This window comes from Vitis riparia, chromosome 10 (genome assembly GCF_004353265.1).
Source record: "Vitis riparia cultivar Riparia Gloire de Montpellier isolate 1030 chromosome 10, EGFV_Vit.rip_1.0, whole genome shotgun sequence".
In the NCBI taxonomy this organism is placed as follows: Eukaryota; Viridiplantae; Streptophyta; class Magnoliopsida; order Vitales; family Vitaceae; genus Vitis; species Vitis riparia.
Window position 1 is genome coordinate 10,242,324 of NC_048440.1, and position 72,089 is coordinate 10,314,412.

Sequence of the window (72,089 nt, forward strand, 5' to 3'; positions counted from 1 at the left end):
AGAGGCGAATGTAATAATTCAAATACAATAAATAAAAAGTGATGAAATTAATTTTTATTTTCATTCTGCAATACAACATTTCATGCATAGTCTAAATATTTGTTTGGCAAATTAATCAATTTAAGAACTTAAAGTGACTTAAAAACTTAATTTAAATTATTAAATAAATTAAGTATATTTTGGTAAAATAACTTAATAGTATGAATTAAAGTTAAACAAAATTTAAGTAATAAGTAAATACAATTAATTTATTCTTAAATCCATATTTTTATTTTATCTTTTTATTCATATTTGTCATAATTATCTTTAAGATCCCTTTTGCTACTTTACAACCTCTATTGTTACTTGACCTCCTTTACCCTAATTATAATTTATGAGGATAATATATCAATTTGATGATTTAGAACAAATTTTAAATTAATTTTATCAAACAACTTTAATACTTAAAGTAATAATTAATTAGTAAATTTGAAATCAATAATTTAAGTATAATTTAATTTAAATTCAACTTAAGTTATTAAGTAATGAGTATTAAGTAATAATTAATTTAATGCTTTGACAGGTTACAGTTGCTTCAACTGGAATCTTTCTAGGTGATTCTAGAGGAACTCGAGTCACAAATTATGATGAAGCTATAATTGACGTTGATACTTATTTATGGCAAAGGCACCTAAAAAGACAAAATCTATAGAGGCCTACAAGAAAAAGAGAAGAGTAGATGGAAAGGTTAAGGCATATAAGGTTAAAGATTGTAGTTAAAAACCTAGTTTCAACTCTGAGGAAATCTTTTTGCTGATATAAGGTACAAAAGCCCAAAGCTCTACTAAATTCCCTAAGAGCTAACTAGTCCTAGAGATTAATCATAATGAAATAGAACTCCTAAATATCATGTTCTTCTTATCAAGGGCTTGAATATTGGTCTTTAACTAATACTATTTTTCAAAATTAAACTATTTATATAATATTTCCATATATTCCAAAATATTCTTAGTAGTTTTATACTTGACCAATTGGGTACTTATTGAATTTTTAGTCGAGTTGTTGATCTAAGTGATAATCTTAGAATTGTTTGCTTCCCAAATATCCAACTATTCTACACATTTCTCATCCTTTCATTCCTTTATTTGCTTAGAGAGCCAATAATATAACTGCACGTCTTTTTGCCTTTCAAAATTTTTTTCATCAAATAATTCTTACACGAATAATTCTTTCCATCCAATTTTTCATCAATTGTACACCAAATAACCACCTAAGAAGAAAATTGATATGAACCAAACTAGGAATGATAGAAAACAAATACATGGATCAGATAGAAAAAACTTATGTGATCATCCATGAGAAATTCTATGGTAAGACACGACAAAAACTTGCTTCAATGAGATAAAACTTTCTTCAATGAGATAATAAATGAAAGAGATTAAACTTTATTCAAAGAGAATAAATCAAAAGTTCCATTGAAATCAATCTTACTTTAATACCATGTGAGATTCAAAATAATCATAAAGAGAGAGAAAAAAATCTAGGGCTTTTTATTATGACCACTTGAAAAATGCGTGGAACACAAATAAAGTTTAAATAAGTTTATAATGAACGGAAATAAAAGGAAAAAAAACGACTAATTTACCTTACTCCTAAAAAGAAAAATAATAATTTTAATATAGTAAATAAATAACTCTAATAATTTACTAATTTGAGTTCTTCCTTGCACACGAGTTATTCTCCTTCACTCTTACAAAAACATGAAAAAAAAATAATAATAATAACTGAAAAAAAAAAATACTTCTATTTTCACTTCTACTTAAACTTGTATATAAACATTCAATTATTTATTGAGGAGCTAGTTTCAACATTGAGGAAATCATACCTTATCATTCTCCTTCCATCCAAAGAGTTATATTTTAGTACACTCTTCTTGAGAAGGACTTTATTTATGCTAAAAGAGGATATAGAACTTCTTTGATCGCTCAGTTCTGAGGGGGGGCACACGGCGAGAGCTCTTTAAAGGCCATGAGCTTGATATTATGGTTGGGATAATATAAAGGAACGCTATCCTCCCAGATAACCGCTTCATATTTGACCAAGACGTTGTCTTTAAGAGCTTTAAGATGGACTCGGTACATGTGACTTGAGTCCGAGGCACAGAACCTTTTCCACGCTTTACAGCCTTCCTTGAATGATAGATTCCAACCAGGGTGCAGCGTGTTTTGCTTCTTCACAGCATAATCTCCCCACGATTGCGCGACTTCTAAATCCATCTCCTCCCACTGGGCGTCGTCCGGTTGACCATTAATTCCAGCCATCGTTCTTTCCAGTTCTATTCTTGCCACCGTCCGACTTATACACGGGATTTGTCAAAGTTAATGTTTTTGGATGAATTTTTGTGGAGGTGGTGGATTGAATTTATGGCCCGCTGAAGGTTGGTGAGAACGTCGTTCCCAAGATTGTCGGTTCCGGACAGGGACACCTCTGAAAATTGACGTTGATATTATCATTTTATATCTTAATAGGCATTGGAGACAATCGGTGGCCAAAATCACAAAAAAAATGAAAAAAAAAATTAATATTTGAGAATCAAATATGTTTTAGATTTTAGAAAACAAGATTAAAACTATTTAATATATATTTCCTATTTAAAAAAATAGAAAACATAAAAAGTATTTTTGAATGTCATCTTGACTTCTTATGGGATGGTGGGGCAGCTTCAAAATAACTCTGGGGGTTGGATGTGGACAATACCTTAAATGATAATAAAGTAGCTCATCTACCACATATTCAGTAAATGTAGGGTAACTAATTATTGCACCAGCATTGCTTTATATACAGCAGTCATTTTTAGGAGATAATACCCTGAACATGACAGTTGTCCTTTGATAATACGTATGTTCGTTATCTACAATAAATTGTTGATTGGTTACCAAAACATTCAAGACCATTTAACTAACTTTATTATCATTTAAAAAATCTTTGAGATTCCAACTACTAGAATTATGGAGTTAATAACATTTTTAAGAAGAATAGTGGATTTGTTTTTAATATGGATGTTTAAAATATAAATTTATTACTTAAAATTAGAGGGTGAATATTAGTTAATTAAAATTGGTGCGAAGAAAACTGTTAATTTAACAATTTTAAAAATATTTTAAATTAATTCTATCAAATAACTTTAACACTTGAGTTTATGTTTGACTCCATGAATATACATAGTAAAGAATACAAATGTTAAGAAAATTAATTTTATGATCATGTTTTGTTTTACTACGAAAATTAGAAAAAAGAAACATAATTTAAATAAATAAAAAACATGTATATTTTAAAATTATTTAGTCTTTATATAGAAGATGATAAGTAAATAAAATTTATTTGGAGACACATATAAAATAATTTTTTTTTTATTGGTTTTCTCTTCTTTTTTTTTTTCTTTTTTTTTTTTTAATTTTTACTTTTTAACTCTATTTTCTTTTGCCCATTTTTTCCATTAATTTTTTTGGGAACCAAATGAAACCTTAAAATAAAAAATTAAGTACTAAATTTTAAGTTAACAATTTAAGAGTGATTTAACTTAAAGTCAATTGTTAGTTAGAATTAAGTTACCAACTGTCCTATTAATTTAATAAGTGGAACCACAATGCAACATGGAAAGCCATGTGATTGCAAATGGAAAGTGGGTTTGAATTCATAGGTTTTGATATGATATTAAGTTTCATGCATAAAAATTTAGGTTGTTAGATAATGATGAACAGATTATACATGTGAAATTAATTATGATTAAAGTTTTTAACTCTTTCATCTTCTGGTCCCCAATTACATGTTTCATCACCACTCACCACTCACCACTGAATGGAAAATTGTTATCTATGAATATGGAGATATGTGGCTGTCAAGAACATCATGTTTGTCATGGTACTAGATCATGTAGGGACCATGTGAAATAAATTGTTTATTAGGTGCATATTCACATTTTCTAAATAGGACAAAACTAACTGTTGAAATGATGGGTTTGGTTGGGATTGGGTGAGAAATGGGGTATTTTGGGGAAATTGGAACTCCAAGCAATAAGACAAAAGATGGTTACGTAGTTAAACATACTCGTATTTTTTATCTTTTTAAGATTCCCCTGTTGGATAATGATGGACCATCATTCTCCTTGTATTTTGGCAACTTTACTTGATTAGATTTGTGGCCACATGATGAAAATAAGAAGCTACTTATCATAAAAGATTAGAAGGTTGTTGGTCAATAATTAAGTGAATCCATCCAAAACCCAGTGGGTGTCTTGAAACAAATATCAAACTTGATCTCAGTTATGTAACTGTAGCTTAATATTTTAATTTTTTTTGAACTTATTTAATAGTTAAACTTTAATATCATTAACGTTAAATATATTTTTGGGGTCTTTGATTTCTTTGCCTTGATAAAAACCTTGATAGAAGTTAATGATTATTTTTACATGTTTACAATAATGAAACAAAATACTTAAAGATTACTTTTTATTTGACATAAAAAAATTCTTAAAAGTTCATTAGCTTTAGTTAGGGCATTAGGTTGCTTATTTTAAGTTAACAAGTTTGTTTCATTCATCCTGGCTTAGGACTTTTCTAATGTATTGTGTACTACTCTCCATTGAATATTCGAGTTTGATGAATGATAAATCGAGATGACACAAGCAAATATAAATAGGTCTGATAAAGGCTAATTTGGATACATTAAAGCATAAAGTAGACTTTAGGTTTTTAATTGAGCTAATATGCTTTTAATTAATTAACTTCAAAGCTAGATGAGTGCTCAAGCACTAGAAGCACTCAAGTACTGCTTGAGAGCATGAATACCAACTTCAATTTTTTTCCAGCACTTTCTAATTAGGAGAATTCTAGATTTCATCCACTAAGGAACTTTTCCTATAAATACCATGCTATCAAGGTTTTTTAGCTAGATCCAAATTTTGAAAACACCAACTATTAGCCTTCCTACATCTTAAAACTCTTAATTCGTTCAAACATGATTCTCATTCTTGGGTTCATAAGAGAGATTTAGAGTTTCTCAGGTGTTGAGATAGTCTATTGGGCACACGTGTGGTGTTGTATCGTGGACTTGAAGACTAGTATATGTACTAGGGAGTAAGATTTAGGGATAACATCCACTAAGTATATTTGTGTGCTTATTTTTCAATAGTGGATTTATATTTTGTGGTCCGTGACCCATCTACTCAGATTTTAGGGGACTTTGTCGGTAGTTTTCAATGTAAAAATCATTGTGTCTTGTGCAATTGATTTCTTTTCTTCATAATTTAAAAAAAAAATTAAAATTTAGGAGTTGAAAAGGGATAAATGCCTATTCTCCCACCTCTAGGTATTTCATAATCAAGATCTACAAATTTTTAGTGTTTCCATGTAGTTATCAAATATATCATTTAAATTTTCAAACAAGTTTGTTTACCTCTTACCTCAAATAAAATTGCATAGGCTTTAATAGTTGCCCCTCTCTTCATGGTCTAAAAGATAAAAATGGTTCGAGAAGTCAAACATCATTCTATCTCCCCCAATATTTTGGATAAGTTTATGTTTGTATGAACAAGGGATGAGAAAATTGATGAAAATTAGCTCTTCTATAGTAAGAGGGAACTAACTCTAGTTAATATTTTTTCTATAAAAATATAATTAAATAAATAAACTATACTACACGAGAATTGAATCATAATTGGTTGGTCAATACACATCTAATTGAGCTTATTCTTCTGCAAATAGCTAGGCTCTCTAATTCTAATTAAACTTATATTTATAACAATCAAAGTAGAACAAAAGCAAGTATTGGTTTTCTTTCTTTAGTCATTTCTTCCTTGGTCTCATATAAATTAACTTGAAAATTATATTCTTTGCGGACAATTGTTAGGATAAAGCCCTTAGAAGCATAACATGATGTAACAAAATAAAGTTTCCTTAATAAATTTATTTGTTATGATTTGTGTTCTTTTTTTCTATCCTTACATTAATTATTATCTGAGCATTCACACCCTATCAATTACACTGTATGTGACTTGGATGCATTAGGAGTTGCATAGAAGATCCAAGTCATGGGCTCCTTGCAAGATGATAAGTACTTCATAGTTGGTTCATGAAATTAGGTAATCAATTAGAGACTATAATGTACCACCTCTTAATTGGAGGGATGACCTATCTTTGTCATTGGGATGGTTTTCCCATGATGAGTGCACTAGTGTATATGTTTACATATTGGACAAAACTTATGGTGAATCATGACATTGCTTATCAGGTAGTCATGATTCACCAACCTACTATGCTACACGGATTCTCAAACTTGAGAGAATATTGAGTTAGTTTTAAGGTCTTAAACTGACTTTAACATATGGGTGAGACATTGAGGTGGTTATATATTCTCGATGAACTAGGTCCCTCTTGATAAAGGCAAGTGACAATATTTATTCTTGATATGAGCACCATGATATCTCATGGGTTTGAGACAATGTGTCCTCTAAAGTAATCCTAAGGATATGTAACCAAAAAACCTATGATCGTAGTAATTCCTTTATTATAATTTAAAATATACTCTTGGAAAGCTAGATTATGTTAATTGATTACATAATAGGAGGATCTAATACTCAAAAATTAGAGAGGTAATATTAAGGGGTTGATAACATATACATCGTTAAATTATAGATACCGATTCATAAGGAATCTACATGCGATACATGATAGGTCATAGACTCGAGTTTATCTCTCGTTTTAATATCATAGGATACTAGAGTGTAGTTGACTCTTTGTGGTGGAATGTTGAGTCAAATTTAGAATTAGATTTTAAGGGAGTCAATATTTTCTTCTAAGTCCCAATTGTCCTTACTCAAGCTCATATTCCTTTGTGGCACTTGTATTGAGGCTTATTTGGGTTTCTTATTCATATGAGTGCCTAAGGTCATTTTAGTAAAAATGTAAGGTTGCACTAGATCTTATGAATGGTCTTTCTAGATTTAGCTAATTAATTAATAAGGACCCAAGGTGGCCAAGTTAAGTAACCCAAGCCCAAAATAGGCTCAAGTCACTTAAGCCGACAAGGAAGGCTATGTAAACTCTCATAAGAGTTTGAGCTTCATACTAGCCTTTGTCATTCAATCTCCATAAGAAAATCCTAGCCTCTACTTCTCCAAAGAGGATTCCACCTTCTCTCATGTCAGGATTCAGGAAAGATAGACATTACCCAGAAGACCCTCAGTTTTCGAAATCTACAACACTTATGATGTTTCTTTTTCATATTAGATTTAATATAGGAACATCTAAATCTTAGGTATTGTCATCTCATCTCTAGATCTAAAAATTTTATATGTTATTGCTTTTGTTTCGCATAGATCTAAAGCACCTTAAGAAATATTTGCATACATCTTAATAGGATAGGGATAATAATGAAGATATTTAGGTATTACCAACAAGTAGTATATGAGTCCTATGCTAGGATTCAGCATGCTAGAACCTTTCTAGGATGTGCTCACTTTGTTTTTTAGGGTTTTTCTTTTCATCCCGTGGCCCTAGGGAATGAATATTTGAGTTTATTTTCAATATGGCGAGTGAGGTTATGATTAGATTTTTATTTTTCCTATTCTTTAGATTGGGGTGTAAATTTCATAAGAAGTATAGGTTTTTCTTTTTGAATGTAAAAATCTAATTTTTGTTCATAGATAGGTTGTAAACCTCATATTGGAGGAGCATTGTTTTTTTTCCATTATGTTAAAAAATATTATTTTGATCCATCTTTGTAACCTAATAGAAGGAAGGTTGCATCACTCACATCCATGGTAGAGAAACTAGTTTGCAAAGGTGTGTTTTTTTAGTGGAAAAACAACCAAAATCTATAGACAAAGCAGATTCATCCTGGAGTTGCCTCCAGAAGCACTCAATTGTTGCAGACAACTAAGTAGTAGTAGTTTTGGGATTTGTAATAGTTTAAGGTTTTTTAGTTTTTATTTAACCCTATTTTCTTGTTGCAAGGATATTTTGATAATTTTGGTATGTTTGGAATTTTTTAATACCAAAATTTGTGACAAGATCCCTAAAGGCTATAAGGAATATTTTTATTTAAATATTAATTTTTTTCATGCTATTTAATATATTTGCCTTTATCTTTTATATATTTGGCATAAAAACAATTTTTTGGTAAATCTTAATTAGAACTATTTTTTCATGTTTTTTTCCAAAATAAAGTACCTATCTAAATTGGAAGGTGCAATGGCCAAGGAATTATTATTATTATTTTTAAGAAAGGTTTTATGAAAAATATTAAGTGCTAATCTTTCACTTTTCAAAAATAATTCTTAAATATTTTAAAAATAAAATCTTCCAAATTATTGAGATCTTAAAGAACAAATATTTTCCTTTTGGAAAGAAACTCTTATTTTCTTATCTTTGTAAACATAAACTTTTTCCTCATTTTCAGAAGATTATAATTTAAGAGAATAAGTATAATTTTAGAATATTCGTGATAGCTAATTTTATTATTAAGAAAGTTACCAAAATGGTTTTGGAAATATAGTAATTTAATGGAAATAAAATATTTTAAAAATAGGTTCCAAAATAGAATGTTTATTAAATTGAAAATAATGTGAGAAAAAGGAGTTTTTATTTGAAAATATTTTTGAACATTTTGAGAGCTTAATTCTTATAAAATGCTTATTTTAAATTTTTCAAAAAGGATTCTTTTCCTCTTTTGCATTAAAGTTACAGTTTAGGAAATAAATAGTTTTGACATATTTTCATAGAAAATTTTCATCCATTAAGGAATTACTAAAAATAAACCTCTTAATTTTATTTAAAAAATTAAGCGGGAAAGGGTCAAAGCAAAGCCCATGACCTCCATTATTAAGCCCATCTTGATTTTGAACTATCACCTATCCAACGGTAGGTTGGGCCCATGGAATCAAGGGATATGGACTTTCCATATAGACAAAACGATGCATGCTTTAAGTAAGAGTAATTACCCCAATAATGGGGCTTTTCACTTGGTAACATTGATGTTAAGGATAATATGGTTACACACTTAACTTGAATATAAAGTAGTTGAATCACCCATTGTGGTCCCACCTGCATAGTCTAAAGACTAAACTTCAAAGGTGTATTGATCTTGCCTTGAGGTTAAATAAGGTAGGAAGATCAATTTGAGAAGGTCTCTACCTAGTTATAAGATCATGATCTTCAAACATAGACTTAATTCTTATGATACTTGCATACCTAGCAAAAGCATATGTAGTCCTAAGAGCTCTACAATTTTTCTAAATTGATTTATACTTGCTTATGGTGAATGCATAGTTTAGTTTTTGTTAAAACAACCATGTCGTACGATTTTATTAATCTCATTCTCACAAGCAATAAATTAATTGGACCTTTCTACTATGTGGATTAGAAACGAATTCTAAACATAGTTCTCATATCAGAGAAGCTAAAATGAGTAACTTAGGAATTTACTTGAAATATCTCTAGTGAACAATCCACACAAGAAGAGATTTAGAGACACACCATGGTTGACATAAGGTAGATCAAAAGGCCAAGTGTATTACACTTGGATCTTAGGATAATGTGCTGCAATAGCAACATATGTCTCATGTCATAACTTATGATATTTTCTCTAATCTACAAGAGATGTTTGGTGACAAAGGTAGGTTAGCTAGATAGGTTGCCCTAAAGACTATTATAAATACCAAGATGTCAAAAGGAACTCTAGTTAGAGATAATATAATGCATATGACCAAACTCTTTAACGAGATGGAGATCATTGGAGTTAAGATCAATAGGGAAATCAAGGTCACTATATACGGTCTTAGAGACCTTGTTTCTTCAAGCAATTCAAGCTAAATTATTCTATGAATAAGTTGTTAATGAACTTGCTAGAGCTTATGAGGGAACTCTAAATAGCCAAGGGGATTCTTAAATACCAAAAGGGTGTTCATATGGTAGTCAAGGGTTCTTCAAGCAAAAAAGAAGAACACCAAACAAAATAGAAAGTTCAAGAGGTAGTAAGACGAGCAAGGGGAAGGGTAAGCACTTCCCTTGCAGAAAAAAAGGCCATTGGAAAAAAGAGCACCATGAAATTTGAAGAAAAAACAAAGTATGCATCATTCACCAGAAAAACAAGTGCTTGGAGCTCCTAAATTCCACTAATTCTTTGTGGATAGATTCTAGGGCCACTAACCACATATGTAATTCCTTAGGGGTTTTAGCTAAGGAGAAGGCTAAATGATGAGCACATGTATATAATTCTAGCTTCTGAGGTGAACATAGTTCTGCGGGCAATGGAAGACCTTACTCTTATAGTAAAGAATAAAAGTATTATAGAACTCAAAGATTATCTTTTATATTCCTATGTTTAGAAAGAATTTAATTTTAGTTTTTAGTTTATGTAAGTTAAATTATTCATAGTTTTTCAATGAAAAAGTTACTAATAAAAAGAACAATTCATTTATATGTTTAGGATCATTAACTGACAACCTTTATCGTGTGACTTCATTATCAGTATTACTGTGGACCCGCATTTTTCATGTGTGTCCCCACTCGTTGATGAGACTCACTTTTATTAGTGAAAAACTGTATTTTTATTAAAAATCAAAGTCACCACTTATTTAATTTTATTTTAAAAGGGAAAATAAAACAAGAAATAAAACCCTTAAAAAGTGACTCCAAAGTTTTGGAAAAGCATGTCTTCGAAAAGCTTGAGTCTAGATTTAGGGATCAAGTTACCTATTGGAAAGGTATTTAAAAAGGTAGCAACCTCTAAGCCCTAAGAAGGTCTCTACTAGTTAGGTTAAGGGAAATATGACAATTAACTGATTGACTTAAGGTACTAAGAAGGACTAAAGTGATTTTAAAATTCTACTAACACTAGAATTCCAAACAAGAATTCAAATCGCAATCATAAAGAAAAGTTAGGGTATATGCTTGAACTGCTTCTTAAGCGCTATCATAAGGCATCAAAGTTAGTTCAAAGATATGACACACAATATGCATTCTATCAAAGATAATCAATCAATCAAACAAATATCAAGACAAACAAGTACTATCAAACATAGGCATAGTTCACAACGGAAAGTATATTCACGAAATTTGGAGAGTGGGTGATAAAGAGTGTACCTGGATAGCAAGCTAAGCGCTTCAATGGGAAACATGGTTAGCTCAATAATAAGTGTGAAACAAACTCATACATATTAATGCCAATTAGGTATCAAATTAACAAATGCATCTCTAGAATCAATTTCAAAACAGATGTCATGGATGTTGGGCCCCCCACCAAGGCCGAGTTACTTTTGCATGAATTGGTTCAGTGAGTTCCATTATTTGGAACCATGAAGTTTGTTCTTGCTCATTGAAAAATCAAGAACATTATTAAACAAATTGAGAAAGGTGCTTGCCCAAGGAATATGGCAGCACGTGTTATTAAAAACTGAATTTTATTTTCTAAAATCTCTTAAGGATGAAATTTGAAGAAAACTGAAAAAAGATTTTGAAATCCAAATTTAAAATGTATGAGATCACAAAAAGGAGAAAAAGAAACATTAGGAGGAGGAGGATGTGCACTAAGGTGGCCAAGTTAGAGTGAGACCCGGGAGTGTGATTGGGATTGCATTGCTGGTGGTTGCATGAGGAATCTTCTATGGATTACTGGTAGGTCTGGTTTCTCATAACCATAACTCAAAATCATCAACAGAAGCTTGCGGTGATGCAGCAAAATCCAGTTTGAGATCAAATTTCCTGTATTGTTGCTCACTCTTTGAATTTCTCTTTTACATTTGTTGTTTCTGATGGTGGATCATCGAACATAGAAATTGCTTCTCTAGTTCCTGGTACGGGACTCTGCATAATTTGGAGCAACGCTTCTAGGCCCAGTTGAAAGAACCTGCACTCCTTTTCATAGGATCCAAGGCGTGCTTTGATTTGAAGCTCATTTTGCCTTGAGGGATCACTAGTTTTCCCACGTCAGGACTCTTGCAGCCCCAAGAAACCTTGCTGGAAAAAGTGATGCCAAACGACTCGGTGACGTCTTTTTCTAGCCAATGAAACATTTCCCAAAAGCTGTAACCACATACAGATGATCCCATAATCTGAAGCAGAATTGAGCTCTACAAAGCCCGAAATAGTTGAAACCACTTTGACTATACTTTGGAACCAAAGTCCAAGCGATCACCAGGGGTTTCTTGAAGCCTCTACAAGTAGTTCTAGAGTCTCATCTAGAATCAAGGTGGTCGTGCATGGCAATGCAAACATGGGGTCTGGGACTGAACTCACTTGATGAAACTTGCTCCTCAACTGTCTTCCTCTAGCACATCGACCTCGAATTCAAAGACGGCACAATTGGCTCATAGTAAAAATCATCCCTTCCACCGAACTCCTATGGCGCGGCTGGTTGTTTGAGGTGTATCTAACCACTTTCAAAATCACTTCCATCAGCAGTCCCAAATTAATCACTATGAGACTCCTTAGTCAGTTCAGGGAATAACCCACCTTAGTGGGGAGTACATGCACTTACCATGCGCACACCACGTGGATGTGCTCATTGTGTCAAGGCGACTTTCCACTGACATTTTGGCTTGAGATTTAACATGTATTAGGCGCTGACTTCATAAGCAATGCCATGTAAGAATATCTTTAACCATTCAGGAGTGATAGGTGGACATTGGAAGGAGTTTGTAATGCTGGAGGTGACATCGACTTATACATCTGATTGGCCGGCGAGTGGCTTCTCCATCTTCTAATTCTAAATCCATAGAACTTTCAGAAAACGTGCTGAAATGGTGTTAGTGAGTGCACGACAGCAAGAAGAAGCATTACATATGTCACCTTTCGCCCAAGCTGTTCATCGGCAGTTTGCTCCATGACCTGAGTATGTCTTCTTTTCCTCAAGTATTCCAATCATCTTTCAATTCAGTTGGCTCATGATCAACAAAATCTGGGTCTCTTGTTCTTTAGGTCGATATCGTTAACCATGACATGGGAATAAACTCATTTGGAGGTGAGTTTGTTTCGTCTGCAATACCAGGGAACATGATTGATCCACCACTGAGCACAACACTGCCATAGTAGTTCTTATCCTAAAATGGTTGTTGTTGTCATGATTGCAAATTTAATTTCAAATGGAAACCTAGATGGGTGTACAGCTGTGAATGATTGTGCCATGATTCAGGATTACAAGGACACTACTAAAGCACTCTAAAGACGGACCATTCTTCACATTCTCATTGCATGTAGCAGCGGCTTGATTAGATGCACGAGCAATAGAGGCAGGGTGCTTCTGCTAAACATAATCTTGTCATCACAAGCGCATGGAGCCAAGAGAGCACCAACTTAGGATTCCAATCAAGTCAGAATATTAAGAGTACCAGGTGGCAGGCTCACCTCCATGCACACATTAGCTAGTTTCTAAACAAATCACAGAAGCCATCTCAGATGACTTTAATATTGCCATGCACCCAATTAACCAAGGCAAGAGCCATTTTCCGCATAACTGTCCCCTGTCCTCTTCAAGTTATTAGAAGTCTTTTCCTACATCTTAAATTGTCCACACCATGTCGAGGAAGACTAAAGGCAAATAGTCAATTTAGAAGCAAATTCCCATGCATTAGTTCTTTCTGGCTCATCAAGCCATCAACACCTCAACTTTCCATATTGTAAAAACCACCCAAATTATCTATATCCCGCTGCCTTGTGAAGAGAGGACCCCGAGTCCACAAACTTGAAGGAGAAAGAGAGCCCATAAGTCACTTTCCATTGTAACTCCTAACAATATTGTTGATTTTTGAATTCAGAAGGAGTGTCATCAGATTGAATGCGTCTGCTCCCATGTATGACCCACCATTTCAATTTTGTTGACAAGCGCCAATAACAACTGAGATCCAACTCTCTGAGCCTTTACATCATGCTGTCCACAAGCATCCTTCAGAAACCTAATCAGTGGTTCAATAAAATTCTTAGATGATAGCGAATGCCAAAGTTGATCATCACCCTTCAAGTCTTTTTCTGCATCTTCGATCACCTGGCATTTAGGACTTCTGTGGATGTGTATCAAGTTCAGATAAAAACTTCAAATCTGTCTCAGGTTTATCCGCATACCATGACATCTGCGAGATTCATTACTAGTCTTCACGGAAATCAAATTTGAGCCATCTCTGATATTAATGCATGATGAGCCTGAACTGTGACGGTTATCTAAAGATTCAAGTGATATACTGTTGATATCTATTGGCGGATGTAGATCATTCATAGAAATTATGAGCCTTGCGATAGAGGTAGAACAAAATTCCCATGTGTTATGTGCTGGTGGTTCTACACGTGGGCCAAGTTTGGAGATTCCATGCTCCAACAGTATCCAGAAGAGTCACCACAAATAAGCACCAGAAACAGGGGAAGGTATCCAAAAACAGAGCATGAAGAATAGAAACAAAAGGAACCGATAAAAGTCGTGTTTCATGTTTCGAATCAACGGTTTAAACAGGTGGGCGAAACCAAACACATTTCAAATAGAAATCAAGACATGATCGCAGGCATCTAACAGAGAAACTAAAGCAGTACCAAACCAATCTTAACAAAACCCAAAAGAAAGTGAAACATGAACATGTTGGAAAATTTTTATATGGGCTAACATTAATTGAATAATTTGTATTTGCAAAACGGGTTAATGGATAGTCTATTCTATAATGAGCCCAATTAACTAGTGATCGCATTTTGGATTGAGTTTTGCATCTTTTGAGTAGAAGCTCAGTTGAGTGGCAAGTATAGGCTATGGGTCTCATTGAAGCCCATTATGGGAGGGCCCAATGAGAATCCAATTTGAGTTATGCTAAGTCCCCTCTCTAATCTAGATAAAAAGGGTTTATCTGTTTTCCCATAGAGCCACCATAGCTATTATCAAGATCATAAAAAGGAAGACTTAATTACAACAATCAATCACATTTTTTTATCATGGCTCAAACAGGTATGTTCTTTATAGTGATTTCCTATTGTTAGTATCCTTTAATCATGTATGATTAATCTATGTGATCATGTAAATATTTTTACATGTGGTATCAGAGCCTAATTTACATGATTTAGGATCTACATTTGGAAATCGAAAATAAAATTTTTAGTTTCTTATGTTATTTTCTTCTCGAAGCCAAATCTGTGATCCATGAATGTGCATGTTTTTTTTTAGTTTCTTTTGACTGTAAAACTTTAGGCTTTTTGTTCCTCTTGTCACAAGCTTCAAATTGATATATCATATGTGCAATTTCGTTGTTTAAATTGGGAGTAATTAAATTTTTAAATTTTCGGAATTTTCTTGTTTAAAGATTCAAGAAAAATTTTATTTGTTCAAATATTGTGTTTTACTCAAATTAAACTCTTAGATTTTGTTGTTTACATAAACTATAGTTGATATGTAGCATCAATTTCAGTTTTTTGGCTCAATTTGGTGAAAATTGAAAATTCGAAAATATGGGTATGAACCCTAGAAAATTCGTTTTATTTAAAAAAAAATTGAGCAAGATTGAGAAATTTTTTTTTTTTTTGTTTAATTAATTGTTGTAAAGAGACTTCTTATATTGTTAATGTAAAAATACATGTAAAATGAGGCCGAAATAGGTGTTAAAATAGAGTTTTTCAATCTTGGCTATGGAGGTATGAAAAACCGAATTTTGTTAATCAATTATGGAGATCTTTAAGTTGTTTTTTTATGATTAAATGTCCTAGAATTGTTAGAAACAACCTAAAGTTTAAAATCCCTCAAGATCCCGATCAAAAAAACTTTTTTTTCAATTGTTTGTAATCCAGGTTGCAACCGGGCCATTTGACCCGTATTGGAGAATTTTAGACCCAATGCTGGAGGTTGAAGATGACCTCCAGCACATGCCACACGTGCCACATGTGCCCACACGTTCCCCACTCGTGGGTCAAGTGTGTGAGGCGCATGTAACCTCATCCGGTGTCCGTTTTGAGCCCCATTTTTCATGTGCGTTCGTTTTTTTGTAATCTATTTTTCTAGATATATTATTTTATTTTTGGGGGGGAAAATTTTTTATTAAAATAATTATTACTTATTTATGTGATTTAATTAGCTTAAAATTATTTTTTGGTATAATTTTCTATTGAGAATTTAACAGAAATTATGCTAATATATATGGAATAGGAGTGTAGTACTCACTCTCTCTAGATTGAAACTTTTTCATGCATACTCTCCTACTTGGTCTAAATCACATAAACTAGTTAAATAATTAGTTTAAAGTGTAATAAAAAAAAAATTGTTGTTCAAATTCTTGCAACTATAATTGATCATATGCATATATATTGCTAATATGCACTATTGTTGTTGGGCATTTTTTTTTTTTTAATTTACCCAATTTTGGAACGTTGCATGTGAATTGTTGAGGTTATTTCACCAAAGTGATTTAACCATCAAAATTTGCAAGTTTATGAGTTCCTATTTTGTTGATGGGGAAAATTTTAGATTAATTTGTACAATTGCCTACCCAAAGGGGGTTATTGTGCAAATTAATTTAACAACATGAGGATATTGAATGAGATAAATAATTTGATAAATTTATTTGCCCAAAGGAAATAAATTTTAATGAATTATTTGTTGATCTTCATGCTTAGAGAATAGTTGTTTATTGTGGACTATACCCAAAGGGGAGTTTATGATAGTACAATTGATTCTTGTATTGTATTGCTTATGATTATTTAAGTTTTTTTTTTTTTTTTTTCCTATTGCCCATAATTGATCTAGTTGCAAAATTTTGTTAATCAGTTTCCTTTGCTGTGAACAACAATAATGCTATAATTGAAATTCTAAGTGGGTCGAACTATAAGAGATGGAGATCATACATAGAGTTTGTTTTAGGAATGATGGACTTGGACATGGCTCTACGTGAAGATGAACCTCCTAAGCCTACTAATGAAAGCACTGAAGCTATGAGAGCTCATTATGCGAAATGGGAAAGATCGAACCGTTTGAGTCTCATTTCAATCAAGAGGTCCATTGCTGAGCATCTCCTTGGAGGAATACCTAATAACAACAATGCTAAGGAATTTCTCGTTGCTGTGGCAAATAGATACCAAACATCTGACAATGCTAAAGCTGGGCATTTTATGGATGAATTGATGAATATGAGGTATGATGATATGAAAGGGGTTCGTGAGTATATCCTAAAAATGGTGCATCTTCATACTAGATTGAAAGCACTAGACATTCCTATTCCCGATAAGTTTATTGTTCATCAAGCCCTCAATACTCTGCCATCTTCTTTTATCCAAATCAAGACTACATACAACACCCTGAATCAGTCTTGGGGTGTGAGTGACCTGATCACTAAGTGTGTGGCTGAGGAAGAAAAGCTGAAAAGAGAAAAGAATGAATCTGCTCATCTCGTTGCTCTTGGAAAACCGAATAATCAAAAGAGAGTTGAAAAGGCTAGAAAGTCCAACTTCCATAGTCATAAGAAAAATAAGAATTTCAAGAAGAGTGGGAGTGAAAAGCAGAAGAATGGAAATGCCAAGAACACAGACCTTAAGTGCTATCACTGCAACAAAAAGGGTCACAAAAGGGCTGATTGCTTTAAGTTTAAGAATTGGCTATAGAAGAAAAAGAAGGAACAGGGTATGTTATCTGCCTATGTCTATTTTGAATCTAATTTAGTTAATTTCCTTTAGATTCATGGTGGCTTGACAGCGGTGCTACTGTTCATGTTGCAACTTCTTTATAGGGGATAAGAAATCTGAGGAAGCCAAGTGAAAAAGAGTCAAAGCTTAAAGTTGGCAGTGACATCGGGATTAATGTTGAGCATATAGGGGTTGCTGTTTTAGAATTAGATTCTAGTTTTCAACTTGTTTTGGACAATGTTTTCTGTGTACCTTCGTTTAGAAGGAATTTAATTTCCCTTTCAGTACTTGATAAAGCTGGATATAGTTTCACTTTTGCAAATAAAAGAGTTGATGTGATTTATGACTCTAAAGTGATTGGCAATTGTGTTTTATCTGATGGGCTTTATAGATTTTCGTTGTTATCTACTTGTTCTTACAATGTTGAAAACAATGTTGCTAAAAGACCTTTGACTAAGGAAAGATCTTCATTGTTATGGCATAAGCGTTTGGGGCACATTTCTAAAGAACGAGTAGAACGCTTAATTAGTTCTAGGATTCTTCCCCGCCTTGATTTTGATGACTTAGAAATTTGTGTTGATTGTGTGAAAGGAAAATTGACAAAGAATAAGAAAAAGGGTGCAACTCATAGTCAAAATTTGTTGGAGATTGTTCATACAAACATTAGTGGACCTTATTCCACTACCTTGTGTGGCAACAAGTACTTCATTACATTCATTGATGATTTTTCTCGTTATAGCTATGTATTTTTTATCAAAGAAAAGGCAGATGCTCTTGCAATGTTCAAAGTCTTCCGAACTGAAGTTGAGAAACAACTAGGGAAAGTCATCAAAATTGTGAGATCTGATCGAGGTGGTGAGTATTATGGGAAGCATGGTGATGCTGGACAACAAAAGGGACCTTTTGCAAGGTACTTACAAGATAATGGTATTGTTGCTCAGTATACTATGCCTGGTAGTCCTGAACAGAATGGCGTAGCAGAAAGACGCAACCGCACTCTTATGGAAATGAAGAGGAGCATGATGGGTAGATCAAATTTGCCAGAATACTTATGGGTGAAGCCATTAAAACAACAACCTACATTCTGAACCGTGTTCCTAGTAAGTCTGTGCCTAAAACACCGTTTGAACTATGGATAGACAAAAAACCCAGTTTGAATTATTTTAAAGTATGGGGATGTCCAGCTGAGGTGAAAATCTATGATCCTTCTTTAAAGAAGACGTATTCGAGAACTACTAGGTGCTACTTTATTGGGTATCCTAGTCACTCAAAAGGATACAAGTTTTATTGTTCGATTCGTGGCACTAGAATTGTTGAGTCTCAAGTGGCAAAGTTTTTAGAGCTGGATGTTGCTGATAGTATACCCTCTCAATCTAATGAAAGAGTGGAACCCATGGATGTTATTTCTTTATGTTTGCCAGTCTCAAACGTTAACCTTGATGTTGGAGCTTTTGATTCTGGGATTCAACAAGGAGGTGCTGCTGTCAATTTCCCTACTGTCGAAATAAACCCTATTGTGGATGAGATTCCTCCTATGGAAATGAGGAGATCACAAAGAACTAGGAGACCTGCCTCATCTAACAATTATTATGTTTACCTTGGAGAGGGAGAGTATGACATTGGAGAAAAAGTGGACCCTACTACCTATTGTGAAGCTCTCAGTAGTGATAAGGCAAATGAATGGTTGATTGCCATGAGAGATGAGATGCAGTCTATGTCAGACAATGATGTTTGGGAACTTGTTGATCTTCCCAAAGGATATAAACCCATTGGATGCAAATGGGTATTCAAGACCAAAAGAGACAACAAAGGAAATGTTGAAAGATACAAGGCTCGGTTGATTGCTAAAGGGTATACATAGCGAGAGGTCACTGATTTCACAGAGACTTTCTCACCAGTCTCTACCAAAGATTCATTTAGGCTAGTTATGGCGTTGGTAGCTCATTTTGACTTAGAGCTTCATCAGATGGATGTCAAGACAGCTTTTCTCAATGGTGATTTGAGTGAGGAGGTCTACATGTCACAACCTGAAGGATTTAAGGAAAATGGAAAAGAGAACATGGTATGCAGATTGAAAAGTCAATTTATGGTCTCAAGCAAGCTTCTTGCCAATGGTACTTGAAATTTGACAAAATTGTGACGTCTTTTGGTTTTATAGAGAACAAGTTTGATCAGTGAGTTTACATGAAGGTTAATGAGAGCAAATACATTTTCATGGTTCTCTATATCGATGACATTCTACTTGCTAGTAGCGATGTGAATCTCTTGAATGATACCAAGCATATTTTGTCTTCTAATTTTAACATGAAGGATCTTGGAGAAGCATCTTTTGTGTTAGGTATTGAGATTTATCGTGATAGATCTCGAAACCTCCTTGGGCTATCTCAGAAAGCCTATATCAATCGTGTGCTTAAAAGATTCAATATGCAGACATGCAAAGCTGGTGATGTACCTGTTGTGAAGGGAGATAAACTCAGTAATGAACAGTGTCCAAAGAATGATTTGGAAAAGGATGTCATGAAGACTATTCCTTATGCTAGTGCCATTCATAGCCTGATGTATGCACAAGTATGTACAAGACCTGATATCGCCTTCATTGTTAACGTATTTGGTAGATATTTATCGAACCCTAGACATGATCATTGGGTTGCTGCAAAGAAAGTCATGAGATATCTACAAAGAACGAAGGATTTTATGCTTGTGTATAGGAGGGTGGATAATCTCGAGGTAGTTGGATACTCAGATTCTGATTTTGGTGGTTGTTCTGATGATCGCAAATCTACTTCAGGATACATTTTTATGTTAACTGGTGGAGCCATTTCATGAAAAAGTGTCAAACAGAGCCTAATTGCATCCTCGACCATGTATGCTGAGTTTGTAGCTTGTTATGGTGCTTCATCTCAAGCTGTTTGGCTAAGAAATTTGATTTCAGAGTTGCAAGTTGTTGATTCCATCTTTCGACCCATTGTGATTTATTGTGACAATAATGCAGCTGTGTTCTACTCTAAGAACAATAAGATTAGTACGGGTTCTAAGCATATGGAAATCAAGTACCTTACCGTCAAGGACTTAGTGAAGAAAGGAGATATTGTGATTGAGTACATAAGAACTGAGTCCATGCTAGTTGATCCTCTAACCAAAGGTTTAAATCCCATAACGTTCAAGGAACATGTTATGAATATGGGTGTCATTAAGTCTTTTGATTCTTTGGTTTAGTGGGAGCTTTTGTGATTTCCCTTATTTCAATTATTGTTTTATGTAAACATTGATCATTATTGTTTTGCGACTTGCAAAATTAAAATTTTATTATTATGATCATCATAATTAAGTATTATATTATAGCATGTCGTAATTGAATTACATACAACATGGTATCTTGAGATATTGAACCTTAAGAATTACAGTTGTATACTATTGGATGTCACAAATACCATTATTTTGAGATTTTGTGGTGCATTGTTGGTGACATATGACTTGTTAAAGTCAAGTAATTTCATATTGTTTAGAAATTGCAGCAATTTCATTTTGTTGAGAAATTGCAATTACCATTTCATTTTACTAGTAGATTGTAATGAGGACTGATAAGAAACAATGCATATAGATGATGATCACATGTTGCCATTGATTTCTTACTACACTACTGGGTTTACGATCCATGTCGATATGGTTATAAATATACGTGACTATAAGGGGCATTATGTTTGTTGAGATTAACATATAGACCATTATAGTCCAATATTAAGACCATGTTGGACCGAATAAGTTTAACAAGATGCTACTTATAGACTATCATTTCTTTCAAAAAAAAAAAGGTGTGCCCACACAAAATAAACTTTTCTGTATTTAACCCGAGTCTTATTTTCAAAATGAATTTAATGAATCCTAAAAAACAATTAATGTAGTCCAAGTGGAAGAATGTTGGAAAATTTTTATATGGGCTAACATTAATTGAATAATTTGAATTTGCAAAACGGGTTAATGGATAGTCTATTCTATAATGAGCCCAATTAACTAGTGATCACATTTTGGATTGGGTTTTGCATCTTTTGAGTAGAAGCTCAGTTGAGTGGCAAGGGTAGGCTATGGGTCTCATTGAAGCCCATTATGGGAGGGCCCAATGAGAATCCAATTTGAGTTATGCTAAGTCCCCTCTCTAATCTAGATAAAAAGGGTTTATCTGTTTTCCCATAGAGCCACCATAGCTATTATCAAGATCATAGAGAGGAAGACTTAGTTACAACAACCAATCACGTTTTTTTATCATGGCTCAAACAGGTATGTTCTTTATAGTGATTTCCTATTGTTAGTATTTTTTAATCATGTATGATTAATCTATGTGATTATGTAAATATTTTTACAGAACACACTATCACCTAACCTAAACAATCCAAAGAATAGCAAAGAAGCCAAATGCATGACAGGATATCCAAGCCTAAAATCAACAACAAGCAAATAGGTCTCTAATGACCACACTAAAACATCAGACAAGTCTCAATAATAGCAAACAAAATAAGTGTACAAAGGAGCATTGATTTTACAGTGAAGAACTTACCTTTAAGAATATGCAATATGATAAATCTCCTCTCTGTTATACTCTTCTTTCTGTTCTGCCCCTCTATCTGTTCTCCTTTTTTGTCCTGCTCTTCTTTCTGTTCTACCCTTCTCTCTGTTCTCTTTATCTGTTCTGCTCTTCCTTTTTGTTCGTTCTCCATGCCTTCATAGAGATCCTCCCAGAAATCTCCAGGCTGCTCTTTTGGAAAGTCCCTCATCATTCCTTCTTCGAATGTGTGGTGGCCCTCCAATCCTGTAGTATACCTGTGTGTCCTCTTCGTATATAGAAGACTAATTCTTTTAAGCATGGCGAAGTGTTGTCTCTTTGGAAAGTCTTGCTACCCTCAAGATTTATGGAGAATCAAATCCCACCAATCACTCATGCTTGTTTTTGGAAAATCCTTTTTTTTCATTTTATTTTTTTTATATGCACGCTGTAATGTCCAAAAAGTCCACAGGGGTGCATGTTGTGTTTGGAGATAATATCCTCTTTCCATCTAGGCGCAACCGACATCCCTTTTCTTCCATGTATGTACGGCCTTCCATGTGTGGTCTAGAATTTTGCATGGATTCTCCATTACACAACCACTAGGATCTCATGCAAAAATATAAAAATTCGAATCAAGACTCACGCAATCTCCTAAAGAAGATAAACAAATAAATGAATAGACTAATAATAAATAAATAAATAAATACATAAATCAATTCATGCAATTAGGGGAAAAAATGACTAAAATCACAAATCTCACACATAAAGGAATATAACTAAATAAAATAAAATAGAATAAATAAATAAATAAGAAAACCATGCGAGCCATGCAACCAGTGCCTAAAAGGTGACTTAAGTGAGTTAAGTGAACCTAAGTGGGTCTAAATATGCCTAGATGAACTTAAGTGTGCCTAAATGGGTTAGGATATGTCTAAATGAGTCAAAGTGTGTCTAAAAGGGCCAAGTGTGCCAAGATGGGTCAAAGTATACCTAACTGTCCTAAAAGTGTACCTAAATAAACTATCCTAAAAAAGGAAAAAAAGAAAATCTAGATTAAACTTGAGGCTGCCAAAGTCACTATAAGGGTCCAAATAAACCCCTCAACAAAGGGTCTTAAAAGGTTGCTTAGAAGGAGTAAACTTTATAAGTGCCAATAGGCCGACAAAGGGTTGACTATGAGTCAAGAGAAAAGTACATGAGACACCTAGTGTCCCATGTGCTGAGGGGACAAAATGGAGGGTCTACAATTGCCAAGTATTGAGAATAATCATATCTCACTAAAAATAAAAAATAAAAAACTTAGCACTACTAAAATATATCTTTGGCACTTACACCTAGGTCATATTTATCTAAATGGGATTTAGAGACTGGTTAAGTTTGAAAAATTACACTCTTTGATTCTAAAGGATAGTTTAGTCTTTGAATCCCATATAGAAGGTAATGACCAAGAAACCCTTTATTACTAAAGGATATAGAGCCAAAAAATGTTTAGAGTTAATGTATCATGACGTGTGTGGACCTTTCAATTTTCATGCATGCAAAGAGTATGAGTACTTCATCACTTTTATAGATAATTACTCTAGGTTCGGATATATTTATGTAATGCATAGGAAATTTGATGCCGTGAATGAATTAATTGAATTTAAGGAAAAATTAGAAAACCAATTAGGTAAAATATCATGGTACTTGATTTGATCAAAGTTGTGATTATATGTCTAGCTAGTTTAATTATTTCCTTAAGGAGTGTGAGATCATATCCAAGTTGAGTGCACCTGGAATTCCACGACAAAATGAAGTAGTGGAAAGAGGAAAATAAACTTTGATGGATATAGTGATATCAATTATGAGTTTTCTTATTACTCCTTACATCATTATGGGAATATGCCTTATAGACTACAACTTTCTTAGTTAACCTAGTGTCTTACAAGTTGATACTTTTGACTGCTATGGAGAGGTGGATAGGTCATAAACATGGTTTGCAACACATTCACAATTAGGAGTGTCAAGCTCATGTATTGAAATCAAAGGTAGACAAGTTAGAAGAAAGGTTAGAAGTATGTTAATGTACAACTCATCTGAAAGGAATTAGAGGTCATTACTTCTACAGTCAAGTCAACTAGAAGGTATTTATTAGCATAAATTTTAGATTTCTGAAAGAAGATTGTATGATAACTAATAAAGCAAAACATGATATGGATTGGAGAGCAATAGAAGACATTTCCATAACAACATATGAAACTATGGATTCAGAGGTTTCTAAACCTATTATACTTGGCAATTCTTGTACACTAAAGCCTCCTCATAGTGTGGGGGTTGTTATACAAACATATGAGCCCATGTATTTACGAGAATCTTTTATGGCTATTCTAGAGAAACATGAGACTCTTCCCATGGATCATAATGAAGCATTAAGTGACTTTGATGCTGCTCCTCTATGACAAGGAGCTATGAGGACAAAGTAAGAATCGATGTATTCTAACCAAGTAAGGGAACTTATAGAGGTACTTCAAGAGATAAAACCCATACGATGGAAATAGGTCTATAAGAAAAAGAGAGTAGCATATAGAAAGGTTAAGACATATAAGGTTAGGCTTGTAGTTAAGAGTTATAGTAAGAAAGACGGTTTCAACTATGAGGAGATTTTTTCGCTAGTAACCATGCTCTAATTCATCAAAATACTCCTATCCATTGCAACATATCCCGATTATGAGTTATGACATGAATCTCAAGACAACATTCTTGAATGACTATCTTGATAAGAGTAGATATATGATGTAACCAAATAGCTTCATAGCAAAGAGCCAAGAGCAGCTAGTATGCAAGTTGCATAAACCCATTTATGGATTGAAGCAAGCATCTCGCTCATGGAACATCCATTTTGATAAGGCATTTAATTGAAATGAGGATGAGCCTTATATGTATAAAAAAAAAAAGGGAAAGCATAGTGGTGTTTTTAATCTTATATATTGATGACATTATATTCATTGGGAATGATGTAGGCTTATTTTTATTAGTTAAGATCTAGTTATTGAATCAACTCCAAATGAAGGATCTAGGTGATGGACAATATATTCTTAAGATTAAGGTCCTTAGGGACTACAATAATAAGAAAAATTTTGTTATCTTAAGCCACCTAAATTGACAAGCTTTTGATCAAGCATGTGATGCTGGACTTCAAGAAGGTTTTGAGACCCTTTAAGTAGATTAGTGTCCTAAGACATTTGAGAAAAAATATTGCATAAAGGCAATATCTTATGACTTTGTAACGGGTAGCTTTATGTATATGATGCAATGTACTAGACCGAATATCTGATTTGTTGTAGGGATGGTGAGTAGATATCAGTCCAATCCAAGACCATAGCATTGGATGACAGTTAAGCACTTAAGTATTTCGAATAATAAGGGATTATATGTTGGTATGTCATTGTGATGAGTTGATACCTCTTGGGTGCACAAATTTAGACATTAAGTGTGATAGCGACTCTCGCAAAACTCTACCTCTAAGTTTGTGTTCACTTTAGGTGGTAGGTGAAAAAAATAAACTATTTTTGAAAGGTTGAATTTTCACCACACTTTACTGATTGTTTTCTAAAGAACAAATAAACAATACATACTTTCTTTACACAGAAAAAGGAATATTATACAGAATAGGTAAGTGAGATTTCCTTCCAGCCTTGATTTTCCACATTACAAATATGGAGAGTAGTTTTACTTTCTAGTACATTGCATTATCAGCTTCTCATGTAAAGATTTTGCTTTGGCATGGATTGTATGCTGGCTGAGTTAGAGTTTCCTTTATTAGCCCCCCGCAAGCTAGTGAGTGGTAACTTGTGCACTCCTAGCTTGAATCGAAAGACTTGGAATGAAGTCTTAGGGAGTGCCTTTGTGAATATATCAGCTACTTGTAAGGACAATGGAAGGAAATGAGTAATCAAAACTCCACTTGCAACTTTTTCCCGAACAAAATGACAGTCCAACTCAATATGCTTGGAACATGCATGGAAGACGAGATTTACTGTCATGTGAAGGGCATTGAGATTATCACATAGCACTTGAGGAGGTTCACGTAGTTGAATGTCAATATCATGGAGAAAGAAAGTAAGCCAAGTTAATTCTGCGGCATTAGACGCAAGGGATTGATATTCGGCCTTAGCACTTGATCTAGAAACTGTAGGATGTCGCTTTGAGGACCATGAGATACAATTGGCTCCCAAACAAACACAATACCTAGATGTGCTTCTTCTTGTGTTTGTGCATCCTGCCCAATCAATATCACAAAAACCAGTGAGACAAAGCGAACTTTGCTTGAAAAACATGATGCCATGCTCCATTGTTCCTTTCAAATATCTATGGATGCATTTAACAACTCGCAAGTCAGCTTTAGTGGGTGCTTGGAAATGTTGGCAGGCCTTGTTTACTGCATGCACAATATCAAGCCTTATGAAAGTTAAATATTGGATGGATCCAACGAGTTGCCTATATCGTGTAGGATCGATAGGTTGTTCATTAGAAGGTGTGATGATGGACTTAAGAGCCATGGGTGTGTTGATATGAGTGCACTCCATCATTTTTATGTGCTCTAGGAGATCTCTAGTGTACTTTGTTTAAGAAACAAAAAACCCATTAGGAAGATATTTAACCTCCAATCCCAAAAAAAATAATGCAAAGATCCTAAGTCCTTGAGAGAAAATTCACTACTCAGGGTGCTGATGAGGTCACTAATGTAGACCCTCCATTTTGTCCTACTAGCACATGTTCTATTACGTGTCCATTTGATACTTTACAATAATTCTCTTATTACCCATTCGGCACCACCTTAGGCCCACTTTGGCACCCTAGGCCCATTTAGATGCACTTGACCCATTAGGTACACTCTTAGGTCACTTGACACGTTTCCTAGGCCCTTGCAGCTTAAGGCCATAAAGAGAGCGATTCAATTTGCAGACATGGTTCGAAAAGTCCTCGTTTATAAATCCTGGAGGTTGTTCCATGAATACTTCTTCCTTTAAAAACCATGTGGAAAGGCATTTTTGACATCCAATTGCCTCATTGTCCACCCCATAGTTACTGCTAGTGAAAGAATCAATCTGATTGTAGTATACTTTATAACTATGCTGAAGGTCTCTCCAAAGTCCAAACCCGGTATTTGAGAAAAACCTCAAGCAACAAATCGTGCTTTGTATCTATCTATGGTTCCATCTTCTTTCAACTTTATTTTAAACACCCATTTAGAACCCACAATAATTGCAGTTGGAGGCCTAGGAACCAAATCCCATGTTCGATTTTGGATTAAAGCCTTGATTTCCTTTTGCATTGCTTTGAACCAATGGGGAATTTTCAATGTTGTACGATATGTTTTTGGCTCACTAATATCACTTCTTGTGGCAGAAAAAGTAACCATTTAAGACTTTAAACTAGGATCATTCTTAAGTTTACTTCTGGTGATCATATGAGTTCCTTTGTTATTTGTGTGTTGGCCCTAAGGAGAAGAGATGTCAACACCAATTTGCTTGTTAATATCAAGAACTTCATCATCAGCATTGTGACTGGTTGATTTGTTTTGTAGAGATAGACCAACATGCTCATTTTTCTGCCATTTTTGAGGAAAAGAGAGATCAACTACTAGGTGTTTACTGATATAAGGAAAATTACTAACATTTGCAGGCTTATAGCTACTAGTAGACTCAATCTAGGAGAGTGTTCCAATAGTAGTAGCGGTGTTGGAATTGTGGCCACAAGCACCAAGAGCAACATCAATGGGAGTTTCAGTAGTAATGACGGTATTGTGGTCATTTGTACTAGCAGCAACAATGGAAATTTCAGTAGCAACAATAGTGGGAGTTCCAATCGGATTAACACATGATTCTTCTTTCAACACTAAACTGGTTTCTTTGCTTAGTAGTACATGGGTAGTGGTTGCACTTCTTAGAGTTGCTTGATTGGTTAGCAGTGTTCTCCTTCCAAGACTTAGTTTGGTGATCTATTTTTGAAGTCTCACAAGAAGCATCTGAAGTTGAGAATGATACCATTTCTATAGGAATTTGTAAATGATTTTCCTTAACAAGAGAGTTAGCATAAGGAAAACAATTTTCATTGAAAATGACATGACGAGATATGTAAACTCTTTTAGTTGAAGGATGCAAGCATCTATAACCCTTGTGTAGAGAGTTATATCCAATAAAAACACATGGATATGTCTTAGGTGAGAATTTATTCTTCCCATAGTCTCTAAGGTATGGAAAACACTGACAACCAAAAATTCTCAAGCTCCTATATTTTGGATATTGTTTGAAGAGCATAAAGAATGGACTCTCCATTTTCAACACCGTGGAAGGCAGCCGATTAATGAGGTATAGGGCAGTAAGGAATGTGTCTACCCATAAACTCAATGGTAGTTTGGCACTAAAAAGCATTGTTAGACCCATTTCAACAATGTGTCTATGTTTTCTCTCTGCAACCTCATTTTGTTCTGGAGTTACTAGGCATGAGACTTGTTGCAAAATTCCACACTTGCTCAAGTGATTTTGAAATTTGATTGATTGAAACTCACCTCCACCATCACTTTGGAAGATTTTTATCGGTCTTTCAAGTTGATTCTCAACCAGATTTTGAAACTTCAAAAATCATTCAAAGAAATCTGATTTTCTTCTCAATGGATAAAGCCATGTATAGTGAGTATGATCATCAATAAAGACAACATAATACTTGTGTCCTTGAGTTGAATTATTTGGTGCAGGTCGCCATAAGTCACAATGAATTTTGTCAAGAGGATTATTGGAAATTTTATTTCTTAAGCCAAAAGGAAGTTTATAGCTTTTTCCTAACTGAGAACTAACACATACTGTTGTTGATTTCATCCAACTAGATACTTCAATGAAATTCTTATCTTGCAGAAGCTTTATAGATTTTGTTTGTGGATGCCCCATGCGTTGATGCCACACTTCTGGTGATGCCTTGCTAGACCTAATAACTGTCATGGCTTAAATCACATTTTCCTCTAATGCATAAAGACCTTCCTTCTTAGTTCCTCTGGCTAGCACTTGCTGAAGTTGATCCTTAATGACAAAACTAATTGATGAGAATTCTATGGAGCATGGGTTATCAGAGGTAAGTTGTCTAATAGATAACAATTTTTTCTTACTTTCTGGAACAACCGATAATTTTTTAAGCTTTAGATCTCTATGTTTAGTTTTTAGTCTGGCTTCACCAATATGTGAGATTCTTAAAGCTTCTCCATTTCCAACAAAAATTGCATCATGCCCTTTATATGGAATTACTTGGGCTATATGGTTGTTGTTCCCGAGTCCACATAAAAATTAGGATCCTTCTCTTCTTCATTTAGAGCCATAGTAGCTAAAGCTTGAGGAATCTCTTCTGATTGATACGAATAGTCAAATCTGTTCTAGCAATCCAAAGCTGAATGTTAGCTTTATTACAAATTTGGCAAATAAGAGTACCTTTGGATTTTTGGAGTTTCTGTTATGGTAGAAGCTAGTTGTTGAAGCTATTTCTTGGATTTCTGGTGTTGGGATGAACATTCTGCCTTTGGTCACTGGTAGCATTGTGATTGAATCTTCCCGTTGGAGTGAAGCCACGACCTCTAGAAAGAAATCTTCCTCTTCGATTTCTTCATCTTCCTTATTAGGTAAAATAGGCTTGTTCATGGTTTATTGACTCCTTGTTCTCTTCATTTTCTGTCATAATCATTTGTTTATGCCCTTGTAAAGCCAAAACAAAGTGATTGTAAGAGGGATACGGTGGCTTTGATAACATGGCCACCCAAAAATCCATGTATTTAGTTCCGAGACCTTAAGCTAGTTGAAAAACTTTGTCTAGGTCACTTACTGGTTTTCTAACTACAACTAATGCATCACAAATGCCTTTGAACTCCCTTAGATATTCATTAAGGGACCTTGTGCCTTTCTTCAGGCCTCGAATTCTATTGGTCAATTGCACCTCCTTCTCTTTGGTCATTGGAAAGAGTTTTTCTTCTAGAGAGTTCCAAACATTAAAGGCATTCTTTGTTCCATCCAACAAAAGCATCACTTCTTCTGTCATGAGTCCAAGAAGCCAGGAGTTAAGTAGACCATCATTGTGAGACCATGTCTCTATTGACTAATCATGGGTCTTCTTTGTTTCAGTACCCATTGTCTCCTCTAATGCGTGTCTATTTTTAGAGAGATGATGGACTAATCCAAGGCTTCGCACAAGAGGAAGAACTTGTGAGTACTACAAAAGAAGATTGGACATATTCAGTTTGATGGAGACGAGGCTTGAGCATTGATGAAAAGCCTAAATGCTAAGAACATTTTCTGGGGTTGCCATGGAAGCTTTGGATTGTTTTAGGTTAACTCACTCTGATGCCATGAAGAACAAAAACTATTTTAGAAAGGTTGAATTTTCACCACACTTTACTGATTGTTTTCTAAAGAATAAATAAACAATACATACTTTCTTTACACAGAAAAGGAAATATTATATAGAATATGTAAGTGAGATTTCCTTCCAGCCTTGATTTTCCACATTACAAATATGGAGAGTAGTTTTCCTTTCTAGGAGATTGCATTATCAGCTTCTCACGTAAAGATTCTACTTTGGCATGGATTGTATGCTGGTTGAGTTGGAGTTTCCTTTATCAGTAAGGCTATTAGTTAGAGAAGTGTGAACAAATCCTACATTGTTGACTCCACTATGGAAGTCAAGTATGTTGCTACATTTGAAGTATCAAAGGAAGTTGTTTGGCTTAGGAAGTTCCTCAAGGGTCATGGACTATCAATTTTGAGAGAAAATTGAGTTGGTGTAAAAGTCTTTAATGGCTTTTACCTATGGATGAGACCTTGAGATGGTCATGTATTCCTTACAGGTTAGGTCATTCCCAAATATGGCAACAAATATTCTTAATATAGGCTCTATGATTCTCATAGATTTAAAACAAGGTGTTTCCTTGGATAATCCTAAGGACATGTGATTAGGAAAATTGTGGTCATAGTAATTCTTTGATTAAAATTTGACATATACTCTTAAAGAGGTAAATTTGACATATCTACTTAGCTTCAAATGAAATATTTGGGAGAGGTGTAATATATTCTTAGGATTGAGGTCCTTCAAGATTGCAAGAATAGACAAATTATACCATCTCAAGCCACCTATATTGAAAAGCTTATGGTCAAGTATGCCATGTAGGATTCTTAGAAGGGACAATTACCCTTCAGGCATGAAATACCTCTTTCTCAAGATTAATGTCCTAAGACATTGGAAAAAGATCATATAAAAGCAATACCCTATGCCTCAATATTAGGTAGCCTTATGTATATGATGTTATGTACTAGATCAGATATTTGACTTTTTGTAGGGATGGTATATACATATCAGTCCAATAGAAGACTAGATCATTGGACGACAATCAAGAATATACTCAAGTATCTTCAAAAAATGAAGGATTATAAACGTGTGTATCACTGTGATGAGTTGGTACCCCTTAGGTATATGTATTCAAACTTTCAATCTAACAGAGGCTCTCATAAGTCTAACTATCTTTGGGTTTATGTTCACTTTAGGTGGTGGGGCTATAAGTTGGAGAAGTGTGAAATAATCATATATTGTTGACTCTATTATAGAAGCCTAGTATGTTGTTGCTTCTTAAGCAACAAAGGAAGTTTTTTAGCTCAAGAAGTTCTTCATAGAATTGGGGTAGTGCCTTGGCTATATCGCCTTTACTCGTCTATGACAATAATGGGGCGGTAGCATGGTCTAAAGAACCAAGAAACCACTGAAAAGGTCAATACAAAGAGATGAAATATCACTTAATACGTGAAATAGTAATGAGAGGAGATGTTGCAATGGAGAAAATTGCTTTTGCAAAAAACTTGGCAAATCCTTTCACTAAGACTTTATCTACTAGAGTCTTTGATGGAAATAGGGATAGCATTGGTGTTAGATGTAATTCCAGCATACTTTAGGGTCAATGGGGTAGAAAATTTGTTAACTAGTGAAACTATCAGTCGAAGTTCTTAGGCATCTCAAATGGTAACCTGAAATTTCTTCTTCCGTGAGTGGGAGACTTCAATCATTGAAGTGTTGTTTCATTGGTCTTAATCACAATAATAAATTTACTACACTGGGGTTAGGTGACCTATAGAGTTTAACCCAATAGCACTTTACACCTATACCAACTAAGATAAAAAAAAAAAAAAAATTATACTTCGCATTTATGCGGATCAAACTCTAATGCAGTAAAATATAGTTATAATTTTATACATTGAGACATCTTTTTGAAACAAATAACTTCTCTAATCAAGACAAAATGAAGTCGATCTTGACTTTCATATATTAGCTGAGAGGGTTGGACCATTATATATACAAAAGTTTAACATTCTATATACAATTGCTAAAATGAGTGGTTCGATCAAAGCACCCACTGTCGTACATTTATCTAAGATGTGATGAAATATATACTTAATTTTAAATCACTTATTATAAAAATTTTAATCACAAATTAATAAATTATCATGTAACCATTATCTTACAATTAACTTCAAAGGACTGTCCTTATAGAATTAATTTTCAAATTAATATTTTTGTTTCTCGAGTATTACCAAAGCACTCCAAACAAGGGAAATTCCTCAATCAAAATGACATTGTCTTAGATAATTATTACATAAGAACATGTATTATATGACTGCCCATATGTTAAATATAATTCCTAGCCACAAGGTAGAGATCATTTTTCTTTGTCATGGTAAGACCAGGTTTTGCATCGGTATCTATATCTTCCATCTTCATGCCAGCAGGCATTTCCCAGTCAAATGAGTAAAGAAGATTAGCGAGTGCAAGCTCTACTGTCACAGCTCCAAGATTCATCCCTGGCCATATTCTCCGGCCGGCCCCAAATGGTATCAGCTTATAATCTTGTCCTTTGAAGTCGATACAAGTACCCAAAAATCTCTCAGGCATGAACTCTTCTGGGTTTTCCCAGGATTCAGGATCTCTTCCAATTGCCCATGCATTGACAAACACTAGGGTTTTGCTCGGTATCTCATACCCATCTATATTGCACTTTTGAAGTGTTTCTCGAGGGATTAGCAAGGGTGCTGCAGGATACAATCTCATGATTTCCTTCACCAATGCCTTCATATAAGTAAGCTTTTGAATATCATCTTCATCCACAAAACACTTCTCCCCAACTAAAGTTCTGACTTCTTTTTGTGCTTTCTTCATCACTCTAGGGTTCTTCATCAGAGCTGTCATCGTCCAAACCATAGTAGCTGTAACTGTATCTGTTCCTGCAAAGAAAGTTAAGAAAAAAAATATAAGTATTTATTATTTGTATTAACACTCACTTTCAAGTTGGATATTGTTTTTGTTTTTATATTGCAACTTTTTCAAAAACAGTTACAGAAAATAAGAGTTTACTTAGGCAGCTTTTCGAGAACATTTTCTGTTTTTCAGAACAAAAAATCATGAAAACACGTATGGCAACAAAAAGGGGTTAAGAATTTAAAAAAAAAATGGATGTTTTCAAATAACATCTCTTAATTGTTTCTAAAGACAGTTTTAAAAAATAATTATACAAATATGTAAAATAATTAAAAATAAAACACTAAACTTAAAAATTATTTTTAAAAATATTAAAAATTGGTTAAAAATATTTTAGGTTTCCAAACAGAATTTTATTTTATAAAACATCATAAAATAGTTTTCAAAAACTTTTTTTTTTTAAAAAAAAAAAAAAAGTTACCAAAGAGGCCCTAACTTTTTGGAATAATTTTTAAAAATATATAGTTAATAGTTCTTTTCAGGAGCAAAATTGTATTAAAATCTCAATATGAAAAACAGTTTTTTTTTTTTTAATTGTTTTTCCGTGAAGACATTGTACACACTTATATGGGTTATAAAAGTTTTGGTCCATTCTTAGTGTTTCTAATTCTTTATCAAAATACCAAAAAAAAAATCAATAAATAAGCATGAAAATTTTCTCAAAAACTTGTTTAAATAAAAATTTTGCCGAACTTTTTTTAAAATTAAAAGATTAATTTCTTTTGAAAGAATAAAAAATTATTTTCAAGGGCAGTATCCGAAAGGAAAAATAGATTACCATGAGCACTGCTTTAATGTGATTCCAAGATGGATCAACTGTGAACAAACGATCCTTGTGTAGTTTAAGTAAGATGTCTACAATGTCTAAAAAGATGAACACAAATCTTTCTAATTTCCCTCCAGTAGGCACCGTAGGAGGCAAAAGCCAAATCTAGACCATTGTAGGATAGTTTTTGCAGGGCAAGTAAGGAAGGCCTGCTAGAAAATTCAGGATCATGTGTTTTCATGACTTCTGCCGTTCTTGGAGAAGAAACCACCAGGATTGGCTCAAAACCGAGGCGCAAGAACATGAGGGGGCCGTATTGTTTAGAGAGATGCCATAGGTATCTGTGAGTGGCTGATCTCTCAAGCTGATGCAAGTTTCCAATCAAGGGAAGCCCTGGAGGACCTGGTGGAAGGAGTTTTCCCCCATTGACTCTGTGTTTCCAAAGAAGAAAGAGAGGCAGAACCATAAGGAAAACAAGCAACAGCAACATGGTCTGAGGAGCTACTTCGATTATGGCATATGGTGCGAGGTGAGTCTCTTAATTAAACACATTCAAGGACAAGGGTCATTTCTCTAGAAAGGATGTATTCCAAACGATGCCCCATCTGATAATACAGATGTAATCCAAAGCATTTTTCACTAAAAGATAATCCATGACCCAAGTGATTGAATTGACTAGACAACGAATTATCTTGTGCTTGACAGGTAAGAATAACAACTGGAATTAATAGAGGCGAATGTAATAATTTAAATACAATAAATAAAAAGTGATGAAATTAATTTTTATTTTCATTCTACAATATAATATTTCAATTTAATAACTTAAAGTGACTTTAAAACTTAACTTAAATTATTAAATAAATTAAATATATTTGGTAAAATAACTTAATAGTATAAATTAAAGTTAAAAACAATTTTAAGTAATAAGTAAATACAATTAACTTATTCTTAAATCCACATTTTCATTTTATTTTTTAATTCATATTTGTCATAATTATTTTCAGGATCCCTTTTGCTACTTCACAACCTCTATTATTACTTGACCTTCTTTACCCTAATTATAATTTAATTAGAATAAATTTTAAATTAAGATCATCAACTAACTTTAATACTTAAAATAATAATTAATTAATAAGTTTAAAATTTACAACTTAATGATAATTTAATTTAAAGTCAACTTAAGTTATTAAATAATAAGTATTAAGTTTTACCATACTAAGTACAGTTATTTTCAAGTAAAACTAGTGATGGAAGTGATATTTTATGCTTTAGTTTTCTCATGTAATTGTATTAGTGATATTTTTGTATTTAAAAGAAATTAGTTTCCTGCTAAATTATGTAAAATTATATAACAATTTATAAAGAAAAATGTTACTCTTTTCTTGTTATTGATAAGAGCAACTGATAAAAAATTTAGGGGCATGTTTGGATTGAATTGAAAATGAATTGATGGTGTGTTTTCTGTTATATTCTCATTAAATCACTTGGCTGTTCACTTTGCCAATTATTGGAGAGGATATGCATGATGTAATTAACAAGGTTGTCTTAATAAAAGAGAGAAGATAAAGTGAGATATTTTTTGTCCTAATAACTACCCGTTATGGATCTTTATCCCCTTCTCATTTTCTCTCTAACACTTCCCCATCTTGTTTAAAAGATGAAAAAAAAGAGGCAGAAAATAAGACTTTTAAGAGTAATATTTTAAGGTAAGCATTTAATCTATAAATTTAATATTTTAATTTCAATTTATCGGTTATGTAAAATAAATAACCTTGAATCTTTTAGACATTCTTTTGAAAAGATTCGAATTTTTTTTTTTTTTTAAATGATATATTGATAGATTGATCTATTCATGGAGATAGAAAAAAAAAAATTGTTCATGTCTAGGTTAGTGGAAAAAAAGTCTATTGGACAATAAGAGGAAAGAGTACAAACTTGAATGTCTGATTGATTTATTGGTTATGCGACTCTTACATGGTTGGAGGAGAAGGGAAACGAAAAAGAAAAAGAAAAGGGAAAGGAAATATTTTGATGGGTTTGGATGGCCATGTTAAAACCATAGTTTTAAAAATTGGACCAGACCAGCCAGTCTGATCATCAGCCGATCACGGTTTCGATCCGATCCGATGAATTAGGTCGGAAGATGATTGAGTCGAAATCGAATCGGGTGAACCGATAGTCCAATCGGTGAACCGAACAAATCGGACGATTCAACTATATATATATATATATATATATATATATATATATATATATATATATATATATATATATATATATATATTTACAGTATCAAAATAGTCTTTCCTCCCCCCTCCTGCAGCTATCACAGATCACCAGTAGTCTTTCCCCGCTCCCCTTCTACATTGTGTCGCCACCTTCGATCCTGTTTTTTGAAATTTTTATTTACCTTGTTTATATTTGTTATTTTTTAAAGATTTTTATTTAAAAATAAATTTTGAAATTTCTAATTTGAAACTAGTTTTCTGATTTTCAAATAATCTTATGATTTTCAAATAAAAATTTTAATTTTTAAATAAAATATAAATTATATTATTTTTTTATAATTATTTTTTATTTTAATAATATATAAATTATATATTTATGATGTTACAGGTTCGACCATCGGTCCGACTAGTGAATCGTGAATCAATAATGTTTTTGGTTTAATGACCGAACTGATTTTGAAAATATTGGTTAAAACTAAAATAAATTGTTTTCATGGCTTGAAACTTGAAAGGCACTGTTTGCTAGGAAGCACATGGCCGCGCATACTACATCGCTGGAGGCATGGCTTGCTAGGAACCATGCATGTGGTCACGCATACTGCATAGCTGGTATTGTACAGCGATTATGTTATAGTTTGGCTGGTGGCCGGAGATAAATAAAAAAATAAAATAGTGTAATGGGCTGAAGTGTAGTGGTTGTGGTGCTGGAAAAGACAATAACAATTTGGTGGGAGTGTGGGCTATTGGGAGAAGTGAGAGAAGTAGTAAAGTGTAATAATGAAATTGTTACACACAAATCAATAAACACAAACACAATCATGTTGGGTAAATAATAATCAACAGCAACAACAATAATAATTTAATAAATGCACTTAATGTAATTATGTGAAGTTCAAAATAAATTCTTTCAAGAGAGTTTCAAAATAGATTCTTTGAAGAGAGTTTGAAACTAAAGCAAGTTCTTAATAATCATTATTTTTATTTATGTTTATGTTACTTGTGAATGAAGTCTATTTGAAATTTAAGTAACTTTTTCAAGTAAGGGTTAATAGTGCATTAAGATTTTTTATAATATTTTTTTTAATCTATTTTCATCCTTTTTAAAAGTATTAAAATATTTGAATCCTTTTAAGTGGATCAAGTAATATTTTTCTTAAATGTATTTTATTGTGTTCCTTGACTTATAAAATAAATTATGAATATCTTATAATTTGCTTAATTGTCATACAAGTAAATATTATATTTTAACTTATCGTAATAATTTTATAACTTTGGTTGTTAGTGATATTGGTCAACAAAAGATAAGTTGTCCACTTTCGTTACCCTTTATAGGAGTGGTGCAGGCTAACCCTAACCACTACGAGTGTCATTGGTCATAATATATTATTGATTGAAAATTGTTCCATCCACCAATAAGAGGAATAAATTGAGGCTAGTCATATAGAACAAGTCTCACTACAATGTTATTATTAATGGACTTGAGTAAAATATTTGTTTATGAAATTCTCATAAATATGAATTAATTATGAAAAATGTATTATATTGTTTTTATCTCTAAATTGAAAGTGTTTAATTTTTCAAAAAAAAGTGAATTTGATTATTAAATTAAATAAGCTTACCTGTTGATTGATTTTTATGAAAATATGATATCTTTTAAGATTTAATTATGTATTATATTTTATTTTTCTTATTAAACTATTTTTCCTTATGGATAATTGAGGGTGATATCTTTATATCCTCTAATTAAATGACGTGTACTCATCTTTAGTTCATGGAAGGAACGAAAATCCACATGAAAAATATATTAATTTTTCACGTTGGGGATTATTTGAAAAGAAAAAAAATATTTTGTATTCTAACATTAATATTTTTAAAATAGGAAATATCTCATATATTAAATATTTTTTAAACAATCTTTCCATGGTTTATATATTATTTTATAATTTTATTTTTTATTAGTAATATTCATGATTAAAAAATTTAGAATTTTATATATAAACAAAATATGTTAAATTATTTGTATAAATAATATATATTAAGTTATATTATACTATATATATTATAAATATGCTTTGAAATTTTAAATTTTCTTTTGAAAAATAATTGAAAATGAAAGAGAATGGACAAGAAGAATGAGTTTATAATCTATCAAATGTGTACGTCTTGTATTTGAATTTGAGATTATTATATTTTTTTAAATTATATTGGATAAATTATCTCCTCACTTATTATATTTTATAATGAATTAGTTAAATTAAATATGAAATAAAATATATTATTTCATCTCTTTTTATCTTATGTTATATTGAAGAGATCAAATATGACCTTACAATACATTTATAGCACTTCCATTATTTTTTTGAATGACCTATTCAAAATGATAATAGTAATAAAATATTCATCCAAAACCTACTCATACTAGGATATGAATTCCTCTCTTCTACATAATAATATTATTTATCTTCAGTCCTACTTTCATTCTTATTCATATTTTCATGTGCAATATAAATGTACCATAAAAGCATGTTTAGTATATACATAGAAATAAAATAAGAATTAATGTGAATCACAATACAATATGATAGATAAAATCAAAATCCTGATAAAAATAACTTTTGGTTTCGATGATAATTTTGATTTTAATTCTTATTTCTAATAAAAAAATCCAATAACAATACTAGAAATAAAATAAAATTCTCATTCTCATTTCTTATTCTAATGACCCTAATTGTAATTACTTTTTAAATAAAGGTGGAGCTCCACGCAATGCTTTAAGCTCTATTTTTTTTTAATGTAATTAACGTACCTATTAAAAAAACATATTATTATACTTAAAGTTCATTTTTTAATTAAAATCTCTCCAAACCATTTTTTTTCACATTTTATGTTTATCTCATTAGCTAAAGTACTATGAATCTATGATAATTCTTTTTTCGAGAGACAAACAAATAAGAATATTTAGGAAGTGGAGAATTGTATGTCGATAGCAAACAAAAATATGCATTAGATCATGAGATATTCTTAACAAATCACTTGATTGTGGTTACGTTCACTTCAAAATCATTTTACGAAAGGAAAATGAAAATTTTTTCTTAATTAACCTCTTAAGTTATATGTATTCATATTTATGTCTTTTTTGGATCTAAATCGCATTTCTTTCTACTTTTATTTAACCATACAAATTTAGTTACTATATCAAGGAGATTAAAAGTTGGATGCTACATCCATTCCATATCTTTGAATCTTATCATTACAACTTATTAAAGGATTTCTTTGACTTTAATAATTATTGCTACAATGTTAGTGTTATGATGATTTAAGTTTTAGCTAAACATCAGGCCCTAATTGATCTTGTTGAAATTTAGTGAAAGAATCACTCTTCTCTACACCTCTCAATCTTAAATTAGAGAGTAAAGAAATTAGAGAAGATGAATGAAAATAATAAAAAATAAATTTGAAATTAATAATTAATTTTTTTTTCCCTCTTTTTATTTATTATATTCATGATAAATCAAATAAAAGAATATGGAATCCATTTCAATTTTTTTTTTTTTTTGTAATTTTCCTAGCATTTTTTTTTAACCCAAGCTCAGGCCAAATGTAATTAATTTTATATATTGAAACCATGTTTTAAGTTTGATATTCTAACATGTTCTATATATTTTTATAAAGCCAAAGCATATGTTAAAAAAAAATAAAAAATTCAAAACCTTCAACCATGTGTTTCTTCAATTGGAAAAAAAATTGATTTCCTAATTGAATTGACCTTCCAAAATTATCATTCCATGTGTATGATAAATTGTTGTATAATTTTTTTTTTTTAATTTTAAAATTTTTGTAAACTAGAAGCATTTGTATGTTTATGGGAAAATCATGCAAACACACGCCACTTAAAAAATATAAATTTTTTGAGAAGTTTAACTCTTCAGTTTCAAAGCATATACATTTTGGAAAAAATAATCTTGACTCTATTAATGAAAAATCATCATACTTCGAAAACTACCCTTTAAGCCTCCTCTCCTTTTGTGGTCAACTACATATTTTATTTTATTTTTTGAACTTTGATATGATAAGTCAAAGAGCTCATCGTTATGAATTTAATTTAAAAACAAAATTGACACGTGGTTATCATATTTATTATTATTTAAAAAAAAAAAAAAAAACTTTGACACATGACACTCAACCATACCTCATTATTATTCTTTTTCCTCTCCTCCATACTATTTCCATTTTTATTTTTATTTTTATTTTTATTTGGTTTTTTTAATATGCTGGCTTCATGAATTCTTTTTAATTTCAAAATTTTTCACTATTTCATATTTTTATATTTATTGATTTTAATCATTTATGGATATTTTAAATATAAAATAATAATATATAATAAATCATTAATAAAAATAAATTTATTTAGAGGTTTAGAAAAGATTAGTTGTTAAAAGATTCAATTTGATAGATCTAGAAGTTACATAGAGGTTTTTCAATGATTTGAAATAGAAACAGTTTTTTTTTTTTTTTTTTCTGTTTTTTTTTTATTTTATTTTTGGCATGATTATATACTGACTTATGAAATAGAGAATGAAGTTTATTTCATCTTCTTTGAAATTTAGAATGTTATGTGATGTTTTTTAGCCTTATGAATATTAGTAAGAGTGCAACAACTCTGGTATCCTTTTCCACATAACCTTGGGAATGTTATGAGTTGCTTAACCTTAGGAATATTATAAGAGTGCAACAATTCATATGTAATGTTGTTTCAATCGGTATCCTTTTTTATTGATCATGCTGACATAATAAAGAACGAGCCCCTGTTGCACCGAATGATATGCTATTTCTTTATTCAACAATTATATATGTTAGGCATTTTGCTTCTATTTGTCCAGAAATTATTCTATAAAAAATTCCCCGATCGAAGTTGAAAATCTCAAAATCAAATAAAGAATTTTAGATAGATTTGATTTCATCTCATGTTTGGAGCATAACGAAATATAAAAAAACAATAATAACAAATAAAAGACAAAGCATTCTAGTTGGCTAGGTATCATTAACCCTTTATTCTCATTTTTCCACTACAAATTCTTGTTGGCGTATTTGTCACGTCAAATAGCAAAGAAGCAGCTAAAGTTTAGGGAAAAATCTTAGATTTTCAAATTGAACTAAACTAACCTTGGCATGTTTAAGATCCTTTTTCTCATTAAACTAGACCTCAGACCTTTTTAATTATTTTTTATTTTATAACAAGATTTTAATTCTTGTTGACCTGCTATCTATCATTGACCCATTTAGTAAAAGATTAAGGGGATGTTTGATAAAACTTAATACTTATTACTTAATGACTTAAGTTGATTTTAAGTTAAATTATACTTAAGTTGCTAACTTAAAATTATTACTTAATTCTTACTTTAAGTATTAAGGATGTTTGATGAAATTAACTAAAAATTTGTTTTAAATCATCAAATTGACATATTTATCCTCATAAATTATAACTAGGGTAAAGAAGGTCAAGAAACAATGCAAGTTGTGGAATAATAGAAGAGGTTGTGGAGGTAACTACAACAAATGGAGGTAAAAATGTAAAATAAATATGTGAACTTACAAATAAGTTGATTAATTTTACTTATTATTTAAATTTGTTTTAAATTTTAAGTCATACTATTAAGTTATTTTATCAAACATACTTAATTTACTTAATGACTTAAATTAAGTTATTATATTACCTTAAGTTATTAAATTGGTTTACCAAACACGCACTAAGTTGTAGAGTAATTGGGCAATTTAAAAATTCTAGGATAGCAAGTAATATTTTACATTATTTGAATGCATGCATACGCTAAATTTGTTTTACGATTTTGCTATTGTTTGCATTTTTTGTTTTTGTTTTCATTCCAATTAATGTTATTGACTTTCATATTGCATGTTTATAAGGTTCCATTAACTAATTTAACCGTATGCTCTTATTTGAGAATGGACAAAGTTTTTAGTTCTCATTATTAGGGATTAAGTGTATACATTAAAATGTAACTAAATTAGTATGGGGTATAGCAAGACATGATTATTATTGTTCACTCATAATTTTTTTGGGTTGAGCTACTATGTATCCCTAATAGGTGCATAAGTTTATAGCTCCCAAATTGCATGTGTGCTCGCATGGTCACACTTGGATGAGTGATCGGGCTAGATTAGCCCATCTTGTGCAAGTGGGAGATATTGGAGTTAGGTTTGGGTGCTCAAGTGGGCTAACTCGACTCGACCCAATAAATGGGAGAAATAAAGGGAGTAGTTTCTGGGAGCTTTAAAACTACCAAAAAACTGGCACTATTAAAATAAAATAAAATGTTTTTTTTTTTTTTTTACTCTCTTTGTGAGAATTCTCTCTTCCTGGAAAAAAAATACGTTTTCTCCTCTCTCTCTTTCTTTTTGAAAACAAAAGTGAAGAAATACACTTTCTTCTCTCCTCATAAAACAAAAGAAAGAATACAATTCTTCTGAAGAAACAAAAAATCATTTTTCTTAAAGTTATTCTTGTTTTTTCTCCATGAAAATGAAGGTCAAGACTCTTGTGCTGAGAGAAAAGAATGGTTCTTGTATTCGTAGTTCCATTCATGACTTGAAGTGAGAAAATTGTCAATAAAACAATCAATCAGAATTCTTGGGCATTTTAAAAGGTAATCTAGAAGCCTTATATTTTATCATTGGTATCAAAGTCCTATTAGGTTGTTTTCTGACTTCTATTTTTATTTATTTTTGTTTATTTTTCTATGTTTTAGAAGAAGGAAGAATATGTCTATGTCTTGGGAAATTTTGAAATGGACAATAACAAAAAAAAAAAAAAAAAAAAAAAAAAAAAAAAAAAAACAAAAACCACAATTTTTTGGTTATGGTTCCTATTAAAGCCCTTCTCCAAGACAAATAAAGTGGAAAATTTTTTTGGGAAATTTTTTTTTTTTAAAAAAGTAATAATAATACCAAACAAGTTAAATATGTTTTCTCAAAGTTGAAGTACTCTTGTTGGTTAGAACCTCTCTCATGCTCACTTGAGACCCAGGTTTGAGCTTTGAGGTCATGAAGAGACTTGATCCCTTGACCATAAGAGTAAGAGTCTTGTACTCTGCCAACTAGGCTAGATGCTTTATGTTTTCATAAAAGATTATGATTATTGAAAACAAAATCTAGAGTTATATAGGACAATGTGAATAATCATAATATTGTTGATCCTTTTAGCTTCAAGAGAGAAGATCAGTTCGTTTTTTTAGATGTTACTTACTTATGCTTTGTACATGAAATGTAAATATCTTATATGCAAGATATGTAATGAATATTTATTGTTTGATAAATGAGTATGTCTTTTATTTACATGCATGTCTTCAATTATTTTGTATATGTTATTGATACATGCTAGTTGTATAATATTATTTTTATTTAGTGGGAGGTTTTAGGTTAAAAAGAAATTTAAGTAATTTCTAGCCTAAGATTAGAAATACTTGTATAGATTATTTCTAATTTGTAACAATTAAAATTGTATATAGGAGCTGATTGGGAACATAGAAAACTTTCGTTTCTATTTCAATTCAAGGTTATTACATATTAGGAAGGTGATTAGAGCAACTAAAAGTATTAATATCCATAAAAGTAGCAATTAATAAGATTGTGCAATATCTCTAAGTAGTTGAATATGTCGACTACAACTAAGAACATCATAGTAGAATTAAACAAGGGTGAGAAACTGAATAATGATAATTACGAGATTTGACATCATAAAGTTTAGTATATCGTTGAAGATTAAGAGGCTCTTGAAAACACTGAATCATGTCATGTAAGAACTTAAATAAGGAAACCCTACTCAACATAGAAGAGGTCAGGAGACTTATATGCCCTAGAAAAAAAAAAGTTCTTTAGCTCACATTGCATTATTAAACTGCATGTAAGATGATATCTTGATTGAGTATGAGGTTTACCAAACTACTCATGAAATGTGGCAAGCTCTAAAGGAAAAGTATGGCGGACTTTCAACTACAAAGCTGAGAGACTTGGAATGAAATTTGGAAATTACAAGATGCGATTGAACCATACAATGAAACAACATCTCAAGGAGATGAAAAGAATGATAAGAGAGCTTAAGCCATTTGGACATGTCTTCTGTGATGAGGAGCAAATTGAGGCGATCATCAAATCTCTACTAAAGAGTTGGCAACATATGGTGGCGAATATGACACATAATGAGAGTGTCAAGACCTTTGATAGTATAGTTCACCATCTTGAATTGGAAGTCCAACGAGTTATGGTTGCTAAGCCTAATGAACAAGCTTATGCAGTTGAATCCAGTTCTTGTAAAACTTTCGACTTTAAGTGTAACAAAAAATTCTTTAAGAAGAATAAGAGATTTGATGATGATTCAAAGAAAGGAAGATTGAGACAAGCAAGAAGTTTAATCATGGTAAGAAGGATAAGAGCAAGTTGAAATGCTATAATTGTGGCAACAAAGGTCACTTTACTTGTGAGTGTACTGAGTCAAAGTACACTTAGTCCCCACTAACCATATAGTTAGAGACCGAGGATCATATGTAGAGTTTCGACAAATTAGTTGTAATACAAGATGGATTTATGTAGAAAACAACTCCAAAGTTGAGGTCAAGGATATTGGAACATGAAAATTGGAATTGTATAGAGGACGTACCCTATTCCTACATGATATTCTTTTTGCTCTGAATATTCGATGAAATTTGGTCTTTGTGTTAGCCCTTCTTGGTTTGGTTCTTGTCTAATACTAATGATAGTTATTATTCGTTAATGACTACTTCTAGAAATGCATGTGATAATGTGAATATATGACATGTTAGACTTAGGCATATTGGACAAGGAAGAATGAATAGACTAGGTAGAGAAAATCTTCTTGGTCAATTCACTAAAATTGATATGTCAACTTGTGAATATTCTCTAGTTGATAAAACTACAAAAAAAAAAAAAAAAAAAAAACATTCAGAAAGGGAACTAGAGCTGAAACACCATTGCAATTGATCAGTTTTGACATATGTGATCCTATGAGTATTAGAGCAAGGTATAGGGCCTTATACTTCATCACATTTATAGATGACTTTACTTGTTGTGGTCATGTTTATCTGATTTCTCATAAATAAAAAACATTAGATAGTTTCAAATGCTACATTAATTTAGTTGAGAATTAGTAAGACAAAAGGATTAAAACATAAGGAACAAATCGGGTAAAAAATACCTATCATGACAATTTAAAGATTTATGCGATGAAAAGGGTATTAGTACACAATAGACTATTCCAAGGACTCCACAACAAAACGATCTTGCTAAGAGGAGGAATAGAATGTTGTTAGACATGGTTAGGTCAATGATGATGCAAAAAAATCCTCTTATTTCATATTAGGGAGACACATTTTTACTACTTTTCATGTACTTAACCAAGTACCCTCAAAGTTTGTTTTATCTACTCCATATGAGTTATGGAATATTCGAAAGCCTGATCCTAGCAATTTGTGACCTTGGGGGTTAGTGGCTCATGTTCAACATCCTTCTCATAAATATGGAAAATTTAGTTTTAAAGAAAAGAAATGTATCTTTATAAGATACAATGAACACTTCAAAGGGTATATGTTCATAGGTGAGAATGAAGATGAAACAGTAACTGAATTAGAATCATGAGATGTCACGTTCTTAGAGAACGATTTCCCATGTACGGGTGAGATTGATAGGGATTTACATCTTTATGAAATGATGGATCCCGACATAAGATCCATACCCGAACAACAATTGATGCTTGAATCGAGTGGGACTAAACTAATACTTGTAGCAAGTACAATAAAAGAATCGATGTTGAGAAAAAGTCCTCAATAAATTATTCCTCAATGACGATTTGAGATTGAAGGGGAAGTTCATATTGTCACTCAATATGATGATGTTAAGGCTAAGTTGGTTCAAGAGACTCTTTCTTGTCCAGTTAAGGATGAATGGAGAAAAACAATGGAAGAAGAATTGGAGTCGATGAGAAAGAATCAAGTCTAGGACTTGGTTGATCTACCTTCAAATTGAAAAGATATTGGGAACAAATGGGTTCTTAAAATAAAATGAAAGACAGATGGATCCATTGAAAATTATAAAGCTCAATTAGTGGCTAAGTGGTATACCCAACAAGAGGATATGGACTATAAGGAAACTTTCTCTCCAATAGTTAGGTTTGCCTCAATTCGACGCATTCTAGCTATAGTAGCTCATATGGATTTAGAGCTACACGACATGGAAGTTAAGTTAAGACAACTTTCCTTAATGGAGAGTTGAATGAAGAAATCTATATGGAATAACCAATAGGTTTTATTATCCAAGCCCAAGAGCACAAAGTGTGCAAGTTAAATCAATTGATTTATGACCTTAAACAATCATCCAAGCAGTGGTACTTAAGATTTCATTGTGCAATAACTTCGTATATTTTCATAATGATTGATGAGGACCATTGTGTTTATATTAAGCAAAATAAAGATAAATGTGTTATTATCTTTATACATGGATGATATACTTATAGCTGAAAATAATTTAGAGTTTGTTCAAACCATTTAAAGATAGTTGCCATCTACTTTTGTGATGAAGGATATGGAAGAAGCATTTTACATTCTTGGAGTAAAGATCCATATTGATCATTCTCACAAACTAGTGGCTTTTTCACAAGAGCACTATATTAAGAATATCCTTGAATGATTTAATAGGCAAGATTGTAATCCCATTGACACTCCATTTGCAAGAGGTGAAAATCTAAGTAAAGAAATAGGTCCAAAGACTCCAAAAGAAAATAGAAAAAGAACTAATGTTCCCTACTCTAGTGCTATTGGGAGTCTAATGTATGCTACGATGTGTACAAGACTATATATACCTGCTATGTTGTTGGGATGGTGAGTCGTTACCAAGAAAAATCCTAGAATGATGCATTGGAAAATAGTAAAGAGAATTCTTCAGTATCTAAAAGGCATTGTGGACTAATCCTTTTGTTATCAAGGCAAAAAATTGTGCTTAGTGGGTTATTCACATGTCGTTTGGGAAGGTGATCTAGATGAGTGCAAATCAACATCTAGATACACATTCTTGCTTAATAATGGTGCCAATCAATCATGGAAGCTGAGTTTACTGTTTGTCTAGCTATAATATAAGAAACTATATGGTTGAAAAGATTTTTGCAAAGCTTGGGAATAGTCAAGGATGCTTTTGAGCCAATGACAGTCGTTAGTGATAGTCAATTTGCGACCATTTATGTAAAAGATCCGAAATATCATGGAAGAACTAAACATCTAGAGGCCAAGAATAATTTTAAAGAGATATTATTGCATGAAGAGGAAATGATCCTGAATATTTACCTATATGTGAAATGATTGTTGATCCATTCATGAAATCCATTCTAAGAAACAATTTTTTTGTACATGTTAAGTCATTAGGACTATGTAGGTTATGATCTATGTGGATCATATGTCTTGGATCATTATTGATTGGATATAAGATACTTTATATATATGATAAAATGATATGAGTATTTGTTATTCATATAATTAAATATGTAATTGGTACTTACATATGTATGTATGTCAACAGGCAAAGGTTGGCTCTCTCACTCGAGCAATTGCCCTAGTCAATATGTTTATGAGTTGTGATGAGACATAGTATATTAATGATGATAAATGAGTAAGAAGTATAAAAGAGATGACGAGTGTCACCTTGATTAAGTATCAAGATGAGGTTTATAATAAATAACATTTTGACCGAATGTAATCGCCCACAATTACATTTGCCTATTTGAACTAGACTTTATTTTTAGCATAAAAGGTTTAAGGAGAACCATAGATGCAAAACTTAAACAAGCTACTAGTGTGAAGCTCTTAGTTGAGGTCTGTATGGTGGTAGTTTGACATACACTCTCTAGGTGGAGAGAAACCACCATAGCATGTATTTTATACTACATGTGTTTGAATGTGACTAATAAGGAAAGTGAGTGATTAATCTCTACATTCTCATTGTGTGAGATCCTTAGGGCTTATTACAATTATAATAGCTCATTATTGTACTCTTTGTACTTTTTGACTATGTTTTGAGGTCACAAATTAATGTTGCTACTTTGGTATGTTTCTGATGGAAATGAAATAATTTATCCTTATGGGACATATTGGGCAAACAGTTAATTTAGTTTTAAAAGGCATGAGCTCATATGGAAGACTTTTTTGAGTTACTTTGATAAAAATGTGTTCATAGTCGTCCGATTATATTGCTTTTGTAGTTGATATAATTATGAATTCATTTATAATGTTGGATATTATACAGTTTTAAGGGATTAAGTGTATACATTAAAATGTAACTAAATAAGTTTGGGGTATAATAAGACATGATTATTATTGTTCACTCATAATTTTTTGGGGTTGAGCTCCTGTGTTTCCTTAATAGGTGCATAAGTTTATAGCTCCCAAATTGCAGGTGTGCTCGCATGGTCACACGACCTATTTGCCTGTATGAATGACCTTCAAAAGTGGAAAATAATGGACTTGGATTAGTGATTGGGCTAGATCAGCCCATCTTGTGCAAGTGGGAGATGTTGGAGTTGGGTTTGGGTGCCCAAGTGGGCTTACTCGACCTAAATAAATGGGAGAAATAAGGGAAGCAATTTCTAGAAGTTTTAAAACTACCTACAAACTACCACTATTAAAATATAAAAAAATATAAAAAATTTACTGTCTCTCTATGAGAATTCTCTCTCCCTAGAAAACAGAGAAAGAATACGCTTTCTCCTCTCTCTTTCTTTCTGAAAACAAAAGTGAAGAAATACATTTTGTTCTCTTCCCAAAAAACAAAGCAAAAGAAAACAATTCTTCTGAAGAAACAAAAAGTCCTTTCTCTTAAAGTTATTTCTGTTTTTTCTCCGTGAAAACAAAGGTCAAGGCTCTTATGCTGTGAGAAAAGAATGGTTGTCCTATTCGTAGTTACATTCATGACTTGAAGCGAGAAAATTGTCAATAAAATAACCAATCAGAATTCTTGAGCATTTTAGAAGGTAACCCAGAAGCCTTATTTTTCATCATGTGCCAATTGTAATAATTTCTAGAACTCTTATGGCATTTCTAGTAGTGCCTGTTGCAACATTGCGTTATGATAATAAGAAAATAACTACTGCCATCATGGGTTATTATATTGGTGGAGGTAGACGAGTTCATTATAGACCATAGAATTTTGTAGTGACTCTTGCTTCATGTACCAATTTTTCAATATTCTTAGAAATACTACCAAAGACAAATTTGTGACAGTTTATAGCTTTGTACTTGAAGTTATTACAATTTATTTTCGTAAATTGATAGCTGAAGGATCCTTTATAACAATATTTCCAAGCCTCAAAACCACTTCTTTAAAATTCAACGTTATAAGCCACATAGCCTAAAAAAGGGGGTTATTGAAAGCACAAGTTGGATTTAGTTTTGGAAGAATTAGAGTATGGTTTGAGTCAAGAACAAGAAGATGATCAAGGTAAGTAGAATCATCTATCTTTTTACCAAACCAAATAAAAGGTCGGTTTAGAAAAGACAATTTCACTAGTGTCTTAAGTAAGGAAATTAAAAAGAAAAGTCAAGTCATCCAAGGCAATCCTTGGACGAAATAAAACCCTTTTATCGATGCATATTAAAGTTAGAGTAGTAGAGTAGTAAATAGACTTTCAATAGATCATTCTTTAGCTGCCTCAAGTACTCTCATAAGTAGTTCCTTATTCAATTTCTATTGTAATCATTGACTAATAAAAGTGTCAATAAAATTTTCAAAAAATTTGGTATAAAGACTACTGCTTCTTGATGTTTTTCCTCCCTTTCTCTCTATTGAACAAATGGAATTGAAGTCCCTAAATACCAGCCAATTTTCTGAAAATTCCTATGCCATTTTTTTAATTTGCTCCAAAAATATTATTCTTGGTCAAACCTATTGGTGTGTTTTATCTAGTTGACAATTTTGTTTCTTTCTTACTCATTAGATGCAACTTACTTTCTAAGGTCTTACATGTCCCAAGACAACTTTAGACTTCATCAAATTCAGATTTGGGTTATTTAAAGTCGTCAAATCTAAGGCAAGTATATGGTTGGTGAAGCTACTTTCTATTTCCTAATTTTGTTTCTATTATGTTTTCAATTCCAAAAATTAATTGTTTTGTCAAGTTTTAAAATTGTGTTGATTTTTAAATTGGCATGGTGTTTGAGTCTAAAAATAATTTTTGGAATATTTTTTTAATAAGTTTTAAAATTGTGTTCATCTCTAAATTGGTATTTAATTTTAAAAAGGTCTTTGGAATATTTTAGAATTAGGAACTCTCCATAATTCTAAAATTAGTCTTATAAATATAAATAAAGATATTTCATTTAAAAGAGGTGTGTGGACTTTTATAAACTTTAAGAAATCATAGTGATTCTTAAAAGCTTGATCCTCCAACTCCCAAACTTTCAAGATTTTTATTTTTTTTAAAGTAACTTTCAACTCTAACAAAAGTTAGAGATCTGATTATAAAACTTCGATATAAGACTTTAGGGAGTAGGTGCATCGGATTAAGTAAAATTGCATACCATTTTCTTATAATTAGTGGATTCTTTAGCGATCAGAGACCACATGTGGTTTTTTACACTTAATAGGTTGCTAGGTGGTTTTTCCACGTTATATTCATGTGTTCATTTGTGTGATTGATTTTATATTTATATGACATTAATTGCTCTCAATAAATAATTAATTTATCTCAATAAATAATTAATTTAAAAGGACAAAACCCAAAATTGGTAATGAAGTATTATCCCAATGTGGAGGTAGGATAAAAATTCTATCCAAATGTTGGGGTTAGATATATATGCATTAGGTCCAAAATACATCAAGAGTTCGTAACACATATGGATGGATGTTCAATACGTGACTATCAGTCCAAAAATGAAAACAGATGGAGAAATTGACAATATACTACTATCTGTTTAACCCATCAAATCAAATGGACAAATGCTTCTTTTACACATTAAGGACTAAAACTTTGAACAAATTTTAGACTTACAATTATAGAGAATTTTCCTACCCATTAGATAAAAGTGGAGAGCAGAACTATACACAAAATTCATTTCATAGACCTGATGATATCAAATTGGTGTTTTAAGCAGTCATGCTATCTGGTCTAGGAAACTCCTGGTCTTGAAGGACATACTCTTCTGTAACTGCACTAGTAGATGCATAAGAATAGGACCTTCCGCTTCCAGTGTAGTTGTCCAGGGAAGTCTGCTGTAGTAATGTACTCTCCATAGTCCTTAATTTGTCAAGTTCTGCTGCTATTTCTCTCATGGTTGGCCTTTTCTTCCCACTCAACTTCAGGCATCTTTTAGCAAGGTTAGCAACAGCAGGAATTGCCACTTTCGGACCTTCATCCACGATTACCTTGTCTAGAATTTCAAGCAGGCAATCCTGTTTCATTGCCAGTCTAAAATGAATTGCTAGACTCTCTTCAAGTCTACTTGAAGAAATGACCTTTTCACCCGTTAGAATTTCAGCAAGAACTACCCCGAATGCATATACATCACTTTTGTCTGTAAACTGACCCGACCGAAAATACTCTGGATCCAAGTAACCAAATGTGCCTTGCACTAATGTGGTCAGGTGAGTTTTTTCATTGGCTATTGGCCTTGAAAGTCCAAAGTCAGAAACCACAGCCCTAAAATTCTGATCCAACAGTATGTTACTAGACTTGATATCCCTATGAAGGATAGCTGGAGAAGCATATGAATGTAAATAAGCAAGGGCTCCTGCAATTTCATCTGCAATTCGCAAGCGCTTTTCCCAAGACAATGTTGATGCATGATCCTGATTATGGAGATGGTGGGATAGAGTGCTATTGGAGACGTTCTCATAAACCAGCAAAGGAACTTCACTCTCTAGACAACAACCTAACAATTTCACTATATGCCTATGGTTAATCTGAGAAAGAATGAAAACTTCATTGACAAACTCAACTACTTGCCGTTCATCTACTATAATTGACTTCTTAATGGCCACTATGCTTCCATCCAATAGCATCCCTTTGTATACTTTACCATGACCCCCCTTTCCAAGAACTCGACTTGCATTGAAATTGTCGGTTGCCTTCTCCAACTCTTCTATGGTATAGAGCTTTGTTTTCTCAACACTTTCTATACTACTTGAAGAGATTTGCTGCTGCAAAAGAAGACCACCATTCTTTTTGAAGAACTTCTGCTTGAGTTTGTTTTTCTTTCTTTTCTCGAGTTCTTGATGCAACCAAAAGCCAATAACAAGTAGGATGATAAGACCAAGAGCGATTCCTATTCCTGCATGTGTAAGCCACCCATGTAACTACAAACCCAAGAGAAAGAAGAAGGTGGACATGTGGGAGACAATGGGCAAGCTTCATACCTGAAGAAACAAGAATGGCTGCCTTGAGTTTTCCTTTGTTGCGTGCACACTCATATCCATGTTTGTCATCATCTCTGTATAAGTAACCACGTGGGCAGTTACAATAGTAGCTACCATTTGTGTTAATGCAAAAAGCTCCCTTCTTGCAAAGAGTATTGTTTGGCTCCATGCACTCATCAACATCTTTTAAGGTATGCCAATAAAACAAAATTATTAGTAATTTTAAACAAGGAAATTATTCGATTGAGGCTCATATCACAATGGTGGAAGTGGTGTTGGCCATTAGAGATGGTGGAGTGGTACAGACTGGTGTCCCTGATTCGGATGGATGGGAGAGAGAACAGGTGTTGCTTCTATCAAAGTGGTAGAGGTGGTGGTGTTTTCATTATGATAGTATTTGTGCTCGTGATAATGGCAAACGCCATGGAAAAGATGTTGGTTATTGTCTATGTACAGCATCTACCAGTAGCAGTAGTGTAGATCGCAGTGTTCGAAGCAACTTTAGTATAAAGGGAAAATTCTAGTCTTTTGGTTTCTAAAACGATAAATTCATATTCCTAAAGAAGCATCTTAATATAACTTTTTTCTGAATGGGTGCTATCCATATATAACATTGATATCATTTCAAATTTTGCATTCTAGTGAGAATGAAACTACGGAGCGGAGGGGTTGCCGGGGTCCCTAAGAACAAGAAATCTCACCAAAGTGGTAGTGGTACTATACATCCAAATATCAAGCCAAGAGTAAAGAAATATACCTACGCAGCCATCTGGAAGGTAGGGATTCCCACGGTAGCCTGAGTTGCATTGACACGTATATCCACTGCCTTTCTTGGAATTAACACAACGACTGTTGCTGGCACATGCATAATCTCCTCTTTTTCGAGCTTCGTGGCAAGACTTGTTTCCTATTGCCCAATTCAATACTGAAGGGTAAAAGTACATCTTGTTTACATTGGAGAAAGAGACGTCAAATTGGTGGAATTCAGAGAAGTTATTCTCAGCAATGAGGACAAGGCTACATTGATTGGAGGGCCAGTCCCGGCCGTCAGGCCAGGTGCTCATGTTACCAATCCGTATGTCAACGATGGAAAGATCCTCGGGAAAAGTAGTCTGGCAGCAACCAATGCCAGAGCAAGAATAGTTAGTATCAAGCCAAGACCAGCCTTGGCCATTGCAGACGGAGACACACCCGCTAATGTAGCTGCTGTTGATGGAATTTGTAGTATTGGAATAACCAATATAAGCAAATATGTCACAGCCAATGCCAATGAACTTATTTTCAGTGTGGGAATAACTGAAAGGCTCCATCGGCGCATATGAGAACTCGGCATAACTTTGCCCTTCTGATGTGTAATTCACATAACAAATAGGGGAAGTCCAATCTCTGATTCTCATATACTCCAGAGATATAAGCAGAACTTCAGCTTCATCTTCCTCGTCCATTTGGAAAATAGGATGAGGCAGACTAGAATTGCTGCATGTGATCTCAAAACGTTTGTCAAGGTAACAACCTTTGCCAATACCAAATGGATAAACGATGCTGACGTTCCCACATGTCTCAGGGCAACCAGGCTTGGCCATGGATGCTGCTGTTTCCATCAATGAGAATAGCAAGGAGATGATGCTGATCAAGATGGTGAACACAAGAACTTGTATCATTTGCATAACCATTTTACGGGGTATTACATTCAACTCTGAAACTGTAGGGTCTTATAATGAAGAGACACAACAGTATTAAATCTAATGTGCCTCACAATTCGAAGAGTTGGATGCATCAAATTATTAGATTGAAGGGAATCTTCTTTATTAAAGAAGGTGGGGCCATGGTCCATGACAAAGTTGTTGAGACAAAGAAAGCGAGCAAGCGAAAGAAGGCAAGAAAGAATCCAAATTCTATATGTGATTTAACATAAAAATAAAATAATTATTTAAAAGTTTTTTAAAAATTATATTTTATATAAAAGAAAAGAAAAGATATTAAATAAATTTAGAAAAAACAAATTTTTGTTAAGTTTAAACCTCTTTTTCATTATTTTTATTTTTTCTTTCATTTTCGTTTTTATTGGCTCTTTGACTTTGTATGATCCAAATTAAAGTCTTATAAACAAACAATGTGTGTTGGCACATGATGAGGACAATAATTATACATTTTTATTGAAAAAGATGATACCCAAAGGACAAAAGAAAGAGAAAAAGAAAAAAGAAAGAAAAAAAGATAAAAAGAAGACTAACGTGGCAGACATAAGATGGTGGCATTGGCTATTGAATAGAAAGATCACATCAAAATATCTGATGTTCTGCACAACTATTCTTTAATAATTATCTTAGTTAATAGAAATAAATATACGAATAATTGAATAACTTAAATATTATATCATCCCATTCCAAATAGGTATACATAAGGTATGAATACAAGTGTGGACAATATTATAAATTAATTGATATAAGAATAGGATGAGAAGTGACAAATTAATTAATGATATTTCTTACTATTACGATGTCATGCAATAAAATTAATTCAAATTTTTTAAATATTGTTTAGTAAAAAGAAAATTTAAATGATGATTACGTCTAATATTAGAGTCCTTGTCACATTTATTGTTACATAAATGTCCACATGGTGGATTTCCTTTTTTTTTTTTTTTTTTTAATTCTTCTTGTATGTATCCATGTAAGAGGTATTAATGTAATGTTTTTTGCTAAAAAGGAAAAATGTTTATTATTTATTTTACATTATATTATGAACTTTCTTTGAATCAATTTGTGTATGAAATGTTCATATTTATGATTTATGATTCAACATATATTTGCATATGTTATAATAAAATATTTTATTAAAAAATAATTAAAAAAACATGTATAGCTTACCATGTGTTTTAACTTTGATTATGGTAGTGTTTGTTTTTTGGTTGAATAGAAAAAATCAAAATATTTGGTTTATTCTATTACGTTAAAAGTAACTTATTAATGTCAATCAATATAATTAAAGTGAACTCATTATCAATAAGTTCGTTTTAATTATGTTACTTGATATTAATATATTACTTTTAACTGAATAAAAAAAAAACTAAATATTTTGACTTCTTTTATTCAACATTCAACCAAAAAATAAACACTACCTATGTATTAAACTGGATGATAGAGGGTAACCTAGAGACCTCTACATTCTTTTAATAAGGGATATCATAGATTGAAACCCTACTTGTAAGAGTTCATTTAGAGGTTACTAAAACTAGTAATTTTTTTTTATCTACCTATAATTAATATGGGGACAATCTATGTTGAATATGATTTGTATGTTATATCTTTTGAAAATTATGATTTATTGTGAGAAACATGCATGATAAAAATAGATTTATCGTCAATAGAAATGACAATTGCTTATTTAATATCCTTTGCAAAACACTTGAACATTATTTATTTATTTCTTTTTCTTTTTCGAGATTTGAACATTATTTTACCTTTAAGTTTTATTGTATTGAGCCGATGTTATGATGTTGGAGATTATATTGATAATTCTCTTTAAACTAACTAATTAATTGTTTAGTTGAGAACTTGGTTAAAAAATTTCCTGATAAAGGTTTTTTTACCTATTATTGCTAGGATACATTGAATGACATTCTAGTATTTAAAAGTTCCTTTTCATTCCTATTTATTATTTTAACATCCTCTTCATTTTTCTAATACATATATTCTTCTTCTAATCATGGACAAAAGGCCCTTTCTAGGTGCAAAACGGACATTAAACCCTAAGACACGTGGAGGGCTTGTAAGGAACCATCAGAGATCCAAGTGCTCTAAGGAAAGTGACAAAGGGTGGGCCCATTAATGAATAAATATTTTGGCAAAGACGACATCAACCTTGAGGAGCATAAGCCATCGGGTCGTTGGCACCCAAAATGTTAGTAATGAAGAGGCTGCTAGGTTAGGCACCACCATTTGGGTAGCATAGATCATAGGGCTAACCTAGGGCCAAAAGGATAGTGGGGTTCTTCACATGTTTCATTCATTCACACTCCTCGTGCTCCATTCTCGAGCTTCGGGAGTCCTGGGAGGCTTCATTACTTGAACTTATTCCCTCTAAGTAGCTACAATGCATCACAAACTAGACAAGAAATTACCTATGGGCATTCATCATCTTATGAAAGAATTTAGCGTGTATATCCCCTTCACTCAACCAAGTTCCCTAGATTTTTGCCTCCATTAAGACTCCTGCAATAAGGCCCACTTATAATAGTCCTCCATCCACATTATGCGTAACTTTTTTTACATCCCAAAAGCCCTTTCTTTTTTAAAAGTTGTCTCCTTTTTAGTGAGACATGCATTTCCAAGCACCTCATGATTCCACACCTTCAAAGCCTTTAACTTGGAAACCAAAATAAAGCTAAAAGACCAACTAAACTAACCTGTATCTCACCCACTATCCCCTTATTAAGAGGCTATTCGATAAAACAACTAACCTCTAAATGGTGAAAAATGGTGGATCCCACTTATAAAAAGCAAATTTTAAGTCGCTTAAAAATAAAGATGACTTAAAAAGACTACTTTTTCATTTAGCAATAGAGATCTACCTAATCACTTATACAAAAAACATAATTAGTGGATTATAAATTTTATAACTTTTTTACTCCATACCATATTTTGTAAAATAATGATTTTTATTATTAAATCCTTTATTGTAAAAGTTTACATCTTTAAAACTAAAATACTTCTTTCAAATTAAAATATATCTTTAAATCAAAACACTTATTTTAAATTAAAACATTTATATTCTTAATTCTTTGATACAATAAAATAAAAACTTAAAAAAGGTCTATTTTAATTGATTTATGATATTCACTTTTAATGAATTTCTTTTAAAATAGAACCTTTCAATTTTATTCTTCAATATAATAAAATTAAAATCCTAAATAATCTTTGTTTAATTGATTTATAATAATTACTTTTTCATATTATTTATTTTTAAATTTTTGAGTCATTATGTATATATCATGATAATTATTTTTATTTATTTTTAATTTCTTAATGTAGCAAAATTAAAATTCTAAGTGAATTCGATTTGATTGGTTTATACAATTGCTCTTTTATTAAAGAGTTCCAAAATTTCATGTTGGTTATAATTTCAAAGAAGACAAGAAGAAAAAAAAATTATAAGGTACAATTTTTTTTTAAAAAAAAATTGTTATTATTATTATTATTTATATTTTTTCTATTATTGTGTATATTATGATCATTTATGTAAAATTATAAATTTATTTCTTGTGTAGCAATACATAACTACCTTCGAACAACAATAGTTAAATACATTTTCAGTGAATTTGATAACGATAATTTTATATCTCCGAAATTATTAGCAACAATAATGATATTTAGTATCTATAAAATTTAAATGTTTTGGAACATAATTTAATCCATGCACTTGTATGTTTATTTTACATGAACAAATTGCAAATGAATCATTTACTAGTCAAGCAAATTGCAACACACATGATATTTTTATGTCAGATGATAATTTTTATTGATCAATATATTAAGTTATATAGAATTTGGAAAGAATATTTTAAAATTTGTCATATAATGAGTATATGGTTAATTTTTTTAAATTAATAATTTTTAATCTTCAATTATTTTTATTATCAAACAATTAAATTAAATTTAGTACCTAAAACAAAGATGATACCAAATGTTTATCACTTCCATCAATTTAGCATTTATAATGTGTATCTCTTAATTTTTAGTACTTAATTTTCAATTTTATCAAGCCCACTAGATCTTTGAACTGGTCAATTTTTAACCACATATTCTGGGGTTTGAAGGAAGTTTTCCCCCTTTCCATCCTAAGTAAAATAGGAGTGACCCAATATTATTTGTAGTCAAACACTTTGAAAACGATCATTGAAATGATTTTTCCACTCTTTTGACACTAACAACTAGTCTAGTCTAGAATGGGATTGATTGTTGTCACCTCCACACCATGTGAATGAGCCTTCCATTTAGCGGAATATCATGTAAGTTCAATTCCTTAATAATCTATATTACTATTAAAAGTATGAGGGGTTTGACAAAAAATTTTCCTTGCAAATACCAATGCTCGACTAAATAATCTCAAAACTACTCTTACTCAACAAAACAATCCAATGTAGCTTGGCCTAATCTAAAACCTGCTATAACCTAACATCTCATCAGCCCAAAAATTAAAACTCAACAACCTATCAAAACCTATCCATCTAGGCCAAACAAAGCTTGATAAACCAAAAATAAAAATAAATAAATAAATAATCCAACACCAACCCACAAAACCATAACGTACATACCATGTTCATTTAATGATCTGCCACCGTCAACGATAAAACTCAACAACACTTGCATCTCTATATTTAATTTACAAGCCAACAACACTAGTCCAATTATGACGAAAGCTCGGAGAAACATGAGTTCCTTCCACTTCTTGACTTGATTTCTCAATTTACCAAGTTCGAGTTCCTTTACCAAGCATAGATAGATAAAACCCTAGGTTACATAAAGGTCCAACTTCTCCATATGCTCTCCCAAACAAGCAAGTTCCATCCGCCAATTCAGTTTATTTCAATTTTGAATACATTCCACTCAATTTTATGAATTCATTCTTTCAAATCAAATTGCCATTTTTTTTTTTTACTAAATTCAAATGCTTTGTAATCATTTGCTTTTTCAAAATCTTCACCAATTTATAATGTAACATTTACAATTGCAACCATATATAGTTTTCATCATTTTTTGGTTCTTCCTTCACCTCCCCTCATTCTCTTCATTTTTGGTTTCTCATTTCTTTCCCTTCTTAACTTTCATGGTCTCTTCATTTTCAATCTACCACTTTCATTCTTTCACTCTTAACAATCAATTTATTTATTTTTTTTGAATTGGACTCTGATTTTAATTTTTCAAGTATAATATTATGAATATGTCAAATATAATTTTTTGTTGAGATAAATAAATTGATTGATTCCTTTTTTTTTTTTTTTTCTTTTTCGCTTTCTTTTATGTTAGTTTTTTATTCTACAAGTAAAAAAATGCTAACAATGGGAGATAGATTTGTTGCTCATTATTGTCATTGACAATTTTTTTTTCTTATTATTATGCAAGTGGGCTGGATCCATTTTCTTTTCCTCATTTTGATGTTGTTGAATCTTCACCACCTAAAACCCATTGTTGTGGAGCCATTTTTTGGGGAAAAAACCCATGAAATCACGGAGAATCATTTAATGTTTTCCATTTGAGACCTGAATTGTTGTGGAATTTCCTAAATTTTTGTGGTTATATTGATATTTTATTTTTTTTGGAATTTCCTAAATTGTTGTAACTGTGCTATTTAGCTTTGGGCAAAAGAAATTAATAGATTTTGTTTTTATTAATATTTCTCAATTCATAATGAACTTTATGATCCATGCTCATAAATTATTATTTGGCTTTTATGTGTTAGTTTATATATATATTCCCTTTATCCTTCCATATCACATGATTTTAAGAACCAAGAATGCATTGGAATCAATTTTCTTTCTTTTTTTTTTTTTTATTTAAAAAATCTTGATTAAACTAGAGGTAGAGCAACTGACTCTAAGTGAAGGGACTATGAAAAAACATAAGATTTGAGGAAGATGAAATGGAAAATTTTGATGAGCTTGTTGAAAATTGGAGCCCATAAAGTACTGGCTCATAGTTGTTTTTACACAAAGGGAAAGTGGATTGTAACAAGGGGCCCATGGCTCACACAAGGCATGTTTTGCATTGTCTGGGCGGCGAAGGTTTTGAAACTCCTTGTTTGACCAAAACTCTTACCAAAAAGGTGTTTTGGTCATAACAAATTGCCATGCTGTTTGAAAACACCCAAGGAAGTGTTTTTGCTTGAAATTGGCGAGTTTCAATGCTTTTCAAATAGTGGTTGTTGGTTTTCGACTTCGGGGAGTGTGGTTTGGCTCAAGACTTTCAAGTTGAGGCCCTTAAGGTCTAATGAGACTTTGGTAAGTGTTCTTTAGCGTCTTCTAGACGAACAGCTCATTTTAAGGTGACTTTAGAGAGAAGAGAAGAACTCAATCTGTTGAGATGGATTAAATGGGTAAATTTCCGTTTCATGTGATTGAATAGCTGGTCAATTTAGATTATTATGTGTACCATTCTTTGCCCAAATATTTTGTACTAATTAATCATGCATGAATTTTTTATACAGGTTTGAGTTGTAGGGGATAGTAGTGTTTAGTGATCAGCTTCAGAAATTGAAATCAAATAAGAAAGTGCTTTCCTGACTGACTATTGCTCCAAATATGAAATCAGCTTCAGAAATTGAAATCAAATAAGAAAGTGCTACATCTACAGATTAAGAACAACAAATTCGAACATGCAATATTAGATAAAGTCGAAGTCATAGAGCCTAAAATTTTCCAGCCATTAGATAAAGTCGACAGTAGAAACATACATGAATTTGGTTTCACAAACCTTTTGGTATCCAATTGACGTGTTCAGCAGTCATGGAATATGGTCTAGGAAACTCCTAGCCTTGAAGTGCATACTCTTCTGTAACTGCACTTGTGGATGCGGAAGAAAAGGAGTACCTTCCACTTACAGGGCAGTTGTCCTGGCAGGTCTGCTGAAGTGATGGCTGCTTCATAGTCCTCCTCAATTGGTGGAGATCTGCTGCTATTTCTTTCATGGCTGGCCTTTTCTTCCCACTCAACTTCAGGCATCTCTTAGCAATTTTAGCAACAGCAAGAATCTCCTTTTCCTGACCTTCGCTCACTATCACCTTGTCTAGAATTTCAAACAGGAAATTTTGTTTCATTGCCAATCTAAAATGAATTGCTAGACTCTCTTCAGATCTACTAGAACAAATCACTTTTTCACCCGAGAGAAGTTCAGCAAGAATCATCCCAAACCCGTATACATCACTTTTGTCTGTAAACTGACCCGACCGAAAATACTCTGGATCCAAGTAACCAAATGTGCCTTGCACTAATGTGCTCAAGTGAGTTTTTTCAGGGGCAATTGACCTTGAAAGTCCAAAATCAGAAACCACAGCCCTGAAGTTCTCATCCAGCAGTATGTTCCTAGACTTGATATCCCTATGAAGGATAGCTGTAGAAGCATATGAATGTAAATATGCTAGGGCTCCTGCAATTTCATCTGCAATTCGCAAGCGCTCTTCCCAAGACAATGTTGATGCATGATCCTCATTATGGAGATGGTGGAGAGAGTATCATTGGAGACGTATTCATAAACCAGTAAAGGAACTTCACTCTCCAAACAGCAACCTAACAGTTTCACTATGTGCCTATGGTTAATCTGTGAAAGAATGAAAACTTCGTTGATAAACTCAACAACTTGCCTTTCATCAACTACAATTGATTTCTTAATGGCCACTATGCTTCCATCTAATAGCATCCCTTTGTATACTTTACCACGACCTCCCTTTCCAAGAACTCTACCTGCATTGAAATTGTCTGTTGCCTTCTCCAACTCTTCTATGGTATAGAGTTTTGTTTTCTCAACGCTACTTCCTATACTACTTGAAGAGATTTGCCGTTGCAGTAGAAGACCACCATTCTTCTTGAAGGACATCTGCTTGAGTTTGCTTTTCTTTCTCTTCTCAAGTTCTTGATTCAACCAAAAGCCAATAGCGAGTAGGATGAGAAGAACAAGAGTGACTGCTATTCCTGCATGTATAAGCCACAAAGGTACGTAATTAACAACAAACTCAAGAGAAAGAAGAGGGTGAACATGAGGGAGACAGTGGGAAAATTTTATACCTGAAGAAACAAGAAGAGCTGGATTGTGTTTCCTTTGTCGCGTACACACTCATATTCAGGTTTGTCATCATCTCTGTAGTAACCAGGTGGGCAGTCGCAATAGTAGCTACCATTCGTGTTAGTGCAAACAGCTCCTTTTTGGCAAAGAGTATTGTTTGACTCCATGCACTCATCAACATCTTTTAAGAAGCCAGAAAAAGAAACATATTAATAGGAAATTGTTGGATTGAAGCTCCTATCACAGTGTCCCTCAATCTGATATTCTTAAGTGGGAATATATCAAAGTGGTCGAGTTGGTTGTGTTTCAGGTATGACTAAGCGTGAGATTGTGGTTGTGCTCTTAATGTTAATTGGAAACGGTGTGGAAATCATGTTTTGTTGTCTTATAACAGAATCCTACTAGTTGCAGTGTTGATGCCAATTGTGGTCTAAGGCAAAAATTCTAGTCGTTCGTTTCAAAAACCATAAATTCATATTCCAAAGAAGGATCTTATTCTTCTTTCTGAACAGGCGCTTTCAATATACAAGATATCATTTCTACTTTGGAATGCTAGTGAGAATGAAACTATGGAGAGGGATTGCCGGGTTCCCTCAAACAAGAAATCACACCAAAGTGCTAGTGCTACTATACATCCTAATATCAAGCCAAGAGTAATGAAATATACCTCCACAGCCATCTGGAAGGTAGGGATTCCCACGGTAGCCTGAGTTGCATTGACAAGTATATCCACTGCCTTTCTTGGAATTAACGCAGCGACTATTGCTGCCACATGCATAATCTCCTCTTTTTGAGCTTCGTGGCAAGACTTGTTTCCTATTGCCCAATTCAATACTGAAGGGTAAAAGTACGTCTTGTTTACATTGGAGAAAGAGACGTCGAATTGGTGGAATTCAGAGAAGTTATTCTCAGCAATGAGGACAAGTCTACATTGATTGGAGGACCGGTCCCAGCTGTCAGCCCTGGCGCTCATCTTACCACTCTGTATCTCAAAGATGGAAGGATCCACGGGAAAAGTCGTCTGGCAGCAACCAATGCCAGAGCAAGAATAGTTAGTATCAAGCCAAGACCAGCCTTGGCCACTGCAGATGGAGACACACCCGCTAATGTAGCTTTTGTTGATGAAATTTGTAGTATTGGAATAGCCAATATAAGCAAATATGTCGCATCCAATGCCAACGAACTTATTTTCAGTGTGGGAATAACTGAAAGGCTCCATCGGCGCAATTGAGAACAGGGCATAACTTTGTCCTTCTGATGTGTAATTCGCATAACAAACAGGGGAAGTCCAATCTTTGATTCTCATATACTCCAGAGACATATACAGAACTTCAGCTTCATTTTCCTCGTCCACGTGGAAAAGTGGATGCGGCAGACTAGAATTGTTGCATGTGATCTCAAACGTTTGTCAAGGAAACAACCTTTGCCAATACCAAATGGATAAACGATGCTGACGTTCCCACATGTCTCAGGGCAACCAGGCTTGGCCATGGATGCTGCTGTTTCCATCAATGAGAATAGCAAGGAGATGATGCTGATCAAGATGGTGAACACAAGAACTTGTATCATTTGCATAACCATTTTACGGGGTATTACATTCAGCTCTGAAACTGTAGGGCCTTATAATGAAGAGACACAACAGTATTAAATCTAATGTGCCTCACAATTCGAAGAGTTGGATGCATCAAATTATTAGATTGAAGGGAATCTTCTTTATTAAAGAAGGCGGGGCCATGGCCCATGACAAAGTTGTTGAGACAAAGAAAGCGAGCAAGCGAAAGAAAGCAAGAAAGAATCCAAATCCTATGTGATTTAACATAAAAATAAAATAAAATAAAATAAACAAAAATAAAAAAGCTCAATATAATAGAAATAAAAAAATCTCTTTTTCATTATTTATTTATTTTTCTTTCATTTTCGCTTTTATTGGCTCTTTGACTTCTTATGATCAAACAATGCGTGTTGGAATCATGATGAGGACAATAATTATACATTTTTATTGAAAAAGATGATATCATGATAATTATTTTTATTTATTTTTAATTTTTTAATGTAGCAAAATTAAAATTCTAAGTGAAGTCGATTTGATTGGTTTATACAATTTCTCTTTTATTAAAAGGATTTTATTAAAGAGTACCAAAATTTCTTGTTGGTTATAATTTCAAACGAGATAACAAGAAAAATATATATATAAGGTACAATTTATTGGAAAAAAAAAATCATTGTTATTATTATTATTATTATTATTTATATTTTTCTATTATTGTGTATATTATGATCATCATTGATTATAAATTATAAATTAATTAATATAAAAATTATAAATTTATTTCTTGTGTAGCAATACATCTACCTTGGAACAACAATAGTTAAATACATTTTTCAGTGAATTTGATAATGATAATTTTATATCTCTTAAACTATTAGCAAACATTTAGTATCTATAAAATTTAAATGTTTTGGAACATAATTTAATCCATGCACTTGTATGTTTATTTTACATGAACAAATTGCAAATGAATCATTTACTAGTCAAGAAAATTGCAAAACACATGATACTTTTATGTCAGATGATAATTTTTATTGATCATTATATAGAATTTGGAAAGAATATTTTAAAATATGTCACATAATGAGTATATGGTTAATTTTTAAAATAAATAATTTTTAGTCTTCAATTATTTTCATTATCAAAAAATTAAATTAAATTTAGTACCTCAAACAAAAATGATACCAAATGTTTTTCACTTCGATCAATTTAATTAGCATTTATACTGTGTAACTCATAATTTTTAGTACTTAATTTTCAATTTTATCAAGCTCACTAGATCTTTGAACCAGTCAATTTTTAACCACATATTTTCAGGTTTGAAGGAAGTTTCCCCCCTTCCTATCCTATTGTCATTAAGTAAAATAGGAGAGTGACCCAACATTATTTGCAGTCAGACACTTTGAAAATGACCATTGAAATGATTTTTCCACTCTTTTGACACTAACAACTAGTCTAGTCTAGAATGGGATTGATTATTCTCACCTCCACACCATGTGAATGAGCGTTCCATTTAGCGGAATATCATGTAAGTTCAATTCCTTAATAATCTATACTACTATTAAAAGTATGAGGTGTTGGACAAAAATTTTTCCTTGAAAATACCAATACTCTACTAAATAATCTCAAAACTACTCTTACTCAACAAAACAATCCAATGTAGCTTGGCCTAATCTAAAACCTGCTACAACCTAACATCTCATCAGCCTATCCAAGCCCAAAATTAAAACTTAACAACTTATCAAAACCTACCCATCTAGCCCAAACAAAGCTTGCCAAACCAAAAATAAAAATGAATAAATAAATAATCCAACACCAACCCACAAAACCATAACGTACATACCATGTTCATTTAATGATCTGCCACCGTCAACGATAAAACTCAACAACACTTGCATCTCTCTATTTAATTTACAAGCCAACAACACTAGTCCAATTATGACGAAAGCTCGGAGAAACATGAGTTCCTTCCACTTCTTGACTCGATTTCTCAATTTACCAAGTTCGAGTTCCTTTACCAACCATAGATAGATAAAAACCCTAGGTTACATAAAGGTCCAACTTCCCCATATGCTCTCCCAAACAAGCAATTTCCATTCGCCAATTGAGTTTATTTCAATTTTGAATACATTCCACTCAATTTTATGAATTCATTCTTTCAAATCAAATTACCATTTTTTTTTTACTAAATTCAAATGGTTTGTAATCATTTGCTTTTTCAAAATCTTCACCGATTTATAGTTTTCTTCATTTTTTGGTTCTTCCTTTACCTTTCCTCATTCTCTTAATTATTGGTTTCTCATTTCTTTCCCTCCTTTAACTTTCATGGTCTCTTCATTTTCAATCTACCACTTTTATTTTTCCTTTTATTTATTTTTTTGAATTGGACTCTCATTTTAATTTTTCAAGTATAATATTATGAATCTGTCTAATATAATTTTTTTGTTGGGACAAATAAATTGATTGATTCCTTTTTTTTTTTTTTTTTTTCATTTTTACTTTCTTTTATGTTAGTTTTTGATTCTACAAGTGAAAAAATGCTAACAATTGGAGATGGATTTGTTTGCCACGAAGTGACTGTGTTGCTCATTATTGTCATTGGGATTTTATTTTATTTTTTCTTATTATTATGCAAGTGGACTGGATCCATTTTCTTTTCCTCATTTTTTATGTTGAATCTTCACCACCTAAAACCCATTGTTGTGGAGCCATCTTTTGGGGGAAAAAAAACCATGAAATTACGGAGAATCATTGAAAGTTTTCCATTTGAGACTTGAATTGTTGTGGATTTTCCTAAAGTTTTTGGTTATAGTGATTTTTTTTTTCTTTTTTGGAATTTCCTAAATTGTTGTAACTGTGTTGTTTAGCTTTGGGCAAAAGAAATTAATAATTTTTTTTATTTATTAATATTTCTTAATTCATAATGAATTATGTTTAGTTGGCGGGAAAGGATATGATAGAATACGTACTAAGGATGAAAATATTGGTAATCACGGATATATCGGATATATCGGAGATATATCGGTGGATATTTTGACACAAAATATCGATAGACCTAAAATTGATCAAAACTTATAAAAATATAAAATAAAACTCTTAGAAATGAAATTAAAAGTATAATAAACATTTTAAAGTTATTTTGTTGAATAAATTGAAAGCATAACTTATGAGATCAACGACTCTTATAACCAAGTCAAGTCACACTAAACAATATAACAATTATGCATTGCAATCAACAGGAAGAGATAGCCTACTCTTTTTGGTGAATGTGGACATATTTTTTTGTTTGAAAGTAACTGATAACCATGAACTCCTCCATACGCTTAATGCTATGCATCATGGTCATCGAAAATAAAAACTTTGGTCACTTTAGTACACTACTTATGTATTAACATAGATACAACTTATTAAAGATACGCAATGAGTGAGATTCCTTATAGTTTTAGTGCTTTCCCTTTAACAATGTTATCGAGTTCTATTATTCTTCAAATATCTCGTCTCACTTATACCTATCTTTACTTAAATTGGTCTCTCATTCACTAACAATTATCTAGAAGAGTAGTCACTGTTATCCTTTGAATTCTAAACCATAAAGAAATGACAAGTTTGTCATCTATTGATTAGAAAATGTGAAGATCTTATCTTTGCCATGTGAAAGTAAAGGAGTCTCCTTTTTCACTTTCAATAAAGATGTATCATTGCCGACAAACTCCTTTTTTAAAATCAAACGGGTGCCAAGTTCTTGCTGGACTGGGAATTCAACTTCGCAAATGCGGCATTCCTTTTCTTTTATAAAGAAGATACCCTTTAATATAATAATGAGAGACATCTAATATTTCTCAATGTCTGATCAGTATTAGAGGCTCTCTATTTGTTTCTCTTTATAAGATAATCCTTGTGTGAGCCATGGGCCCCTAAGGCCGTTTGAGTCATGACCAAAACACCTTTTTGGTAGAGTTTTGGTCCAACAAGGCGTTTCAAAACCTTGGCCTCGAAGACAATGCAAACATGCCTTGTGTGAGCCATGGGCTCCTAAGGGCGTTTGAGTCATGACCAAGAACCATTGTTACAATCCACTTTCCCTTTGTGTAAAAACGACTATGAGCCAGTACTTTATGGGCTCCCATTTTCAACAAGCTCATCAAAATTTTCCATTTCATCTTCCTCAAATCTTATGGTTTTTTCATAGTCCCTTGATTTAGAGACAGTTGCTCTATCTCTAGTTTAATCAAGATTTTTTTAAAAAAAAAAAAGAAAGAAAGAAAGAAAGTTGATTCCAAATGCATTCTTGGTTCTTAAAAATCATGTGATATGGAAGGATAAAGGAGAATATATATATATATATAAACTAATACATATAAAAGCCAAATAATAATTTATGAGCATGGATCATATTTTTGTCTAGAGAGGCCACACTATTCGTACTCTACCACGAAATTCAAAAGGAAAAAAGTAAGATAACCCTTGAAGTACTGTAAACCCCTTTTTCTTTTTCTCATTCCATTTATTATCTCTTCAAGGTAGTTCAAAACATGACTGACCATTTAGATGTTTCATCAAATCATTTTATGATAAGCTGAGAGTCATATCTGATGCCATTTTAGTTTATAATATAGCAAAAATACAACGCTTATACATATTTAATTTTAGAGACAAAATTTTCGTTCTGCTCTAAGGGCATTCTATCAAAGAACATTTATGATGCTAAACCAGTCAAAAGGTTGCTGAGTCTGTCCACCCAGGCCTATCACCTATAGTACCTAGCTCCTGCATAATCCATATTTTTCCATTTTAAAGCTCCACTCACTGAGTTCCTACACCATACTCTTCTGTAACTGCACTTGTGGATGCGGAAGAAACATACAACATATCATGTATGGTCTAGAAACATACATGATATGTTTTTAATGATTTAATATCAACTCAATTTAATGATTTAATATGATATGATATGAAATTGGCGAGTTTGAATGCTTTTCAAATAGTGGTTGTTGGTTTTCGACTTCGGGGAGTGTGGTTTGGCTCAAGACTTTCAAGTTGAGGCCCTTAAGGTCTAATGAGACTTTGGTAAGTGTTCTTTAGTGTCTTATAGATGAACAGCTCATTTTAAGGGGACTTTAGAGAGAAGAGAAGAACTAAATCTGTTGAGATGGATTAAATGGGTAAATTTCCGTTTCATGTGATTGAATAGCTGGTCAATTTAGATCATTATGTGTATCTTGGAAATCAATTCTCAGCTGGAGTACCAAGGATTTGCCCAAAGCTCCAAAAATGAAAACAGGTTCAGAAATTGAAATCAAATGTGAAAGTGCTACATCTACAGATTAAGAACAACAAATTCGAACATGTAATATTAATGGAGTCGAAGTCATAGAGCCTAAATTTTCCAGCCATTAGATAAGTGGACAGTAGAAACATACATGAACTTGGTTTCACAAACTTTCGGTATCCAATTGACGCGTTCAGCAGTCATGGAATATGGTCTAGGAAACTCCTAGCCTTGAAGTGCATACTCTTCTGTAACTGCACTTGTGGATGCGGAAGAAAAGGAGTACCTTCCACTTACAGGGCAGTTGTCCTAGCAGGTCTGCTTAAGTGATGGCTGCTTCATAGTCCTCCTCAATTGGTGGAGATCTGCTACTATTTCTTCATGGCTGGCCTTTTCTTCCCACTCAACTTCAGGCATCTCTTAGCAATTTTAGCAACAGCAAGAATCTCCTTTTCCTGACCTTCGCTCACTATCACCTTGTCTAGAATTTCAAACAGGAAATTTTGTTTCATTGCCAATCTAAATGAATTGCTAGACTCTCTTCAGATCTACTAGAACAAATCACTTTTTCACCCGAGAGAAGTTCAGCAAGAATCATCCCAAACCCGTATACATCACTTTTGTCTGTAAACTGACCCGACCGAAAATACTCTGGATCCAAGTAACCAAATGTGCCCTGCACTAATGTGCTCAAGTGTGTTTTTTCATGGGCAATTGACCTTGAAAGTCCAAAATCAGAAACCCACAGCCCTGAAGTTCTCGTCCAGCAGTATGTTCCTAGACTTGATATCCTCTATGAAGGATAGCTGTAGAAGCATATGAATGTAAATATGCTAGGGCTCCTGCAATTTCATCTGCAATTCGCAAGCGCTCTTCCCAAGACAATGTTGATGCATGGTCCTCATTATGGAGATGGTGGGAGAGAGTATCATTGGAGACGTATTCATAAACCAGTAAAGGAACTTCACTCTCCAAACAGCAACCTAACAGTTTCACTATGTGCCTATGGTTAATCTGTGAAGAATGAAAACTTCGTTGATAAACTCAACGACTTGCCTTCCATCAACTACAATTGATTTCTTAATGGCCACTATGCTTCCATCTAATAGCATCCCTTTGTATACTTTACCACGACCTCCCTTTCCAAGAACTCTACCTGCATTGAAATTGTCTGTTGCCTTCTCCAACTCTTCTATGGTATAGAGTTTTGTTTTCTCAACCCTACTTCCTAATACTACTTGAAGAGATTTGCTGTTCCAGTAGAAGACCACCATTCTTCCTTGAAGGACATCTGCTTGAGTTTGCTTTTCTTTCTCATCTCAAGTTCTTGATTCAACCAAAGCCAATAGCAAGTAGGGTGAGAAGAACAAGAGTGACTACTATTCCTGCATTTATAAGCAACAAAGGTACGTAATTAACAACAAACTCAAGAGAAAGAAGAGGGTGAACATGAGGGAGACAGTGGGAAAATTTTATACCTGAAGAAACAAGAAGAGCTGCCTTGAGTTTTCCTTTGTTGCGTACACACTCATACATAGGTTTGGCATCATCTCTGTAGTGACCAGGTGGGCAGTCGCAGTAGTAGCTACCATTTGTGTTAATGCAAACAGCTCCCTTTTGGCAAAGAGTATTGTTTGACTCCATGCACTCATCAACATCTTTTGAGAACACAAAAAAATTAGTAAAATAACTAATTAATAGGAAATTGTTGGGTTGGGGCTCCTATCACAGTGGTAGAGGTGGTGGGGTGATGCAGTTGATGTCCCTCAATCTGAGGGATGGGAAAAGAAGGGGTGTTGCTTTCCATGGAAGTGGTAGAGTGGTGTTTCGTGAATTACTATGAGGGTGTGTGATAAACCACCTCAACTTAATGACTTAATATCAACTCAATTTAATGATTTAATATTATATGACATAAAAACTTAATTTAACTTATTAAGTAGATTAGGTATGTTTGATAAAATAATTTAATATCATAGCTTAAAATTAAAATTAATTTTTAAATATTAAATCAAAATAGTTAATTTTATTCGATCTCAATTTTTTTTTTACCATATTTTCTCACATTAGATAGAGTATACTTTACAATCATAATTTTGCATCCATGACTCATTTTTTAATTATAAATGTTTTGTACTTATATTATGTATCAACAATATTTTAAATATGGATTTTTGACCAACAAATCTTATTATTTAAGATTAATGAAAATAAATATTAATTAAAATTAAAGCAAATAAGTATGTGATTTTAATGATGTAAAATGAATTTTAACTTTGTTAAATAATCTTAATACTTAAATTAAAAATTAAGTAATAAATTTTAAATTAACAACTTAAGAATAATTTAATAAAAAGTTAACTTAAATCATTAAGTAATAAATACTAAGGTGGTATTTGTTTTTTGGCTGAATAGAAAAAACCAAAATATTTGACTTTTTCTATTCAGTTAAAAGTAACTTATTAATATATCAATAGAACTAAAATAAACTTATTATCATAGGTTTGTTTTATTTATGTTGCTTGATAGTAAATATATTACTTTTACATAAATAAAAAAAGCTAAATGTTTTGACTTCTTCTATTCAACCAAAAAAATAAACACCTAAGTT

The 72,089-nt window shown here is 32.4% G+C and overlaps 2 protein-coding genes and 2 pseudogenes across 2 annotated transcripts; all 4 read right to left on the reverse strand.

Moving 5' to 3' along the window:
* Positions 1-32,778: 32,778 nt before the first annotated feature.
* On the reverse strand, positions 32,779-34,724 carry LOC117923083 (cytochrome P450 71B22-like). Its single transcript, XM_034841332.1, has 2 exons — positions 34,379-34,724; positions 32,779-33,434 (listed from the first exon to the last, which is right to left on the reverse strand). The coding sequence occupies exons 1-2, from the start codon at positions 34,722-34,724 to the stop codon at positions 32,842-32,844; spliced, it is 939 nt and encodes a 312-aa protein (XP_034697223.1). The 3' UTR covers positions 32,779-32,841.
* Positions 34,725-51,338: 16,614 nt separating this feature from the next.
* On the reverse strand, positions 51,339-54,580 carry LOC117922831 (wall-associated receptor kinase 2-like). Its single transcript, XM_034841015.1, has 3 exons — positions 53,642-54,580; positions 52,885-53,067; positions 51,339-52,799 (listed from the first exon to the last, which is right to left on the reverse strand). Exons 1-3 carry the CDS (start codon positions 54,555-54,557, stop codon positions 51,616-51,618), a joined length of 2,283 nt encoding a protein of 760 aa, XP_034696906.1. The 5' UTR covers positions 54,558-54,580; the 3' UTR covers positions 51,339-51,615.
* Positions 54,581-61,248: 6,668 nt separating this feature from the next.
* Positions 61,249-62,687, reverse strand: LOC117923084 (annotated as a pseudogene).
* Positions 62,688-69,986: 7,299 nt separating this feature from the next.
* On the reverse strand, positions 69,987-70,752 carry LOC117923085 (annotated as a pseudogene).
* Positions 70,753-72,089: the final 1,337 nt, after the last annotated feature.

Coding starts and splice junctions, on each gene's coding strand:
- LOC117922831 (XM_034841015.1), bottom strand. CDS start 54,557: ATGGTTATGCAAATGATACAAGTTCTTGTGTTCACCATCTTGATCAGC. Junction 53,068..53,641: donor CCTTCCAGATGGCTGCGTAG/GTATATTTCTTT, acceptor ATACCTTAAAAG/ATGTTGATGAGTGCATGGAG. Junction 52,800..52,884: donor AGCCATTCTTGTTTCTTCAG/GTATGAAGCTTG, acceptor TTACACATGCAG/GAATAGGAATCGCTCTTGGT.
- LOC117923083 (XM_034841332.1), bottom strand. CDS start 34,724: ATGTTGCTGTTGCTTGTTTTCCTTATGGTTCTGCCTCTCTTTCTTCTT. Junction 33,435..34,378: donor TTTGGCTTTTGCCTCCTACG/GTGCCTACTGGA, acceptor CTTTCTTTGCAG/GAACAGATACAGTTACAGCT.